Source organism: Martes martes (genome assembly GCF_963455335.1).
Source record: "Martes martes genome assembly, chromosome: 3".
Taxonomy (NCBI): domain Eukaryota; kingdom Metazoa; phylum Chordata; class Mammalia; order Carnivora; family Mustelidae; genus Martes; species Martes martes.
In genome coordinates, this window is record NC_137890.1 from 170,529,152 (window position 1) to 170,601,240 (window position 72,089).

Below are 72,089 nucleotides of genomic sequence, written 5' to 3' on the forward strand. Positions count from 1 at the left end.
TCTCCTCTTCTTTGATGCTTCTTCTTGAGCCTGGCATCTTTGTTTCAGGCAACTTTCTACTCTTCTTCCACCAGAAATTATTTGTTTTGTGTGTTCTCTCTAAGTCCTCAGGGGAGACTGAAGACTATTACGGTTCATGATATTTAGGGCTAAGCTTTCAAAGGACACTTATGCCTTGGTGTGTTTCCACACCCCTCTTATAAAAGGCCACTTGGGCCAATGTTTTGTAATCCAAAAGATTAATTCTAATGGTTAAAGTTGGAGATCTGTGGGTGGATGGGCCTTTGTTCCCTTAAAACATGCCTCCTAGGTGACTGTGTCCTCCACTGGGTCTCAGGAGAGCCACCCTTCTTCCCACTTAAACAGTAACTCACACAGTCTCCTACCACAAGCTAGAAAACATCCTCAGTGCAAGTGGGTAGACTGCCTACTGTTTCTCTATGACAGATGCTCTGGCCAGGGGCTTCTGAAGAAGCATGACTCAGTGTTCACTCCAGTAAGAGGTCACTGCTGATTCTGTAAAATTCACGGACACTATAGGCATCCATTGTTGTCTCCTCAGTCTCACTGGCTTTACCCTTCCTTGAGCATTATTTCATACTGGAGGCATCATCAGAAGCAGCTAAAGTGACAACAGCGGGTTAACCAGAAAATCTCACATTCAACCTTCTTTTTCTTCTATAGTAAACTCCTTTCCAAGTGTGAAGTTGCTGTACACAGGATAGATGATCTCTTAAAATCTTGGAGAGAAACATCTTTCAACTGTGTTTGTGGGGAATAAACATGGCACAGAAAAAGAAAATCTGGGACACTCTTCTTCCTAATGCACTTGGCTGCCTGGTTGCCTGACTTCCAAAAACAGTTGGAGCTATAAATGTTAAATTTGGCTTAAGGAAGTCCTCAGTGAGAAATACCACCCTGAATTTTGAAAAGGAGAAAAAAAATTAAAACTTTTATTAAAAGTTAATAGTGGTTAAATTTACAAGTCTGTGCGTGTGTAAATTCAACACTTCAATCTGCTAATTTGCCAAGGCATAATTTACTCACAGTCTATAAACACACTGAGATGCTCTGAGAGAAACATGTGGTCCTCTAAAAATTTATGGAAGATGGAAATAATCAATTCCCGTCTTCAGGGAGTTTGCAGTCTAAGAGGTAAAAAGATCATGATGTATAATTTGTAAGCAGACATTAGTGTAAGCAAACTGGAAAATATTGAGGGGCTTAATTAGAAATTCTTCTTGCACATTGGGGCTTCTTGCATTCAGAGGTGGGCATCTGAATTATTCAATCGTGGGAAAGATCTGACACATTTAGTGGAAGAGCTGACAGCTGTTTCCATGACTTGAGCTCTTTAGAAAGCTTTAGGCTCTTGGAGCCTGTGGATTAATGTAGAAAAATGAAACTGCAGCAGATTTTATGGGGGTGGGAGGGAGGAGATGAGGAGACTGTAGATGTCAAGGACATAGCAGTTGGTAATTTATAACGTGGATACAAAAGATCTGAGTTTATGCCAGGGAGATTTTAGAGATATTTGAAGAGAATGGGAAAATTTTTCCCCTATTACTAAGGCGATGCTTATTTATTATAGAAAGCTTGTAAACTGAAGAAAGGCAAAAATTAGGAAAAAAGTTGCTTCTGACACCACCATTCAAAGACAACCATTGCGAGTGTGCTAATATTCATCCTATATCTTTTTTTTAATATGTAACTCATTTTTCTTTCATGAGAATGGTATCATTCCTATTAAATATGCTTTTTGAACTGGCTTTTTCATTTTGCCATGTCTCTTGAACATCTGGAAAGAGACTTCTAGGGAAAGGGGTTTAAGATTAGCTGAACAGGGAAGGGACTAGAGAGAGGGCAGATGGTAACAAAGAAACACCAAACCAAAAATGTCTTACAGGCCAATGGGAAACATGCATGCCAGGGTGGATCTTACTATTTTTTTAAAGCATCTAATGGATCAGCTCCTACGGGTCCTTAAAGATGTGGGGAGCAAAGACCTGATTCAGGTCCCAGCTCCTTCCTTTACTAGCTATGTGCCCTTGACAAATTCCCAAGCATCTCTGAGTCTTAGATTCAAGAAAATGAACTATGCATTTTACTCTGATCTTTGCATTCTTTTTTTTTTTTTTTATTTTATTTATTTATTTGTCAGAGACAGAGAGCACAAGCAGGGGGAGCAGGAAACAGAGCACGCAGAGGGAGAAGCAGGCTCCCCGCTGAGGAAGAAGCCCAATTCAGGACTCGATCTCAGGACCCTGGGATCTGACCTGAGCTAAAGGCAGCCGCTTAGCCGAATGAGCCACCCAGGAGTCCCTACATTCACATTCTTATTATCTTCACAATGACTTTGCTGGAAAGGAATCAGTCACAGCTTTCCAGCAAAATAATTAGAAGCTTAGAAGGCTAATTTTTTCAACACATCCCAAGCTGCGATCCAGTTCTCTTTCCACAGCATCCTGGGGCTTCTCTTGACCACTTCTCTTGTCTCATGGGAAAAACAGTGCGAAGATGACATGGGACCTCTACTTCATCGTGTGTTGTGAGGATACACAACCTAACACACACGAAATTTTTAGTAAGCTGCTAAGCACAGCAGATAAATTTTGTTGTCTTATGATCTCAAATCCAATTTCAGACCCTCCACTGGAGTATGTGCTTGGATCTCTCTGGTAACCAACCCCTCAGGCATATGGATTTGTGTAGTTCCAGAAAGGCATCTTCAGGTTACCTGAGCAGGACATTCACCTGGCACACCAATGTGCAGTGGCCTTTCATTTCCCGTTTTCCTCACCAGCTGTGCATTGTTACTCAGTAAAAGTTGGTGTCAGCCTGCATACGGATGGCCAACCCCAAATTTCAGCAAGTTAAGACATAGAATCTGTTGCAATGCGGACAAAATTAAACCACATTCCACACCATGTCCAGAAACTTTGAAGAAATCTAAAATGATTTTTTAAAAGATTGCTGTAGATAAATAAAACTCGAGCTAGCAAAGGAGGCCCTTTCCAGATGTTCAGCCAGGAAACCCCAGGTGCAAGTGAATCAGCAGCCGTGTCGTCTCCTCTGAGATGGTGCGAGATCCGCGTGTCCACATGCAGCCAGGGTGCGGCTGAGCTCTCGGCCCTGACTTCCTTCAGATGTGGCCAGGCTTGGGCTGATTCAGGGAGAAACACTGCTTCTTACTGAGTCATGAGGCTGTTCTGGGGCTTTGCTTGGGTAACTTGCCCAGGATCCATGGTCCAGACCTGTAGCTGAGCCCACAGTGGCGGAGCAGGTGGTCTCCTGGAGGTGATGGGGGTGGTGGCTGAGGAGCTGGGGTTGGGGGGGTGGTAAGCTACTTTTCAAAAGGTTCAGTCAATGCATGGAGGTTTCAGAGAAGAATTTAAGATTCATCAGACTGACCTAAGAGCAGACATAAATATGAGGGAGATTTATGAAAGGCCCTCATCTCTGTTCCCACTTGGCCCCTTTCATTGGGTAGAGGAACAGCTTACGAGATGATCAGCCAGCTCACTCAAGCAGCTGATTTATATTTTATCCTTGTGAAATTTCTCTTCAAAGTTTGATGTGCTCTTGGCAGCTCGTAATCTACTGAACTGGTCCATTCATTCAGGTCTGTCTGTCTTTGGCTAAATACTTGGCAAGCTTTCCAGTGTCAGATGCTGTGGTAGCCACTGGGCACACAGTGAATAAGAGACACTGACTCAGAGACACTGTTTTAGTTTTCTGTTGTTGTGCAACAAATCACCCCAAATGAACTAAACCAGCACTCATTCATTATCTTGCACTTCTATAGATCAGCAGTCTGGGCAGGGCTTAGCTGGTCCTCTGCTCAGGTTCTCAAGAGGCTGCAATCAAGGTATTGGCCAGAATTGCCATCTCACTGGAGATTTTGAGTTCTTCTCCAAGCTCCGTGGTTGTTGGCAGGAATCAGTTCCTTGCAGCTGTGAAACTCATGTAGCTTGCTTTTTTGAGCCAGAAGGAGAGAGTTCAGGGAACACCTTGGTGCTCTTGTAAAGGGCTCATCCTTTAGTTCAGCCAACTCAGGATAATCGCTCTTTAATTAAATGAAAGCCAGCCGATTAGGGACCTTAGTTACATCTGCAGAATTCCCTCGCCTTCACCGTAGGATGGTGCACAATCACTGGGGTGACATCCCTTCCTATTCACAGCTCTTGCTTACACTGAAGGGGAGGCAATTATACGAGACTTGAACATTAGGGTGAGGGAATCTTGGGAGCTATCTCAGAATGCCGCCTACCACTAATATTAAATAAGCAATTGCAGGAAAATAATATTAATTAGAACCATGCAAAACTCTGTAAGGGAAAATTATAGGGTCCTATTAGAGTGGGGAAGAGGGAAGCTCAGCCTCCTTTGAGAGACTAGGGAGACCACCTGAGACCTGCAGACAGGCCAGCATCAGCAAAGCTAAGATGGAAATGGGTGGGGAAAGGGAGGGAGCAGAGCAGGAGTGAAAGGAGATGAAGTAGGTTAATTAATGTAGCCTGGAACAAAGCAAAGCAAAATCCAAGTCAATCTCTGGCCTACCCTATTATTCCCAGAAAGTGAAGTTGAGTATTTCTCATGGGACAGGAAGCCAGAAGTCTCTGTCTGTAGCAGGGACTGGGTTTCTCTTGCAACAGGGATATGAGGAACAACAAAAGATCAAGATCAGTTCCAGGAGGGAGTAGCGTTGGGTGGGTTTTATGCATATTTTTCAAGCTGGCAGAAATAACTATAAGGCTGAAATTTTGGGTGGTTCTATTATTTCCAGTGCTGAATTAGAAAACTAAAGCATCATCTTTTGTCTGTCTCTGAGCATTAAGACAGTCTTCTGGTCAGAGTAAATGGAGAAAAGAAATTTAAAAATACATATATTCAAGCTGGAAATCAGAATGTTATTGTCAACACTCTGACAAAACTAACAGATGGGAAGATTCATGCCCACCCTTTAATAAATATGTGCTGATTTTGGCCAAGAGTTGTAAAGTCCCACAAAGTCTCGAATGTGCCCCGTCCCCTCTCTTCCCAATCAGCTAAATTTAACTTGGTTGCCAAAATAGAGGGAAAAAAAAGATGAAATGACTAAAATGACCCAAAAACACATGAGTACCTAAGATGCATGCCAAATTTTTAAATGGAGAGGGTTTTCATTTGATTAAATTATAGGTCTCTTCTCCACCACCCCTACCCCCTCCCAAGTTCCCTTTCTGTAAGTTTTAATGAACGTCTTCCACTGGAAAGGCTCTGGAAAATGCCTTGAAATACACATGTTTAAAAGCTGAACTACAAAAATTATGTCTGTGAACCGACTGTACCAGAAACTTCCATGGAGGACAAATATACCATAGAGGTAGCAAATCTCTGTTCCCCTCAAATAGAGATTACAGCCTAAAAGCTGTTTAGAACCTCAAAGTTCTATGACACTGTTTGGTAGATGATATTAAATGTATCCCAGGTGACCTCCATGTGAAAAAAGGTTTCTGTGCTGGGAGAACGATAAAATAGTCCCGGGCCATACTTCTTTACAAACCCAAATGACCTCTCTTTTCTCCTTGTGTCTCATAATGTCACTTTTCCCTTTGGATGAGTGGCCCAGACCTTTATTTCCCACTCTGTCTTCTTCATGGACCTGTGACACGGGGGTGAGGTGAACAGAGGAGAAGCTAGTTCTTAGAAACAGTGAGGAATGGCCTTCTGAGAGTCATCAATCAGCCTCTCTTCTTCCAGTTGGGTTGCTATGACTAATTCATAAACATAGGGTTATGAGTCACCCCCAAATTCCCCGAGACCCTGATGACCATGTTAGGTAGGCATAGAGAAGAGGCTCTGAGACTCAGCTCAAATATAGGAGGCAGTTCTGCCGCCCACTAGCTGTTCTGCTATTATTTTAAACATAGTTTATAGCAGGCTGTGTCCTCGGGTTGACATTTCGGGCACTGTTTTGTTCTTTCTCCTGCCGATGGACCCCATTTACCAAGATTTTGTTGCCCCAACTCACATAAAAATTCCTGGGGGTTGTTCTCAGGATTCTCTTCTGGAGACTCAGATTGAGGGATTGATTGGGTCTAGGGCATCTGAATTTTTTTTTAATTTAATTTTATTTTTTCAGTGTTCCAAGATTCATTGTTTATGCACTGCACTCAGTGCTCCATGAAATACGTGCCCTCCTTAATACCCACCAGCAGGATCACCCCTCCCCAAAACCCTCAGTTTGTTTCTCAGAGTCCACAGTCTCTCATGGTTCATCTCCCCCTCCGATTTCCCCCAATTCACTTTTCCTTTCCTTCTCCTAATGTCCTCCATGTTATTCCCTATGTTCCACAAGTAAGAGAAACCATGATAATTGACTTTCTCTGTTTGACTTATTTCACTCAGCATAATCTCCTCCAGTCCTGTCCATGTTGATACAAAACTTGGGTATTCATCTTTTCTGATGGAGGCATAATATTCCATTGTATATGTGGACCATATCTTCTTTATCCATTCGTCTGTTGAAGGGCTCTCCTGAGGGATTCTTATCAAGTAAATAAGAGAAACACCTTACTAGGATATGCTCAACTAAGCAGATTTCCATTCTTTTGCTTCCTCAATACGATTTTACAGAGATACTTTCAAGAGGAAAGAGAGTTACAAGAAGGGCAATTTATGGCCCAAAGGATAAAATTAGAAGTAGGAAGTCCCAGCTATTAGTTTTGTTTGACGGACATGTGTGAATCAAGATCTGTTAACAAACTTAACTTCCCTTTTAATCAACTTCTAAGTTGTAGAGTAAGTTCTCAATAAATCTGTACATTCATTTATTCACTCATTTGACAAGCATCGACTGAGCATTTGCGACAGACCCAGGCACTGATCTTGGCACTCAGGGTACAATGGTGAAAAGACAGATCTGGTTCCTCCTTCTGAATATTCTGAATAATGGACAGAATTCTCGTCTTTTCTCAAACCACAATCCCATATAGTACCAATATAAAAATATTGTGTCCTTTTCAGATAACACCCTGCAAAGCATCATGAGGAATCACACATGTACACAATTCACCTCTCCCAAATATGGGTTGAATGCCTACCATGCATCAGATTCTGTCACGGGTACTTAGGATATATCAGTGAACACAATAGGCAAAGATCCCTGCTCTCATGGGGCTGACATTCTAGGGGGAAGATGAGACACTAGATAATAAATCTAACAAATTATGTAATGCATTCTAAGGGTATTGGTATTATGAAAGAAAAAAATTACTCAAGGAAGCAGGGGTTGGATGTGGGAGGAAGTAGTCACAAGAAGGCTCATTGTTAAAGTTTTTTAAAAAGACTTGAAGAAGGTTAAGGATTTTGCCGAGTACAGTCTGGGGGAAGAGCATGCTAGGCAGAGCAAACAGCTGGAGCAAAGACCGTGATGGAGGAGGACCTGGTGTGTTTGAAGAGCAGCAAATGAGCAAGGCCCATAGATATAATAAGGAGGGGGGTGGGTTGGGATCTGTTAAGGCCTTGCAGGCCACTTGGAGTGGAATGGGGAAACATTGCAGGATTTTGAGCAAAGACTGTCGTGAAGTGACATGTTTTATTAGGGTCACTGAGGTGCTGAGATTCAATTTTAAGGAGACAAATAGGGAAAACATTAGATAACCATTTTGGAGAGCATTTGGAAGAATCTAGATGTGGCAAAGCTGAAAATGTGAATACCCCAAAACTCAGTAATTCTAGGCTCTAGAAGAAAACCTCTCTCAATATACACAAGGAGATATGTGCAGGAATGTGCATTGTGGGAATGTTAGCAGTAACAAAAAATCAAAATAGCCTCAATGCCCATCCACGGGAGAATGAGTCAATAAATTTTGGTGTGCTCATACAATGGAATGCTATCGAGCAATTAAAAGGAATGAACTAGAGGTATGTTATCAAGGTTGGTACATTCCTCAAACATAAAATTGAACAATAAAAATCTAGTTGCAGAAGGGAAGTTACAATATGATGTCAAGTTTAAAACACGGCAATACTATTTATGTTATGGCTATGTACATATTTAGTAAAACATTTAGACTGTCAATTGAAGAATACCCATTTCATGAAAATAATTGCATCTGTGGGGGGAGGGAGGGCAAAGGATTTTGGGGAAAGGTATAGAAAGAATTCCAAATAGAACCACAATTTTCTTTCTTTCTTTTTTCCATTTCTCATTAAAAAGACTCAGACTTTGCAAAATTATTAAAATATTAAAATTTCTATATTTTTCAGCAAAATGGTATCTGCAAAAATGAAGAACAAACAGAAATATTTTATTAAAATAGAGAAGAGAGAATTTATTCAATTGATTTTTATCTCTACCTCCAAAACAGCATGCTTAATATTTACATATTTCATGTAGTTTTGTTTGCCCGTATTTACAAACAAAACTGTAAATTCCCCATGAGAATTCTTTTAAAAAATCTCTCTGCCTATCAAATATGTTCTATTCTTCTCAATATTTAATAACCTTTATAATGTTGGAGATACCTGCGGGCATCTGAGTTAAAAACAATGCTCACTGACATGTTGTGACTGCAGCAGAAGGTTCTTCCAACCAGGATCCCTGGGTCTATGAACCTGTGGTCACTCGCTGGTAGGAATGGGCAGTTAGTGGCCCCAGTCCTACAGGCCCAGGTGGGTTTCTTCCTCTACTGCTTGTAGAAGCGGGCTATTAAAATTAACTATTATTTAGGTAGCTGTAATGATATTAGCAGAGGAGCAACCTGAGCAAAGTGTATTTTAGCAAGTGACAAGTGTGTTTGCTATTGTTATATTGGCAATAATTTTTCTTCCTCTCCTCTTTCTCCTGCCTTTGTGTAAGAGGCTTCTTTTAAAACAAGTGTTTTCAGATTGGAGCGTGTTATGGCCAAGAGCCCAGGAGAGGTGGATTTAGTGCACTGAAGTCCTGTTTTCAATTATCTAGAATCCACGAAACCACAGGCTTAGGTTTTAGATGGGCCAATTTAAACGTTTGCCTTTCCAATGTAAATGTATAAAATATAAGCTGTTTAGCGGTACTGGGGTCTTTCTCGGTGACATGGGTCCCATCTCTCCAGCAGAGTGCCTGCTGCACAGGCTTATCACAAAAACAGGTTTATACGGCCTTCATTAATATGTCTGCAAACCGACTAGACACTGGAATGTGCAATTCATTTTTCTCTAAGCTATTACCCACCATACATATTCAATGTAATATATTTCATTATGCTAATTTTTAAAAGAAGATGGATTTTTCTTCTTACAAGTTCCAGTGCATTTTCCAAAGACAAAGAAAATCTGTTGCTCTTCCCAATGCTTTATTAGATTATTATATAAGAATTACCATTTTAATGCAGAAATTTTCTGACTTGAGATAGCATGAAACAGAGAAAAAGACTGGCACAAACATGGAAAGGAGAGAGAAGGAGAAGCAGAAAAAAACGTCTATGGGTTGCAGAGCAGTGACAGGAGGAGACGTGCATGGGTCTTCAGTTGGGCCCCACCCATAACAGAAACTCATTAAGTTGGTCTTTGGCACGAGTGGAACAAGACTGAGCACAATTTGACCTAGCTCTCTACTTGACAAAAATGTCCAGCATTGGCTGTGCGCATTTACATTCTTCCTTTCTCTGTCTCTGTCTTTCTCCTCACCCCAAGTTTATCAAGGTTAATATTATTTTTTTAAAAGATTTTATTTATTTATTTGAGAGAGAGATTGAGAAAGAGAGAGAGCATGAGAGGGGGAAGATCAGAAGGAGAAGCAGACTCCCTGCTTAGCAGGCAGTCAGATGTGAATCTTGATCCCAGGACTCTGGGATCATGAGCTGAGCCCAAGACAGTCACTTAACCAACCCGGCCACCCAGGCACCAAGGTTCATTTTAGATAAGCCTTCCGGTAAGCTCCATGGGAGTCATCATATTCTTTCATGGGTTCTCTTGCAGTTTGGTTGAAAGTAGTTTGAGTCACAGCTCACTTAAGTCATGTAATATGTCTGAGAGCATCTATTTCCTCACATATAATGGGAATGATAATGCTTAGCCCATTGACTTCAGAGTGTTGTCTGAAGAGGTCAGTGGGAATGGTGAGATTATCTGCAAATGCTGCTGTGATACTTACATTCTCAGTTACATCACTACTATCAGTAATAAAATAATGACTCAGACCTAATTTATTTCACTTGGCACGATGTATGGCCCCATGTTGCTCTGTCCAATATGGCAGCTACCAGGCAATACAGCTATTAAAATTAGAGTAAGTTATAAAACGAAATAGTATTTTAAAAACTCAGTTCCTCAGTCATACTAGCTACCTTTCAAGTGTCAAGTGCTACTGTATTGGACAGCACAGATGTTAGAACTTTCCATCATCATCATCAATCATCATCATCATCCAATCATCAAAGTTCTGTGAACAGCACTGGTCTAAAGTTTTAAGGTACTGACTCACAATTTGCTGAATATACAAACACCTTTCTTTATGAGCAGGCAGTACCTATGCATTAGCGGAGATTCAGATTTTTTTTTTTTAAACTAACTTTGAAACTCAACTGTGGTCCATCTAAGAGTAATTCAGAGCTCAAACAATCCTTTTTTTTTTTTTAGGATGAGTTTTCTGTAACTCATTGCAACAAACACTGATGTAATAAAATGTTCTATACATCATAAAAAATCATCCTCTAGCTTTGTTCAGTGGAAACTCATTTAAATCTGATTTACTGTGACTTGGAATTTGAGACTTAGGATGAGATTAATGAGCTGCTTTTGGTTACATCATCTTCGTGGATTGTCAAATGGACACTGAAGTCACTCAGGACAGGTCAGTTCTATTCCCTTGTTAAAATAATGAGATGCTTGCTGTTTCTAAGTAACTTACCAGATAACACAACAGATAGATCATGTGAGGCATGAATTTGGCATTTCTCACCCACCATTTAGCCCAGCTTGAATGAGTGTTTTGTGTAGTAGAGAAGGCCTATAAGAGTATTTAAGGAGAACCAACATGGAGCATGCTTAGGTCATGGATATCACCCTGAAATGCAGAGACACTTTCCTTGTCTCATGCTTAAGTGCTATTTAATACTTCCTAATTACTTTTTTATATTAAAGGTAATTATGGTTATATTTATAGAACCATAAATGTTATAAATTAGTATTTTTGGTAACAACACACACCCTTCATGTTTACCAATTATTTGTAAAAAAATGTCCATAAATACTGATATAAGATTTCTGACCTCTGTGCTTTGGTTCTGTAACAGAAGCTAAATTATACTAGGAAGTCACATAGGATCTTTATCCATTTTTTGACCCTTCCAAGGGAGGTCCCACCCCACTGAGTCTATAATTTGAGAGTGTGAAGTGAGGTCTACATAGATCACTGGGTCTTTGTATCCCCACAGAAGTCTTCATGTCCCTGAGGTACAATACACAATATCTTAACGTTAACTTGTGGTGTGTGCTCCATTCTGGCAAGACAGCTCCGATGCCAAAGAGTTTAATCAGCTTTCAGGGGAAGGTATACAATTCACCCATAACCAATACTGCTTTATTCTTTTTGTAGTTTTTGTTAGCTTTTTATTTTTTTTTAAAGTTTTTCAGCTTTATTGAGACATTGACATATAACATATGTAAGTTTAAGGTGTTCAATTTTGATGATTTGATAAATGTATATATTATAAAATGAATACTACAGTACAGTCAACTTACTGCTTTATTCTTATTTTCTCCTTCCCCTTAACTCAATTTGATAGTTGATGGTTTTCTAAAAACTGGTTCTTCTCATCTAAGTTTTCATATTATTGGCATAAAATTGTGATTTTTCCCCCAAATTTCCAATTTGAATGTTAGAGTTTATTTGTTCTTTCTTTGATTTTTCTTGTTTGATCTTGCCAAAAATGTGTTTAGTTAATTTGTTTTCCAAAAAAAATCACCTTCAGATATTCTTGATTTTCTTTAGTATTTATTTCCTTTTTTGGGGAAAAAAACATTTAAAAACAACTTTACTGGGGTATAACTGACATAATAAACTGCACATGTTCTAAGTGCACAATTTGCTAAGTTCTAACATCTACCATCTATAACCTATTGATTAACCTATCCATCATCTATCTCTATGTATCTGTGAAACCATCACCACAATCAAGATAACAAACTGATCCCTAAAGTTACTTAATGCTCCTTGGCAATCCTTCCCTCCTGTCCCATCCCACCATTCCAGGCAGCCACTAATCTGCTCTCTGTCATATTAGAATATAAATGGAATCATACAATATATATTCTTTTTGTCTAGCATATTTCAATCAGCATAGTTATTCTGAGGCTCTTCATATTCTTTATGTATCAGTAATTCTTTTTATATGGAGTAGTATTTCATTATACAGATATATCACAATTTGTTCACTTACTGGTTGATGTACACGATCATTGATGTCCTAGTTTTTGACTATTACAAATAAATCTGATAAGAAAAATTGTGTACAGCTCTTTTTTTAATAGGCTGTAGTTTTTGTAGAGTGGTTTTAGATAATAGCAAAATTGAACAAAAATCACAGAGTTCCCATAGTAACATTTGTTATAGTTGGTGAACTTACAATGTAATAATATTGTCACTTGAAGCCCATAGCTTCGATTATGTAAGCTATTCATTAGGTTTATTCAAGGGTTTACTCTTGGTGTTGTACATTCTATGGGTTTTGATAAATATATGATTACATGTACCCACCATTATATCATCATACAGAATAGATTTACTGCCCTAACATCTCTTCCCAAGCCTTGAACAACCATTGATCTTTGTACTATCTCCCTGTTTTGTCTTTTCCAGAGTGTCAGATAGTTGGAATCATACAGTATGTAGCGTCTTGAGATGGTTTCTTTCACTTAGTAAGTGATATGCATTTAAATTTTCTCCATGTCTTTTTGCCTTTTTTTTTTTTTAAGTAGGCTCCACACCCAGGTTAGAACCCAGTGTGGAACCCAAACTATGATGCTGAGATCGAGACCTGAGCTGAGATTGAGAGTTGGACATTCAACCAACTGAGCCACTCAGTTGGTTCACTCATGGAGAAGGCACCCCCTTCTCCATGTCTTTTTATGGCTTGATACCTCATTTCTTTTTAGTGATGCATAATACTCCATTGTCTGGCTGTACCACAGTTTACTTATCCATTTGCCTACTGAGAGAAATCTTGGTTGCTTCGAAGTTTTGGGAGTTATGAATAAAGCTTTTATAAACATCATGTGCAGACTTTGTGTGGACCTAGGTTTTCAACTCTTTTAGGGTAAATAGCAAGGACTGTGATTGTTGAGTCATATGTGAGAGTGTGTTTAATTTTTTTTAAGGAATTACCAGGCTTTCTTCCAAAGTGGCTGTACCATTTTGCATTCCCACCAGCAACGAAGGAGAGTTCCTGTTGCTCCACATTTGGTGTTGTCAGTGACTTGGATTTGGAGCATTCTAATAGGTATGTAGTGGTCTTTTTGTGGACACTTTTTTCCCCTCTTTCAGATAAATACCTAGAATTTAAATGTCTGATCATATGGCAGATGTATTTTAAAATTTTTAAGAAACTGCCAAAATGTTTGCCAAAATGGTTTTATCATTTATAGCCCCACCAGAAGTATATGAGAGTTCCAGTCACTCCACACCCTTGCTAACATTTGCTATGGCCAGCCTTTCTAACTTTAGCTCTTCTAATAGGCATGGAGTAGTACCTTGTTGTGGTTTTAAAATACATTTTCCTAATGCTCATGAGGTCAAGCATCTTGACATGTTATTTGCTATCCATGTATTACATTCAGTGAAGTATCTGTTCAAATTTGGTGAAGAGCTGCCCTGCTGGGATTTTGAATGGAATTGTGTTGAATGCATGCATCAATTTGGAAAGTCTTACTATCTTAAAAATATTGACTCTCTTAATCCATGGTCACATCTCTATTCATTTAGATCTCTAATTTCTCTCAGCAATGTGTTTTAGTTTTCATGGTGTAAATCTTGCACATCTTGTTAGACCTCTCCCTAAGTAGTTTATATTTTTGATGTTAATATAAATAGGATTATTTTTAAGCTTCAATTTATGACTGTTTGTTGCTAACACATGGAAGTGCAATTGATTCTAATACATTGCTTTGTTGTTTTGTTGGCTTTCCTCCCTCCTGCTGGATTGTCAATAAATTATTTTCTTTATCATCATTATTATTTTTTAAATATGCTGTTTGGAGGCTATGGAGACTATTTCAATATTTGTATTAGTTTCCACTCCTCTATTTTTAGCATCTATATTTTTGGGCTTCATTGTTGTTCTTCAGAAGCCTGCTGTTTGTCAGTCAGATTTGTTTTTCTTTGTAAGAAATCTGTTTTTTTAATTTCCCTTGTGGTAACTTTTAATATATGTATTTTTTATTCTGAATACCTTTAAGTTTAGCTTTGTGTCTAGGTATAGATTCAGCATTCCTCATCCTGTTTTGTATAGAACATTCATTTTGAATCTGAGGATGCATAATTGAGTTTAGGTATATTCCCATCTCATATCTTCTCATAGGGCTTTCTGCTATTTCCTGTATTCTCTTCCTACAGAACTTCTCTAAGAAGTCATACTCCATGTCATTGCTCATAATTTTCACCTTATTCCTTCATGCTTTATTCCTGGTGAATTCCTCAGGACAACCTTCCAAATCACAAACTCTTTATCCATGTTAAGACCTATTGCTTTGTCTATTGGATCGTTTTAAGTCCTATTAACTATGATTTTTGTTTTCAAGATTTTTAGTTGACTCTTTTTCTCATCCACCTCTTATTGTTATATTTGTTTCTTTCTGATTTCTTATTGTTTTATAATTTTTGCTCATAATTTACCATTTTGAAGAATCTAAGTACACTCATGTTCAGATCTTTCTCTCCTTTCCCCACTATTTTAATTCTACCTGGCTTGAATTAATCTCCCAATAGTTGATTTTGCTGGTTTGCCCTTCTCCAGATTTTAGTTCTTTGTGTGCTTGAGCATTCTGGTTTATAAGCTTTTGTCATATTACAAGTTCTTTATCTCCTCACGCCAGCCACACTACCCTCTTCCTGCTCAGGAGTTTTGTTCCTGCTTTCGAGTGGTCTTTTAGGACTGTTTAATCCAGAACCAGTTTAGAGGATATTCAAGATTTGGCCACCTAGCCAGAAGTCTTGCCTGTTTGCTAGGCTGTATTTGTGTGTGTGCAAAAGGAAATACCAAAGCATAATCTTCAGATGCCATGTTGACTGAAATTGTGTTTTTATGTGCAAAATAAGTGACCACTTCAAAGGGAACTCTTTTGGAGAGTTCATGGTATAAATATTTTCAGAATCAAGTCAATATTCATAAGCATAAATGAATATTTTCCAAATTTCTGTGAAAGTTATTTTATTTTCCTCATATACTATCTCCAGAGATTTTCATATTTTCATTTACCTGTATAAGAACAAGATTTTCCACTTCATTCTTGGTTATTTTGTTTTAAAAACCATGAACTAGAGACCTTATTTACTTCAAGGGTATTCAGTGATGTGTAAGATAGCCTAGTGAGAAGGCGAATTTCTGTCAGAAGTTCACCAGTCTACATCTTGTGAAGATTTCAACTGGAGGATGGGACTGGGCAGGGAAATAAGAATTAAGTTTTCCTTCCTTCCTTTTTTTCCTTCCTTCCTTCCTTCCTTCCTTCCTTCCTTCCTTCCTTCCTTCCTTCCTTTCCTCCTCCTCCTCCTCCTTCTTCTTCCTCTGAGAGAGAGAGAGGTGGCCCAGTATTGAATATTTCTTATTTCCCTAGTCCTCCTAGAATTAAAGCCAATATCTGGCAGACATACCAACAGAGATCTGAAATGGCAGCTCCATGCAGAGAAAATAGCATGTGGGACATTTAGATGTCAGATGCACAATGGTAGAATTATCTGTAAGGGAGGAGGGGCAGGCCTATTTTAATTCAGTTGTTTTCTTAGAAAAGTGGACTTTCAGGAATCCAATACTGTGTCCCTAACTGGAGAGTCCAGGGTATTTTTCATTGATTCCATATCTGGAAAACTCCCAAGTGTGGGCTTAGGGACACTGAAATGAACAATTATACCTAGAGTTTGATTGACTTTGCTCAGCGATAATTCCCTCTGGAGAAGAAAAGTAGAATTGACACTGCTTGCTAAGCCACCCAACGCCAGATCCAAAGAAATACAGAAATTTGATTTTTAAACATTTTCTTCTGAATTTAAGCCTCTTGGGTGATACAATTGAAAACAACATTTCTTTACAGTGAAATTGTGTTTGGCAGCCCCTCAATATACAAAGTTCAACTTTAGGGCGAAGAAAAAGAAACATTCATTATGTAATCAGGTCAAATTATTGGTTACTGAGAAGAGTTCCTGGTTTAAACCTCATCTATTATATGAAGTAGATATTAGGTCTTTTATTCTTCCAGTGCCATTTTAATCACAGCTGTTCTTTATTCTAAATATTTTAACTTTAGTGAACTTTCCCCATAGCTTCTTATTTATTCAGATATTGTTATGTATTTACACCATGGCATTAGTGAATGCAGGATGGATCCCTTCTTACTGCTCATAGAACTTGATAATAAATATGTGGGTGTTGTAAATATAAGAAAGTAGTTTTCTAAATTCCTGGGTAATGAGGGGCAAGAGTGGGAGATGAAGACAGAATAGAGATCCCTCCACATTGCAGTTTAGATGATAGAGAAATGGATGTGGGGATGCCATTTTTTTCTCTCTCTTCTCTTTCTCCATTTAACTCAATCTTTATAAATTTCAAGACACACTCTTTCAGTTTCTTCACCTAAAGCAGAGGCATAAACATACCCAATATGTTTATTGGGTATGAAATTTTTGAAAAGTTAAAGCACATGATGAAAAAATCAGAATCTTCACCTAAAAATTCAGATTTTTAACTTCTCATGAAAAATTAAAGAATATGGCTACTCCAAGCTCATACTTCATCAAGGAAACAACTGGCAAGTTTTCTGTAGTGGCAAAAGTTCTCTACTTAGGCAAGGTTCCAACTTTGCTTTCTTCCTTCCTTATATTAATAGTTGGGTTCATTAGGCATTTGAGCTTATAATTTATGGTGCAAAGCATATCATTTCCTGCATTTTTATCTGTTCAACCAGCAAATATTTGAAAATCTCTGTTCTAAGGTATGAAGGTACAGTAGTGAACAAACCTAGTCCTTGCCCTCACAGTGCTTATATTCTAATGAGAAGAGGCAGATAATAAAAAATAAAATGTATTATAAAATGTTAGGTGAACAGTATTGTAAAGAAAAATAAAGCCTGATGACTGAGACTGTACTGTATCTACTTAGACGCGTAGGAAGATGACACTTCTCTGCCCACCTGTATTTTAGCTGGCTTTGGCCAATGAAACATGAGTGGAAGTTATTTGTGCCACTTCTGGATGGAAGCAATTATTTGCTGGCCCTGATTCTCTACCTCACTTCACCTTGCTGTGGTAAGTGTGTGGGCTCATACTGATGAGAACTCATGGGGAAGGACTGGCTTGGAGAGTTGCCAGATTGCAGTAGATTTTTATAAGTGATAAACTTTTTAAAAAAGCTATTGACATTGGGGACTGGTTGTTATGACACTATAACATATATTATCCCAACTGAAAGCACAGTAAGGAGTCAAGGAGTGATAGGAGAGCGGTGCTGAGATTGTAGGTAGGTGGTCTGGGAAGTTCTTTCTGAGTAGGTGACATTTGATTGGAGTCAGTGGATGTTCTTTTGGAATATGTATGGGGAGATCATTCCAGGTACAAGAAACAGTATAGAACTGTGTATATTCTTGTACTGTAGGTCCAAAAACTCCTCTCTAAGTTTTGTTTTGTTTTGTTTGCTAAAATGAGCATATGAAAGTAAGTGGGATAGATAGTCATTACACTGCTAGCATTTTGTTCCCCACCTAGAATTTTGTAATTGCTGTCACCTACTTTCTATCTGATTTCAGTTCATGATCAGAGACTGCAGACTCCATCAACACATTCATATGAACATTCAGCAGCAACAGGACCAGACAGCTTTCATCAATATGTGAATATTTGAGCTTATTCCCAAAGGAACAAAAGGCAGAATAACATGTTCTATTCCATTTTGTTTCCATTGGCCTGTTATGATTCTGTTTTAGAGAAAGATAAAGTAAATCAGCTCAAAGATAAAGACACTATAATGTGTTTTTCAGTCATGAGAATTGTCTTGGGTTTATGCAGTTACTTTTTCTCTTAGTGTGTCACACTGATGTTCCAATGATACCATGAATAAGCACTATTCTCCTGTTCACCATTGCCATCCAGTTATCCATATATAATAATCTAAATTCTGATTTTTCTTATTTAAACACACAAAAGTACATGTTTTCTGAGTTCTGTTATGTATACTTAAACTCACTGTGGGGAACTTGAAGCTCTTGCATACTTTGGCCACCAGTTTAAGGAAGAACTGATGATAATAGTGATTAGGATGAAGTGGGTTATCCTCATTAGTTTTCTCTAACTTTTTCTTTAATCCATTTTCTTCATTTCTGAAAACAACTGAATCTGGTCATTTCTTTATTGTATATTTGTTAGTGTCTGATTTGCATTCTTGGAGCCCAAGAATGGTGTCCTCTTACACTTTTTCCACCCAGCAAAATGTACCTGAACACAGGATATGTTCAAGAAACATTCATTAAATGAGAGAACGAAGAACTCCTTCATTGATTAGATTTGGGATTTTATAATATAAATGTTGTGTTAATTGATTCTGTCACGCTTTATTCTCAGTATATTTTGGGGTTTGCATTTTAGAAAGCTAAGCAGAAAATTATAAGCAAAGAGACATACTTCCAACTCATTGCAGGAGCATTCAGTGCTCTCCATTGTGTCTCATTGTTAAGGTAAAGAATTCAACCCTTCAGATCCCTGAGTTTTTACTATGTCCCTTGAATCACATGATGTGTTAAGGTTTGTAAGGCAATGTTCCTATCCCTGAACACTTACGATCTCATTGGGGAAGCGGTATTCACACATGTGGAACAGTTGAGATTGCTGGAATGTAGAGTACAGAGTATAGAGTGATATTGGCAGTAAATTCTATGAAAGATGAGGAAGAAGATATTGGTATTGGCTTCCTGGAAGGGTGAATGAGGATGGAGATGGGTTTTGTGGAATGGAAAGGATTTGGTGAACATGGAGGAGGGCAGAGACATTCCAATGGTCAGAAACAATCAACATAATGAAGAGTTACTCTCAGGGTAAGGAAATGACCCAGTCACTGTTCTCCAAACTTTTAACTCTTGCAGAATTACATAGATTTAAATCTTAAACTTGACTAGAATAGAGGAGAAAGTGTAAGCCCTTTTAACTTGCATTATTTATTTGTGGTCAAAAGACTGAAAATAGGATAAAAAATAGTCCTAAATACAGAGGAAAAGGGAATAAGACAGCCAATTTATTACAATGATGTAAGTATGTGAAACAGATGGAGAAAATGTGAACCTCCACATGCTTATCAATAATGTTTCTCCCATGAGAGGAAAGCAGGGACTCAAGAGAATAGTGAAGGTAAGTAGAACTGTCTGGTAGTTTTTCCATATGTAGAGTAAGGATACTACTATTTCATTGTTTCATATTTGAGTTTTACCCTGGAATGTTAAACAATATTTCATGAAACAGAATATACTCTAATGAACAGCATAGGTTAGCACTAATTTTTTTTTAGTATTATAATATTACAACATAAAATAAAATGTGGACTTTTTCTTGCCCCTTTGTCACAGAGCCTAGAGATTCATTTGAGTGCATGAGAGCTTTAAAAAAAACTCAAGTGCTCCGGATGAGGCTTAAATTCCAGTAATTGCACTATTATTTGAGTTGGGTCAATCAGCCTGTTTTTCCTCTAACTCCTTACAGAAGCTGGAAACACTACAGAACCTGGAGTTTTCAGAAGTGAGAGGATCCAGGAGGGGGAGAAAGAATGGAGAGTGGAGGATGTGGGGGGCACCCAAGCAGGACACTGGGCCATTAGAGGGCAGTAAGATGGTTTGGTTATAGGTTCCAACATATGGGAAAGACTTGTGGAATGGAGCCTGGGAGAGACAAAAATATATTCACACTTCACAATTCGGTTTAGAGTAGAATTGGCCTCTTGGTTTTTGCTATTAATCTTATCATTTTTCTGGATTTACTCAGTAGTGGGTCCGGATAATTTAAAAAAAAAAAATCTAGGCATGCAAAGAAGGAAAGGCAAATGAAAAAGGGGCAGCCCTAAAGAGCAGTCAGACACCAGCATGCCATGCTGCAGAGCAAAGCAGGGCTGAAGCTCAGAGCCTGCTAGTTGTTGGCCTTGGGCATTTGCTCAGAAATGGGAGCCTGGACCAAAAAACGTCTTGACAAATCATCCTGCCAATCTCCCACTGCCATGGTTTTACATTTGTTTCTCTGGCTTATAGCTTGGGATATATTAAAAAGTTTACAACAAATCATGTAGCATAAGATGAAAACAAGTCACATAAAGACCATAAATTTTTCAGGACTGGCATTTTGGAACTTTTATAAAAGGAGAGACCTGAATTTTGAATTGCTTATCATCCATCTCCATCTGCGTGGGCTCATGGACACTGTGGACTTGGTAAGGTCATAAGTAAATGCATCATTTTCTTCCCATGGCAGTTCTTCCTACAAGGTTCTCTGTTTCTTTATGATACCATCAATTCTTCTTTCCATTCCAAGAATGGAGGTGCTTTTTAACATCACTCTTATCATCTCTGTACCACTTTCAATCAGTTTCCAAGTCCTATTGGTTCTTCCTCAATACATGTATTATGCTGCTCCTTCAGATTGGTCCCATGTCCTGATGCTGGATGATTCTTCTACAGGCATAGTTTAAATAATGTCAGTCCTCTGCCTAGTCCCCTGTTCAAAATTTTATCATGGTCTGCATTTACTATGAGTCCATTTACACTCCTTCCTTATCTTTTTGTGCTGTTCTTGACATATATTTGACTTCTACAAATACTATCAATCTATAAATAAATCATTTTTAAGTATTTAATTGAAATTTCAGAAATTTAATTTTAAAAGAAAAATCTTGTATATATACCTATATGTTAAACTATCTCTAGTGTCTTCATTCCTTTCTGTAGGTCCAAATTTCTACCTCGTGTCATTCTTCTTTAATTTGAATATTTTCTTTTAACATTTCCTGTAGTGTTGTCTCAGTTTTTGTTCCTCTGAAAATGCCTTTATTTGAACTTAATTTTGGAATGATATTTCACTGATAATAGACTTAAAAGATAACTTTACATTGTTTTCTGATCTCCATTATTTTCTGATGGAAACCCAGTTAATATTTTTATCATTGTTCCCACGTATGTCATGCATCCTTTTTTTTTCTCCTCTCAGTTAAGATATTTTTTTTCCCTTAACTTCGCTGAGCTTAATTGTATTTTCTGCTTCAGTTCACGGAGCTTCCTGGATCTATGGGTTGTCGTTTTTGAGTCAAATTTGGAAAAATTTTGTTATATGTTTATTCAAATTGTTCTTCCCTATTTCTACCTCTCCACAGCTTTATTTATTTCTTGGACACCAGATGGGTGATTTTAGAACACTTGGTATTGTTCCCACACCTTGTTGAAATTTCCTTCATTATTTTGCAATTTTTTTCCTCTCTGTGTTTCAGATTGAATGATTCTGTTGACCTGTCTTCAACTTCAGTGGCCTCTTCTTCTGTTGTGTTCCCTCAGCTGCCAATCATGTCTAATGAAGTTTTTTTTATCTAATACATTGTATTTTTCAGTTCCAGGCCTCCAATTTTGTCCTTTCCCATGGTTATCATATCTCCTATCTCTTTACCATTTATACTTAGTTTTTCATGTAGGTCCCTTAGCATATTTTTAATAGTCATTTTTAAATCCTTCTCATCTAATTCCAAAATCTGCATAATCTGTGAGTCTGTTTCTTTTAACTAATTGTCCTCTTGACTCAAGATCACATTGTTTTTTTACTTGTGCCTAATAATTTTTTTATTATATATTGAACATTGTGATTGAAACATCGTAGAGAATGTTAATTCTGTCATTTTCCTCTGGAAAATGTTGAGTTTTGTTCCTGTTGAATTTTGTTCCAATCAGAAATTAAATTACTGGCATATGGTCTTGAACAAATGTTTGTTTACCTCTCAGTCCTACGACATAGTCTTTACTACTAAGGCATGGCTCTTCTGGAGATTATTGACAGGTTTTTAAAAGGCCTCTCTAAAGAAAAAGTGAATTGGGGAAAATCAGACGGGGAGATGAATCATGAGAAACTGTGGACTCTGAGAAACAAACTGAGGGTTTTGGAGGGGAGGAGGTGGGGTGAGCCTGGTTGTGGGTATTAAGGAGGGCACGTATTGCATGGAGCACCGGGTGTGGTGTATAAACAATGAATCTTGGAGCACTGAAAAAATAAAATAAATAAACAAATAAAAAGTTCTCTCTAACTTTAAACTCTGGCTCTCTAGCTTTGGGCAGCTGCTACAATCTTTTTTTAGTTCTTTTAGCATTGTAGGTGGTTTTTCTTTGTTCTTCCTAGTGAGTTCCTTGGAGTCTCACCTCTCACATGAACAGTTCAGCAGTCAGGATTAAGTCAAGGATTAGTCAAGGATTATATGCAATTTTTGAGGTTCCCTTTTTTAACTTCCTTCTGTCTGGGTTTTCACTCCTCAATTTCTAGCCACTCTAGCAGTCCCAAACTCTCTTATCTTCTGATTTCTCTAATAAGGGTTCGGTTGTGCTTCTAGCTCGGTGGGGCTGGGGACTGTCTCCAGTGGGAAAGTCTACAAAAGAGACTTCTGTTCTCTTCTTGGTTACCTTGACAATTTTGAGGAGTACAGGTCAAGTGTTTTGTATAATGTCCTTCACTTAAGATTTGTCTGATGGTTTTCTCCTAAGATTATGGATCTGGGGAGAAGAGAACCGCAGAAGCAAAGTGTCATTCTCACCACATCACATCAAGGGTATATATTGTCAAGACTTATCACCTCATGTTGACCTTGATCTTGTGGCTGAGGTTGTGTCTGTCAGTTCGCTCCATAGTAAAATTATTCTTTCTCAATGTGCAAGGGTTCTAATTTCTCCACATCCCCACCCATCACCTTAATTGGCTTGTTTTCTTATTGTTGAGTTTTGTAAGGTTTTTGTATATTTTGGATATAACTCCTTTATCCAGTATGTGACAATTTGGATATTCTTTTAATGGTATCTTCTGCAGCGTATGTTCTTCTTTTTTTTTCACTCAACAATATGTTATTAACATCTTTCCATTTTATTCTTCCGTAATGTCACCTAATGGCCACAAATCACTATATTAAATGAATGTACTATGTAATGTATTATTGTTGGACAAATATTTAGATTTATTTCAGTTTTTTATTTTTACCAAAAAAGAGAGAAAACAGTGGTGGATATCCTTTTAACTAAATATTCTCTTAATATTCACTTAAGATAAATTTCCTTAAGTTAAAATTCTATATCCAAAGATATCAACATTTTCAAGACTTTTGCTGGGACAGGTTCTCTTTTTTTCCTGATCTTCCATCCTTATAAAGCATTTCATTTCCTCTCTAGGTCAGAGTCAGGTAGGACACGAGTACATTTCGAAGTATCATATACTTCGATAACTAGTATTTTAAACACACATAGATCTGAGACCTCAGAAGTATTCAGCCTCAGGGGAGAGCTTCATTCTAGCCTTTCCAAAAGCCTTTCCGTTTGTTCAGTTGACTTCCTGTACCTTAATTTATGCCTCTCATTCTCTAGGAAACGTACCTACTAATCCTCCCATCTTGGTGATGGCACAAAGTGAAGGTGTTCAATGAAGCAGTCTGGATGGTGTGTGTCTAGTTCCTCAGACCTGGAAGTTATTTGAGGCCCTGAGGGAATGGTCACGCCCCTTCATCTCAACATTGCTTTTGCTCCTTTCTCACACTGGGTTAATATCCCTCCACTGCATTCTCATGGCATTCAGTCTTAGCGTGCCCTTTCCAACGTTCCTGCTCTCTAGGAGATTTTAAATGTCTGAAACCGAAATGCTTAAAAATCTTAGTTTTGTATTTTAAAAATAGAATAAATAGAAACAAATGTTTTGAGAATTCTACAACATTCCCTCAGAGCTACTACAAGGAGGGCTTGGGCATCGCTCTTCTGCAATGAAAGAATCACCGAGGTTCCGGCTTTGTGGCTACACATCCAGTGTAATCTGTAAACCTCTACTTGGGGCAGCAGGGACTCAGACTTTGAGTAGCAAAGAGAGGAAACTGTAGCAGGAATGGGGCTCCCTGGCCTAGCTCTTATTTTAACTTCTTACATTTGGTTTTGTGCTGCCAGACACTGCTGCTAACCTTTGGCCTACAGTAGTTTTGACAAATATGGAGGCTGTTAGTCAAAGGAACTCTGTCTCCCCGAGAATGTGTTGCGACACATTTAACTCAGAGCCATGTCAGTTGAAACAGATCTTGTGCTTTAACAAGTACCTTGGATCCTTGGGAGAATAAACTAGTCATGGTTTTACAGGCCTTTTAGGGAAAGCTACTGCTATGCTGCATGTTCTTGGCGCTTGGGAATGCACAGCGCTGCTGGATGCCAAGAATATAAACAGCTAGAACAATATGTTCAGCATTTAGGAAATACAGCTGGATTGAGCAAATGTATATGACAGAACTGACTCTGTGGCCAGAGAAATTTCCTTGGCACATTTTACTTTCCTAAGGAATAGCCGAACTGGAGGTCCCAACACACCATGCCAGCCCCATATACAGTTTTGGATATATGTGAATTGAGGGGCATTGATAGTGACTTCACTTATGTTTCTCTTGCATCTTTCACTAGATTCTAGATGTCTTAAGGTCGAGGCTCATGTCTAAACTACTCTGTAAATCCTGCCACTCCACAAGTAAGGCCATGAACTCAAATAAATTGTTGGTAAGATAGAGCAAATGTTGTGACCAAACAAGCAAGAGTTACCAATTTAAGGATTAAAACTGACCTAATCTGGGGATTCAGAGTACTCTCTTCCCTGCCTCCTCCCCTAACTCATTTCTCCCTTAGTACCTATGGCCCTAGGAACACATTTCCAAAGCTTGAAATTAGTACTTTTATCTGGAACATTTTTTTTTTAATCTGGAACATTTTTAAGGCATCATTAAATTGCAGTAGAAGAATATACATAGGTCATTTATAGTTTTTTAATCTGGATGAAAAGTAATGTTCTACAACAGGTGTTATTGCTACTCTAAAAATTGTTGCTTAAGAAAATGTTTTCATTGTCTTTGTCCCTCATGCATCCTGCTTGAGAACTTCAGAGCTCCTGTATCAAGAGAATTGTACAAAAGGAGGACAAAAAGAGTGAGCAGGGTAATGTTCCCTTCTTCCTCTCCATCTTTCAGCTCCTGTTACTAATGGAAGAGGAAAGAAATTAATTGAAAGTAGAATTACTTTGCACTGTCTATAAAGCATGTGTTCCTTCCTGGCATTTTACGTATGTTATCTCACTTAATTACATGACAATTTAACAAAGTAGATATTATTATTCCCATTTTACAGACAGGAAAACCTAAGGGCTAAAAGAGTAAGTAAGTTGTTCAAAGTCATAGAGTTACAGACCAGCCTTTGAACCCAGTGCTGTCTGATATTGTAGAGCCCACGAGGGGTACCCTACCTGCATCCTGCTGAGTCCTTTTGCCAGCAGTTAGGGTGAACTGCTGTCAGATGAGCAGCAAATCATGGTTATGGCTGCAGGCCATAATCCTGGGCAAGCATTAAGGAGGAAACAACTTTCTGATAGCTGAATTTGCAAGAACCTATAAAGCCAACGGTAAGCCCATCACTGATGACAAGGCCCAGGTAGGACCCAAGCAGATTGGGATAGAGCTAATGGGTAGGTATGAGTTCCCTAACCAGCAATTATGATTTGCGCAAAAGGTCCCTAACTCTCTCCCCTAAATAAAGTAAACTTGAACTCCACACAGGGTTTCTCTATTGCAGCTGCTATAAACCAATAAGCTTTGGGGATCTGTGCCTTCCACTGGACAGGAAAGAGTATCTGGGGATAAAAAGGAAGATGAGAAAGAAGGGGGAGGAGGAGAGATCCATGTGTAAGAAAGTTAATACATCGTTAAACAAAGAAGAGTTCAAAGAAAACACACCCTGCCTGTAAAAGGGAGATGAGAAATGAGTAATGCTTTTAAAAAGTATCTACCTAGGGGCGCCTAGGTGGCTCAGTCTTTTAAGTGTCTGACTCTTGATTTCAGCTCAGGCGGTGATCTCAGGGTTGTGAGATTAAGTCCTGCATCGGACTCTGCCCTGGGCATGGAGCCTGCTTAAGAGTTTCTCTCTCTGCCCCTCCCTCGCTCTCTCTCTAAAAATATAAATAAAATAAAAATTATCTACCAAAATTTTTCACACACAGGGCTGAACAACTCGTTTTCAAAATTACTTCCTCTTTCATACCATTTCCATATCACTTTCTAGCAATACCACAGTAATCACTGTCTCTGAAAGGACGCTACACAATGCAAGGGGGTGGTGGAGGGAAGTGCAGAAAATGGTAGAAACGCAGAGGAACAGGGCAAACATAATGTGATGAATCTTCTCTTCTGCAAATGTAATTACTTTCAGAGTGACAAGATAGCCAGACTGGTTTAATGGATTATTAGGATTCTCTGTCCTACTGTTCTCAGTCCTAAATCTGTTTTCTGGGCTTGTGTATATTGGTGGGGAAATGAAGATCTAGTTAAATCTTTGTTACATTCTCACCATGGAGCAAAAATTGTGGATGTGGCAAAGACTTTTATTCAGAACAAATTTTATTCCTATTTTAATAAAAATTAAAACAAATTTTTATTCCATTGTCTTTCTTCCAAGGTCTCTTTTCCAAAGTACCACTAACATATGTAGACCGCTACATTGCATCATCCACTAATTCACTAGCCACCATTTATGGGACGTCTCCAATACCTCAGATGTTGGGGATATAAAAGCAAACAACACACTCCATACCCTCAAGGAGATCATGTTTAGTAGGGAAGAGAGACAACTGAACAAATAATCACTATATAAAAGTTCAATAGTCAAAGGCTATACAAAGTCTGATGAGCACATCCATCTTGAATAACTATCTTTCAGGCAGAAAAAAATGTCTTATGCTTTCCATTAGAAAGCAAATTTCCCTTGTTAAGAAAAATAAGTTGCTATCATTCACATTATTAACCCCTAATTAATCAGTCTCTGTTGTTGTTGCCTTGTAGCTAGAAAGGCTTGAATTCCCCATTACTAAAATCTACTGACACATAGCCAAGCCCAGTATAATACAATCCTTGGGGGAAATACCACATTTCTCTGGGCATGCAATTGAGAAAACACCATACTTAGAAGCTATGTCATTTTCATTGCATAACAATTTGGGGAAATCACATCAGGCACATATTTAGAAGGTATCCCATGGTAACCATGAGAAGTTGCTTTGGTCTCACATAGCTGAACATAAAAATTAATCCCAGCTTATCAGATGTCTGGTAGGAACAGGGAAAGTGAAAGTTATCATATCTTCTTTGCATTATTAGATTAAACAGTTCTGTGGGCTTACATGAGCTCTTAGGGAGCAAAAAAACCTTTTGTCCCACACTTGATCCCATGGTTGTAGTAGTAGGTATCCTACACGTTTGGTTTTTAATGAGCTTTTATGGAATGTGTCTTGCTCATGCTTAGGGGACTGTGGTTCAGTGGAGGCCACCCTGAACAAGCAATCTAAGGGCCCTCTCTGCCTTTCAATTTCTTCTGGCTCTGCCTTTCTATAAAATAAATACTGCAGTCAGTGGTTCTCTTTCTTCATCACTCAAGCGGATTTTCTGTGCCCAGGCCTCCTACAGGTTTGATGAGGATTCATTGAGTTTTGGGACAAGTGAGCTTGCTAAGACAGGCTCCAATATGACTCTGCGCAGCTACCCCCCAGACCACATCAGTTATCTGTTTTCATCTACCCACCTACCCACTTCATTTATAAGGGAAGGAGGAAAGAATTGGTTTGGAGGCACAATCTGAGGGAGAGGGGAAGTAGAGCAGGGGGAGGAGGGCATAACAATTCATCTCTTTCTGGCATTTTATACTGAATTGGTGTGCTGGCAGTTAGGGTGTCTGGGAGCCAAAACTGATGTACCCCTTTAATAGATACTTGAGTATGGGTGGGGTGGAGGTCAGAAACACAGGCAGGATTTCAAGAGGCTATGGGCAGTGCTGTTCTGGAGGAAGAGTGATAAACTAGAAAACAGACTTGGGTGGAGGCCACAATTTTTTCCATGTTGAGTGATACCTCAAACAATCTTCTAGCACCCAGGGCCCAGGGAACTGGCTATCTTGGGATCATCCCTGACTACACTGGTGCTTTCCAAGTGGGCTCCTTGGAATTTTGAAGAGACTTTGTGGTCAGTGGACAAGAGGGATTTGAACATGGGAAACTGGGTGGTCACAACTGTGTTGCTGGACTGGTTTATGAACCAACGTGAGGCAATTTTGGGGGCCCTTGAGGAATAACTACTGTCACTCAGAAGAGCTCTTTATTCATTCTGCCCTGGAATTTATGTATGTTCTCCCAGTTTTAAGTGTTGGTTCAACAAAATATAAATATCATGTTGGCTGAATACAAGGTGTCTGCAATTCGGTCCATAATTCTATCCATAAACCATCAGTTCATTACTTCTTCATAACACATTAGAATTTCCAGTTTTTTGATATGTGTTCGGGATGTATTGTCAAATTATTTGTCTGATCATGTGGCAGGGACTGCTAGCTAGCACTCAATATCTTTCTTCCTTTGTATCAAAACCAGTATTGTATGTGCGATGGCAGTGATAAAAGGCTGTTTTCCAACCTCTTTTGTTACCAAGAATAGACAGATGGCAATATTTCTGGCCAATGAGATATAAGAAAAGTATCCTGAAAAAAAATTTTTTAAGTTAATATATAATGTACTATTTGTTTGAGAGGTAAAAGTCTGTGATTCATCAGTCTTACACAATTCCAGCACTCACCAGATCACATACCCCTCCCAATGTACATCACCCAGCCACCCCATCCCTTCCACTGCCCTCCCCTCCAGCAACCCTCAGTTTGTTTCCTGAGACTAAGAGTCTCACGGTTTGTCTCTCTCTCTGGGTTCATCATGTTTCATTTTTTTCCCTCCCTTCCCCTATGATCCTCTGTCTTGTTTCTCAAATTCCTAATAACAGTGATATAATATGATAATTGTCTTTCTCTGATGGACTTATTTCGCTTAGCATAATAGCCTCTAGTTCCATCCATGTTGTTGCAAATGGCAAGATTTTGGTTTTTTGATGGCTGCATAATATTCCATTGTATATATGTACCACATCTTCTTTATCCATTCATCTGTTGATGGACATCTAGGATCTTTCCATAGTTTGGCTATTGTGGACATTGCTGCTATAAACATCGGGGTGCATGTGCCCCTTCAGATCACTATGTTTGTATTTTTAAGGTAAATACCCAGTAGTGCGATTGCTAGGTCATAGGGTAGCCCTATTTTCAACTTTTTGAGGAACTGCCATACTGTTTTTCAGAGGGCTGGTGCTCTGCACCAGCTTGCATTCCCACCAACAGTGTAGGAGGATTCCCTTGAAAAGCCATCTTTAAAAGTTGCTGACTCCGGGTGCCAGGGTGGTGCAGTCTATTAAATATCAGACTCTTGGTTTCAACGCAGGTCATGATCTCGAGGTCATGAGACTGAGCCAGCTTCTGGCTTTGCACTCAGTGTGGAGTCAGCTTGAATTTCTCTTTCTTTCTCCTGCTGCCCCTCTTGCTTGTGCTCTCTCTCTAAAATAAAATAAATCTTAAAAAAAAAAATCTTAAATAAATCTGACTCATCTGGGAGAACATTTGTTCCCCTCCTCTTCCTCCTTCCTGATGCAGGCTGTAGACAAAATAACTAAAACTTGGGTGGCCATCTTGCCTCACTAAGTAACCCACCAGACAGAAGCCATGCAACAAGATGGTGGAGCAGATGGAAGCAGTCTACCTTTAATGGCCTGAGACCCTCTCCCTAACTTCCACCTCTAAACTTTAACAATTTTAGTGAAAAAATCATCTTCTTAAACCGTTTTCCTGAGGTTTTTGTTATATGTATCCACCTAACTCATGCAAACCATGTGCTATAACTGGTCTGGAAAGTGTGGATTCTTTCTTATACACAGCTTATCTTTTAGTTTAAAAAAATCATTATTTACATGTTTGTGAAAAAACATGTAAAAATTAAATAATAAAAAGAAGTGTTTGATAATTCAAGACAACAATATAAGAAACTTCACCTGACAGTAGATTATTGTCAAACATATGGGAAGACCATAACGTTATGGGAATTGTACCTTTGCTGGGTTGGTTTTAGTTGGTCTGTTTTAGTAAGTGGGGTTTAGACTGGCAGCAGGGTCTAGAGACATATGTGAAGGCAATGACACAATTAACATGAATATGGCAATAAGAAAGCATTGTCTGTGTTTGTGAAACAGTGAGCAAACTCTTAGCCTGAGTGGAATTTTTGTGACAGGAAGTAGAGCAAGGTACAACCAGTGAAAGAACCTCACAGCCTCTAACATAGGCCCACCATCTTTTTTCATTCGTGCAACATTCCTGTGTTGTTTTGGGGACATCCAGCACATCTTTTCTCAGCTTTTGTCCCTCAGACTGGAAAGCTGTGGTCTTTGTCTAGTTTGCCATCTCTCATACTCAGCCCCTTTCATGAGCAGTACCCAGAACGCTGTCTCTAGAGCAGCATGTGACTCTCCCTGGGAAGGGCCCTCTTTCTTTAGAACCGAAGATGTTACATTTTCAGTAGCCTCCCTGACAACACCCAGCACCTGTTTAGTCTTTTTGGGTAAGCACAAGGTGACACTCAAGACTCACAACCAGATGACCCCTCCATTGCTAAGGAAATGGACATACCAACAGTGGACTGGTATCGGTGACGGACTGGTGTTTCCTGGACAGAGTGTGGTCCACGAGCACCCACTGGTGTTTCCTGGACAGAGTGTGGTCCACGAGCACCCACAAAGGTCTGGGCCTTGTTGACCACATGCTCTCAGCCCCATTGCACAGCCTGCTATGCTCCCTTCCTGTGAAGGGGCTATAGCCAATCTGAGGTCCTGCCAGGACAAAGTCTACTTGCATTAACCTGAAATTCCTGAAGAAATCTCCTTTGCTGTTGATGGAAAACCTGGTCTGTTGTTTCTATTTCTCACTTTCCGGAGCCGCATTAGTAACAGGCAAAAATTGGGTAGAGCCTCATTAACATTCTCAGCAGCTTTCATGAAGTCAAGAATTGGAAAATGTGCCTCGTTGAATTACCTTTTGTCAGCGGTGTGGTTTGTGTCTGCAGCTGGCCTCACCACGGCCCTGTGCTTCTCCCCTTGCTGGCTACTCACTCGACAGAGGGCCTGGCTTGAAGGGGCCACGCTGACAGGGCATTTCAGTCACACAGTTAATGAAAATCATTCTGAGGCTCGACGTGACAGGTCCTTCAGACTCCTCTATCGGAAACCGCTAACAAATGTCATTCTTTCTCTGACCCCCTTCTTTTTTTTAACCTGTTGATTTGCTTTCAGGAGGCATCACCAAAAACTAAAGAATAAAAAAAAAATTAAAAAAGAAAAATAAATAAGAATAGAAATACTGATGAAAATGCCCAGTTTCATGGCTGAAATGCATTTTAGGTTGTCCGAGCCAGCAATACAACAGCCAGGAAAACCAAAAACCAAAAACCAAAAACAAAAAACCTCGCCTTTGCCTTTCAGGTCATAGATATAGAAGGAAAATTTGGATTGCTGAAAAAAAAATCAGACAGTGGTCTATCAGTTACAGACGCATGAGTCACCCCAGGCTGTACAGAGACAGACCAGAGTTACCTGGAAAACACAAAAAAACCCCGGGGTGGCCAAAGTCCAAACACTAGAGGGACCAAACAAAAGGATTCCCAGGGAAGAAGAGGCTGTAAATCAAAGTCCTGACAGCACCCAGCCCTGATGAAAAATGACTGTGCAGAATTCCCATTAAAGATATTTGAAACCACGGCTCTTATCTTTCCCCGCCTTCCCTTTCCCTTTGCTGGGGACCTGCAGCCCGGCTCTCGCCTCCAGTCTTATCCTGTGATAGAGGCCAAGCTGTGTTCGCTTAGGTCAGAGCTGGTCGGGGTGCAGGGATTAGGTTACCGCTCCCAGCTGATGGAAAAACAGCAGCTTCAAAGCCACCTGGTTTGCCAGTTCTCTCAAAAAGATCCACACCCAACAAAAACAATTCCAAAATTCACCCTACTGACGGGAGCACCTGAAAAAATGGCATGATTAAGAAGAAGAAGAAGAAGAATGTCCCATATCGAGTTTAAAGAAGGGAGCCTACAAGTAGCCTGCAACGGCTTCCAAGATTTTGAGAAAAGATTGACGTAAAGAAAATAGTTAATATATTTTCATGAATTCATAGTCACAATGGTCTTATCTTTGGAGAGCTTTCTTCTCACAGCCAAGCAATGGCTGATTTTTCAAACGCTAATTTCCTGTTCCTGGTTCTGTTCCTTGCAGGACTTATTAAAGGAAAGAGGAGTATAATCTCCTAGTTATTATGTGATGGCCAGATAAATTACTTAAATGTCGAAGTGAAAAATTTGCTTAGATTTATTACATATAGACACATAAATTTTAAGCTGCAATAGTTGAAAAAGCCGAAATCTATCAGTCACCTTCATAGGAATGTACATTAAGCATTCATCACATGCCTTTTAAGAAATAACTATAGGAAGAAAAGGAATATATGAGAACACAAGACTTAAAAGTATTTTCCAAAAGGCGCAGCAGAGGTGAGGTGTCTGTTCTAAATGGAAGCGTGCTATGCTAGGATAGATATTAAATAGGGAAAGTTATCAAAATATCTAAACCCCCGCCCCAAGTCACTGGGATGAGAACCGGCAGCAACTCTTGCTCATCCAATGGAGAACACAAACATGGATTCTTTAAAATGCTTTTCCAGATGGATATTGTAACAATAAACAGCCCCTCAAATCTTAGCAATTTAAAACAACAAAGGTGTTTTTGCTTGTGCTGCATGTCCACTAAGGGGCAACAGGACTACTTAGCTCACTGTGGTCTGCTTAGAACTCCGGCTGATGCCAGTCACAGGCGTCTGGGGAATCTCGCTCTCTCTGGCTATCTCCTGGACCGAAAACACCAGGGATTCACCACAGAATTTCAAGACAGTGCCTAAAGGCAGACGCAAAGTTTAAATTCCCAGATCATTTGTCCTGTGAGTCAGGGCCCTGGAAAAGTTAAAGCAATTGAGTCTTTCTCTTTTTCTTTTTAATACAGAAGTTTTTCTATATTTTCTATATTTCTATATTTCTATTTCTATATTAGGGTGACAAGGACTATGTGGAAAGTAGAGTATCTGACCTTTCTTTTTTTTTTTTTTCTTTTCTTCAATCATATTTATTGCCTAGACCTTGTCCCATTGCCCATGTTTTGCTGACAAAAACAGGACCCTGTCTGAACTTTTAGAACCTGTTTTCCAAAGCTTTCGGCAAGTTGTTTCTGCCACATTTTCAAGATCCATGATATGCTGCCATAATAGAGCCAGACTCTGGTGCCAACAGATGGAAGAAAAGTCTATGAAAGTTTCAAAATAGAAAATCATTGGAATGAATATTTTCTTGTCAAAATAAAATAGGAAATGAAGACTACACTCCTCTCCCTCCCCACTCCCCTTTGAAAGGTGTAGGAGTTTAGAACACATTGAGGAGGGGAAGTCATAGGACCTGCTAGTTTCTAATCACCTCAACACAAAATATGAGAATAAAAAGGGAACTTTAGACTTTCCATCAGGCCAATTCAGAAATATATTTGAGGCATGATATAATAGTAGAGCACTATATAACATTTACATCAACAAGCTTTAAAAAAAAACAAATTGAATTACAAGACCCATACAGTCTTACTATGGAAAACGAGGAAATAATAAAAGACAAGAAGAAAAAAGAACCAGTCATAATGGTAGACCCTAGAAATCATAATTACAGAAATAACTGATGTTAACCTTCCAACATTTCTCCAACGTCTGCAATTTTTACACAACTGAAAATATACTAGAGAGGCTATAACTCTTAGTCCACAAACTCAGACACACTTGAAATATGAACTTTCTTTTTTCTAAGGCTCAAACTCATTTCTATAGCAAGTCCTCGCTCTGCCTGTGAATCAAAATTTCATCTCCATTAACTTGAGACAATACTTTTCTCTCTAGGGAGTATCTGAGTTGACAGGGGTCTGTGATAATTTGACATCAAGGGATGGGAGGTGGGCACTGGGTCATTAGGTAATCATCTACATATGGCTCTGCTGAGAAATTTCCTGTCCCTGTTTGCATGCTCCCTCTCCAGTTTTTAATGCTTCCTCTTAAGAAACTAAATCCCAAGACCCACCAAAATCTAGCGCTTACCAACTCCCCATCTCCATCCTTTTAAATGCAGTGGTGCCTTTTTTCAAGTATGGGCATAGGCTGGTTATTTACCTATCGCCTCTCAGCTCCAAACTGACCCCTTTTAACACTCTGCTCTACAATGCTGGGCCTAGAACTCTGGAAACTATAATTCCCAGACTTCTTTGCTGGCTGCCTTTTGGCCAGTCCTGCCAACTGGCAGCAGCAGAGGGAACTGGAAGGTGGGAGGAAGGGAGAAGTGGCGTTCCTCCTGTTTATTGCCAGTCCTGTCAGTGTTGCCCAAGGCTGGCGATTTGTCCACCAGCAGTGGTTGGCTCAGACCTTGGCCCCAGCATCCTCCAGCACCCAGAATCTGCCACACGGGCCCCCTCACAACAGCCAGCGAACTGGGCAGTACTCCAGTCTCCCAGTCTGAGCCTCTCCTCCATGAGACCCTCCCCTCCAACAGTTCAGTGGTTCCCACTCCCTGTTCCTACTGCCTCCAGTTATCACCGCAGAGCACCCCCGGAGAAGTCGCCTGGAGAGCCAACTTCCAAAATCAAAATACCTGTGAGACTTGGGTTTTCTTCACAGGACCCTACCTGTTATTTGGGGGACAGATTCTTCCTTCACTTAATCCTGATGTTTTTCCCTCAGAGGAAACCTGCTGTCAGATGTTTGTATCCCAGGCATCTGGCAGAGGAGCTCCTTGAAGGGTTCAAGCAATTAAAAACACAAAAGCTAGAGACTTTCTATCTCTTTCTGTTTCCCACCCAGTCATGCTTCCCCAGGCACAGGAACACAGAACTGGGCTATGAGCTGGAATGCAGGAGACAGTGCAATGGAAAAAGGGGAAATTGTTACTACGGCAAAAATACTGCCAAATCATTATACCTTTAAATAATGCTTTTCTTCTCTTTCCATAAGCATACTTGCCCAAACTGTGGACTCACCAGCAACAAAAATATTATTATTTTCAGCCATTAAGGCATTAAGTTCTGGGGTAATTTCTTATGCACCTGCATTATCCAATACGGATTCTGTATTATGTGTGTGTGCTTACATACATAGATCTCAGTATTCTGTAATGTCTTTGTTTCTAAATGTGAAAAGGAAGAACCTTCACTAAGATGGCTTCAAATGTGACTGTAGAAACTCCTGAAAAACATCTAATGGATTTAATGCAGATTGAGCTGAAAAACCTGCAGCTCACTTTTCTGAAGTTTTCTCAACTTCATTGAATACATTGTTAAAATTTGAGTTACAGTTTTTTCTTGTCCTGAATTATCAAGGTGTTGAACTATTTTCCCCCCCATTAAAGTTGATTTAAATACACAGGCTTGTACAGGTTATGTGAGATTTAGCTCCGTGGCTGCTTGAACCAAAGAAACTCGAGATGGATGATCTGTGTTGACTCTATGCAACCATATGTGTATTTATGGAGCTGAAAAGCAAGTCTGAAATTTTATGTGCCCTTTAAAAGATAAAATCTTCGGAGAGAAGCGTGTTCCTGCCTTCATAAATAGTGCACAATAGTTTGTGCACCATCTCATAACAATAATAAATAGTCCTCAAAGAAAACTACACGTTTGCAATTGATTTTGATCGTTATTCCACACTGAGTAACTGCAGGATTCAACAGTCAGAATGATGATGAAGACAATCTGCAGTCAATTTGCATTGCCTGTTTCACCCTCCAAATGTCTGCAGCCAAAGTCAGAATTTGGGGTACTGCAACGAATAAGGACAGCAAATACAGAAAGGCATGATGGGGGAGACAGGTGAGAATAAAGGTAATTTGGAAAAGTCACAATTGGCCTCAAATATCCATCAGAATAAATAAAGAGTATATTTTCAAAACATGTTAATAGTTGTATGAAGAGCAAATGTAACCCTAAATGAAGGTGGAACTCAAGAATTCCATAGACAGGCATACAAATTTAATTCACTTTACAAGAGGAAAATTGACTCCATACCTTTAGAAATATAGAATAATTTCTTGAAGCAATTTTAGATAATAATATGCTGGAATGATGGCTTAATGGCACAAGAATTCTACTTAATTCATTGGAAGTCCCCCTGAAGAATTCAGTTTGAGAACTGGGGAATTCCATCATTGGTTAGAGGCCATCTTCGTTACTGTGGGAGGTGGGTTTGGTTTGGGGTGACTAACAAGAAGAAGGATTCCCAGGTTTGCTAAACTGTTATTTGCAAACAGCCTTTGGAAGGGCAATCTGGTTGGTGCTATGGGGTTAGAATTGGGATAGAGTGAATTTCATGTGCTGGGTGGCCTGGAGAGCAGCTGATTTGCACAGCAAACTCAGACAAGACCGACCACAGCCCTTTAACTGGTTTGGAATTGCCCTGGGCTCCATCGGTAGGAGAGGCTTCCGTTGACCCACCATACCTGTGCTAGGAAGTTTGGGACAATCTTAAGAAATAGTTGCAATCTTAACAGAATCACAAGACTAGCTTTAAAATCAGAACCCAGACACTTCTTGAGCTAATGAAAAACAAAATGAATCCTTGATAATAGAATGAGACAAAAATAGTTTAAAATTTTTTCTTTTCTTTCTTTTGTATTAACTTATGCAGTAAAGTGGACAGATCCTAAGTGCCCAGCTCAGTGAATTTTTGTCGATGGAAAGGGCCATGAAACCAACACCTGGGACAAGATAGGGAAAATTTTCTGTTCCTTGGGAGGTAGCGTTGAGTTTCTTCCCAGTCAATACTCTCAAAAGCAACCACTATTCTGATCTTCAAGATAGGTTTACTTGTTTTTGAACAGAAAGGGTATTTGAAATATTTAACATAAATGTTAGTAGTTACTCATCTCCCAGAATGTCACAGATAGTATATTTCTTTATTTCCTTCTTTTACTTATTCGTTTGTTCAAAACTCTGTCTTATATCAACTCTGTCCACCAGGCATTGAGAATACAATATTGAACCACAAAACATCAGCGTCAGTCCTTGGGAAATGTTATAGTAAGTGGGAGAATACATACAAGTAAGCAGGCGATTAGGTGCCGAGTGGTAAGTGCTACCATAGGAGGAAGAGCCGGACACCATGAAGAAGGGTGTGGAGTTGGACTTGGGGAATAGAGGTGGCTAAACAGAGATGAGGAGGAAGTCAATACAGAAGCATAGGGAACAGTGGGAACAAATGGTCAGGGGCAAAAGAGAGCTTTGACTATTTAGGGAACTGAAAAACAAAACATTCCTGTGACTAGACAAGGGAACTGGGGCCAGATCCTGGGGGACATTGCAGAGCACATTTCAGAGTCTCTACTTGGCCTCAAGGGCAATGGGAAGCCACTGAAGCCCTTCCAAGAAGGAACTGTCATCATCACATTGGTTGTTTGTTTTAAAGTGCACATTGAAGAGGAAATAATGGTATGGAAAGAGAAATGCCTTGAAAAACAACTTTGCTTTGAGATTTTGGTGGGGGATGAAAAACATGAGCTAGCACCCCTCCCACCAGACTCAGTTTTTATGACACTATTTGAGCTTCAAGTAGCAGGGAAGTGTGCAACACAATATACCCCAGGAAACAGGCTGTGCCTAGAGAACATGAAGCCATGTTTGGATGCCGTGTTACTTGATTCCATCTTAGCAGAAAGCCGTCAACAATAAGAGCGAGTTAAATTGTGGGCCCAATATTCACAGCTGCAGAAGCAGGGTTCCCTTCAAAGTCCCTCTGATAAGACCTCTCCATTGCACTTGGAATTCTCCATTTCACATGTTAACTTTATTTAAATTTTTTTTAATATATTTTATTTCTATGATGATCACCACCAGCCTGAAAAATCCAAGGGGAAATTGTCAAAACCATCTTCACTGACTTCTCATTTCTAAAGATTTTTATTTATTTATTTGCTTGACAGAGAGAGAGATTACAAGTAGGCAGAGAGGCAGGCAGAGAGAGAGGGGGAAGCAGGCTCCCTGCCAAGCAGAGAGCCCGACGTGGGGCTCGATCCCAGGACTCTGAGATCATGACCTGAGCCGAAGGCAGAGGCTTAACCACTGAGCCACCCAGGCGCCCCTGACTTCTCATTTCTAAGTCCTCTTCTTTGAACCCCATATTTAGATTTATGTTCCAAATAATTTTCTCAAAGAAGCACCAGCCCTATTCTCTCAGAGTATGAATTATCCAAATGGATGCCCAGACTAATTAGATCAGCAGATCATCACTAAAATCCCATTCTGCCTCACCATGAAAACACAGTTTAAGTTGTTAAAGGCTTTGCTACTTTGGATGCGATTAACTGAAATGTCCCTCTTTCTTAGTCAAATAGAATCCATTATTGAGCCTTTTTACTCTTTGCCTCATATTAAAAATCATGTAACATTTCTCTGTAGTAGTATTATCATTCAAGTTTTGTCATGGTTGAGGTATTTATATTACACTGATGTGTCTGGAAACCAATGCTGACAAATTGTGAACAAACAGTTGGGAAGTAGATATTGTTAGAAACATCCTTGCTATGGAAACAAATTCCAGTATGATTTCATCCTAGTGACTAGCAATTTAAAACAAAACCCATTGACATATATGTCTCTCTCCCTAACTGGGTCATAAACCTCTGGAGGACAAGTATTGTCTGAACTGTGTCGCCTACCCAAATTCATATAGTGAAGTCCTAAGCCCCAGTGCCTCAAAATACGACCTTATTTGCAGGCGTAATTAGTTAGATTGAGGTCATACTGGGTTAGGGTGCACCTCTAATCTGATATGACAGGCGTACTTAGAAAGGGGAGAAATCTGAACACAAGCACATGTTCAGGGAGGACATCATGCAAAGACTGACATTAGGCTGCCTCAAGCCTTGGAACCTCCCAGAAGCTGGGAGAGCAATCTGGAACTGATCCTTTCCTGGTGCCTTCTGATGGAGACTGGTCCTACCGACACCTTGATTTCAGACTTCCGGACTTCAGAACTGTGAGGCAATAAAATCCTGTTGTTCTAAGCTATCCAGTTTAGGGTACTTTGTTATAGCCCCACACCACCAGACTACTACAGCAAGGATTATGGCCCACTCATTTATGTGTGCCTCGCAGAGATTCGTGAATTTTGGCTAAACTGATGTTGCAATCATAGATCCCAAAAGACCCTAAGTTGAGCCAGGGAAGGCAATAGCATACCAAAATGGCGCTCTAGCAAATTTCTTCTTTGTCTTGAGGTACACACTTGGGAATGTGCTCGGGTTGATACCAGTTGCTTGTACCTGGTGAGTGGACAGGAACGTGATCAGAGCATCCAACCATTCTCTGCCCCACCCCTACTCTGAAAGAAGACCACCAAGAGTGTCTTAAAGTACAGGATGGGACTGAAACATCCACAGCGGGATCTTTGACAAGGGTACTCTGGCCCCTCAGTGTCCTGGGAAGCTCATCCCCCTGTTTTTACAGACATATGTGTGGAATCAGATGTACCCTTTACCAGCTTTAAAGGAATTTGTACCCTTTGCCTGAATGCCCCATTCATTCAGTCAAAGACCTGGTCCATTTTGACTCGTGAGAAAAAGTTAATGAAGGCTATCTGAAATGAACTTCCACTTAAATTGAAAGGAGGAGCCTATGGGCCACTGAATGGCATGGGAATATACTGGTGGGGAGATCTAGATAGGACTAGTTTTCATCTTTTTGTTTTGTGAAGCCTTTTTCCGCACAAAATATAACACAAGTATTGCTCACACTGGGTTTGTCTTCACCGGACACCCCAAGGAAGAGGCCATTGCCCTGTCTTCTCCTGCACTGAAGTTGACATGTGGTTACATCTGATTATTTTAAAGTTCTGAAGTTGGCAGTTGGTTGGTGGAGATATACCTATGTATCTCCACACATACAGACACGTGTGTGAAATGCACGAATCCTAAGTGTGAAGCTCAATGACTCTTTATGTATGGATATGCTTGTGCCATGGCCCAGGTCACCAAGATCTAGAACATTTCCAGCACCGCAGAAGATTCCTCCGTGTTCTTTCCCAGGCTTTTACATGTGTGACTTCTAATTAACCATTTATGTTTCTTAAACCTGAAAACAAAGGAATGCCTTCTGTACATTTAAGAATCTATAGCAATTCACAAGAAATATAAAATGTAAAATCAGGCCCAAAGCTTGCCATGTTGCCTTTGTGACTTGTGCATGGGGCAGAGTTTGCACCCTGGCTGCCTGTGGCTGAAATCTGCTCTTTGGACATGGTTTGTGTGGACTGACTGCAAAATGTCTTCTAAAAATTGAACCATAATTTAAAATTAAGATATTTCCCTTGAAAACTCAAATTTGGAGAGGGGGAAAGAGGTTTCTCTTTAAGAACTGGGAAATTTTGTTCATTTCTTCTTGAAAGAACTCACCTGGATCTAGGCAGTGGCTGCTCCCCTTGACATGAATGTGAAGACAGGAGCCCCACTTCTCTCTACCACTTAAGGCAATGTCCTCATAGGCACTCCTGCCCACTGACCTTGTGAATGCATGTCAGCTGCTGGGTCTTTGGACCAGCTACTACTACTAGACAAAATGGTAAATATAAGACAGACTTTTTTTTTCTTTTCAGTGTAACTGAATTCATTGTTTTTGCACCACACCCAGTGCTCCATGCAATACGTGTCCTCCTTAATACCCACCACCTGGCTCCCCCAACCTTCCACCTCCCGCCCCTTCAAAACCCTCAGATTGTTTTTGAGAGTCCATAGTCTCTCATGGTTCATCTCCCCTTCCAATTTCCCTCAACTCCCTTCTCCTCTCCATCTCCCCATGTCCTCCATGTTATTTGTTATGCTCCACAAATAAGTGAAACCATATGATAATTGGCTCTCTCTGCTTAACTTATTTCACTCAGCATGATCTCTTCCAGTCCCGTCCATGTTGCTACAAAAGTTGGGTATTCATCCTTTCTGATGGAGGCATAATACTCCATAGTGTATATGGACCACATCTTCCTTATCCATTTGTCCGTTGAAGGGTATCTTGGTTCTTTCCACAGTTTGGCGACCGTGGCCATTGCTGCTATAAACATTGGGGTACAGATGGCCCTTCTTTTCACTACATCTGTATCTTTGGGGTAAATACCCAGTAGTGCAATTGCAGGGTCATAGGGAAGCTCTATTTTTAATTTCTTAAGGAATCTCCACACGGTTCTCCAAAGTGGCTGCACCAACTTGCATTCCCACCAACAATGTAAGAGGGTTCCCCTTTCTCCACATCGTCTCCAACACATGTTGTTTCCTGTCTTGCTAATTTTGGCCATTCTAACTGGTGTAAGGTGGTATCTCAATGTGGTTTTAATTTGAATCTCCCTGATGGCTAGTGATGATGAACATTTTTTCATGTGTCTGACAGCCATTTGTACGTCTTCATTGAAGTGTCTGTTCACATCTTCTGCCCATTTTTTGATATGATTATCTGTTTTGTGTGTGTTGAGTTTGAGAAGTTCTTTATAGATCCTGGATATCAACCTTTTGTCTGTACTGTCATTTGCAAATATCTCCTCCCATTCCGTGGGTTGCCTCTTTGTTTTGTTGACTGTTTCCTTTGCTGTGCAGAAGCTTTTGATCTTGATGAAATCCCAAAAGTTCATTTTCACTTTTGTTTCCTTTGCCTTTGGAGACATATCTTGAAAGAAGTTGCTGTGGCTGATATCGAAGAGGTTACTGCCTATGTTCTCCTCTAAGATTCTGATGGATTCCTGTCTCACGTTGAGGTCTTTTATCCATTTTGAGTTTATCTTTGTGTACAGTGTAAGAGAATGGTCGAGTTTCATTCTTTTACATAAAGCTGATAAGACAGACTTTTAGCAGGAGATTATTTTCCCTCCAGAGGGGGGAAAAAAATACCTTGGGTACTACCCAAATATTTTTAAAGAAAAATGGAATTGGATTTTAAATTAATACATTATTTCTTATAACTTCATATAGTGATTTACTTTCTGAAAATGGCTATTTTTTATCGTACACTATTCCAACCAGTTTTACACAGGCAAGCACACATGCATGCATGCACACACACAGAGTGTTGATGTCTCACATCTGCATGCTGGCTAATATTTAATTTTTCAGTATAAACATTATACTGGAAGGCACTCATCTGTGGGGTGACCACAACCTGAATTTTGTTATTGTCTCTTTTCTGCATAACAAGTTCCATTAGGTTTCAAACTGAAGAGTGAATTGACTCATCTTTTTGTGACTCTGTTTTCCAAAGATGAACTTGAATCACATTGTCAGATGAATGTTAGACATGCTTGGTGTTGAACATTATTTCTCGTATATCTGAAAATTGTCTGTGAATGGCATTTGAAGGTATTGTTTGTCATAAAAACCTAAATATTTATGAAATAAATGGATTATAAAAGTTCCTTATTCAAATGCAGTATAAAAGAAAATTGCCATCTTAAAGGAAAACTATAAATTAAAGGAATATAGCTTTTGAATAGAGAGTGTCTTGTCTTTGTTTTTTTCTAAGCAATTTTTCCTTCCTTTATGTTTTGTACAAGCTCATAATACTTTTGTTCCAATCTATAAGATTTGTAATGTCACTACTTTCCATTTGTTCTACAACATAGACACCCACATGTCAATGCTACCTTATCATCAAGGGCTCGTGAGCAGAATTTCTTTCTGATATGTCAAATCATTGTTAAGCAGCTCCAGAGTCATCAGAGGTGGTTAATTTGTAAAATCAATTAAGAGACACGAGATGCATATAGACAATGAATAACATGGGAGAAAGAAGAAGGTTAATAATGCTAAATGCCTTTCGGAATTTATTTAACCATATTCGATAAAATTGTCATTTCACACACAGCCATATGCACACACATATAAACATGTGCACAGGCCATGGTGGCTTTATTTTTAAGTTGATATGAAATACTCTATGTGCTTTTAATATATCCTTTGCATAGGATAAGGATAATCTTTATCTCTGGTAAGTAAGTTTATCAACACAATGTTATTCAAATTCTTTAGTTACTACACATTAAAATGACATTTTTAATAAAAATCTCTAAGGGTAGTTTTAAATACGATTTTGATTCTATCGGTCCTTTAGGTTAAGAGGGAGAGAGGGTGATCAGCAAAATGCATGCAAGGCCTATAGCTATAGACCCTATATTTAGACTCCCTTATTGTTGGCTTTGCCAAACCAATGGATACTTGCCTCTTCTTCATGCCAGAAATCTCAACATATATCAGATCTCTCCTTTTCATTCCACCCTACTGTGGATTTCACTGTAAGAACATCCTGCAACCTTTCCAGCTTCCTTCTCCTTTCTCTGCTCCTCTTTACAGCAACAATCCTCCAATAAGTTTTCCAAACCAATTGTTTCCACTTCTCTCTTCTCTTGAACGTCATTCTATTGGGTTTTCATCCTGGCCCACTCCAGTGAGATGGTCCTCAAATCCTGTGATGCAAAATCCAATGACCAGGACTCAATACCTTACCCTTCTGGACTTACTTTCCTTGACTTCAGCCACCACAACTCTTCTAGTTTTCCTCCTACCACTGAGCCTTCCTCCTCAGTCTCCTTTGCTCGAGCCTCCTCATGTCCTGAGTCTCTAAACAGGCTTCAGATCTGGAGCCAAACCCTTTGATGCCCTGCCCTGTGTCCTTGGGTTCATCTCTTTGCTCCTCTGCCTAAGGACTTTCTCCAGCTTCTTAGGCCTTGAAGGTCAAGGGATTTAAAGCCCTGAGCAACATCCTCAATGAATGAAGACAGGAATTGCTTAATAGATACTGCAGATTCTTGTCTCTTTGGCAGGCCAGTGCTGAGGGGTGTTCTATACAGTCCCTCAAAGGTCCTCAGTGGAATTGAAATACAGTTGTCCTTGATGGCAACTAGCTTATAAGTACACCTTTTATTCCTTTAATCGGTTTTTCTTCTTTCCTTGTTTTCCTTTCCCCACTTCCTCACCTGTGCTTTCTGAGGTCCCACCTTTCAGTTAAATTGTGTTCATTCAAGTCCTTGTTGTAATGTTATCTTCAGGAGAAATTCAAAGTAAGATCTTCTCTTTCTTAGTTAATGTTGACTCCTTTGGTGACTGGGGATTTCTAGTACCAGTTCTTTAATACCAACATATTTTGACAACTCCCAAGTGTACACACTCAGCCAGGTCCTCATTCATGAATCTGAGACTAGTATTTCCAGCCTTCAGTGAGACATCTTTCGTTGATATCCAGTAAGCAGCTCAAATGTAAACTGAACTGTTTTCTTCCCCTAAATATGTTCTTTTGTCTTTCCAATCTCAGTAAATAGCACCTCATTCATAAGGTTGCTCAGATTAACCTAGCAGTTGTCCTTGACTCTTATGCCTTTTTCTCACATCACATATGCAATCTCTCAAGGTGGATCTACCTTCAAAATATACGCAGAAACAGACTGTTTTGGTTTCTTCTTTATCCATTTCACCACCACTGCCCTGGTCCTACCGCCATCATTCCTCATCCACATTGTCAAATTGGCTCTTAGCTGGTGTCCTAGCTTTTTGCACTTGTCCCCTTACAGCCTATTCATGACACAGCCATTGGAATGATCCTGTTGAAATCAAGTCCCACAATGTCACTCCTCAGCTAAAAATCTCGCAGAAGTTTTCATCACACACTTAGAATAGGGCTGAAAGCCTACAAGACCCTCCATAACCTGGGTTCCTTCATGCCTCTGAGCCCATATCCTATCATCCTTCTCCACTCTGCTTCAACAACATTGACCCCCTATTATACCTTTACTATGACAACCACACTACCTCTCATCTCCAATGAGAGTATGATTTCATGAAACCTTAGTTTCCGCCATGCTGTGTGTGCTTGTGCATATCAATGTCTATAATATCTATTTCTTACTTTAGGTCATAGTTTCAAAAAAATACTTGCCTAAACATTCACCTGAATCAGATTGCCTTTGTTGATGAAGGATTGAGGTTTCCATGAATTTATATTTCAATATGCTCTGAAGTAATTTATCTAGTATTTATATTGCTACATATGAAAAACAAAAATGAAAAAAAAAAACATAATCTAAATGTTTCAACTCCTGAGAAATGAGATGGTAATTAATTAGGCTCTTTAGACTACCAGGCACAACACATTTTTCTTTGGGGTTTTATTCATGGGCAAAAAGACTTTATAGAGGATTTCCCCAAAACCATGAAACAATTTACTTTAGTAGCATCTTTCATTACTGAGAAAGTAGGCATGTATGAACACAAATGTCTGACCATTAGAAGAACCAGTAGCACATATTAATTGGAGACATATAGGAGAGAATAATTTTCCTAATTAGAAAAAATATACAAAAGCTCAAGTAGTACTTAAAAGTTTTCATTTGACCAGTGTCCTGAAATAAGCTGTTTTACTTTATTTTCTCCATGTTACTTTATTTAATCTCTTGTCAGAAGTTACTTGTGATTTTCATGATGGTATCCTTAGAGATGGCACAATAAATATTGCACAGAAAACTCCCAACAAAAAATGAAGAGGAATGTACTGATTTGAACAGTTTTAGAAAGAAGGATGAGCCTAGATGTTGGATGAGGGTTGAGTATCACAAGGGAAAAAAAAAAAGCTACAAGAGATCAGAATGAGAGCAGAGATTGGAAGATGAAGTAGGAAGGTGATTAAATATTCTAAAGGATGATTTTTGTACCATCTTGGAGTTCAGTTGATATAAATAAATGTGAAAGCCTTCAGTGATTATTATTATCATCATTACTGTACTCATCTAGGAAATTATAGCTTATTTGGCACTTTATTCTTCATATTAATGATGTGAAGTTTCATGACAACCCACTAAGAAAATAAAAATGAAAATAATAAATCAGTCCGCGGCACTTAAAAGCTTAATGAAATCCAAACACTTCCCAATAGAAGATGACTCAGTGACACAGAATTGGCAGCTGTTTGTTGTTAGATCATTAGTTTTTACTGGCTTTTTTCCTATTTTAAGAAGACATCTGCAGAACCCTCCTTTCTCCCATAATCTGCTTAGATTTATTTAAAGAGACCTGGAGTGGAGTCATCAATTGGAAAAATAGAGTAGAAGCATCCTTCAATAGCTTAACTACTCTTTTCCAGTGGGCTTTAAATTCTAGCAGTTTTTATTGAAAAGGCAGACTAGGTCCATCGAAGCAACTTTCTTTGCCCAAGAAAATGTGAGAGGAGAAGCTCACCTATCTTAAGCCTGTGTCGGGGTGGCATGGTCACTTTTGTAATGACAACTTTGCCATACTACAAATGGAGTGAGAAAACGCTCTTTCTGAGTAAATGCTGGGGTAATGTCTTGTCCCGGCTGGTTTCTTGTAAATGAAGACTTCAAAAGTGCCCCCTGGTGCTTCTAAAGTTGGGGATAACCTTTACACAGTGGGCATCTCGTCTGCTTGAGGGAATTTCCCTCCACAAGTTGGCCCCTTAGTGGGTCAGCACGGACTGACTGCACACGGATAGTGACCCCGCCACACTTTGCTTCTACAATCCACCTACAGCTATTTTAATGTATTGAACTCCGTGTATCTTGCACTAATTCTGCCCCTAAAGATAACCTTTAAAAAGACTTACTTTATTGGGAACTTAGAGCATGTCATAAATTATCTTATTGAAGTTGTCCAATAACCCCACAAATGCTAATTTATCTGTGCAACACTCTTTACTGAATACTATCAATCATTTTACTGAGCACTCAGAATATGGCGGTGAGCAAGAGAGCCACGGTGCTGGGGCGCCTGGATGGCTCAGTGGGTTAAAGCCTCTGCCTTTGGCTCAGGTCATGGTCTCAGGGTCCTGGGATGGAGCCCCACATCGGGCTCTCCGCTCAGCGGGGAACCTACTTCTTCCTCTCTCTCTGCCTGACTCTCTGATACTTGTAATCTCTATCAAATAAATAAATAAAATCTTTAAAAAAAAAGAAAAAGAAAGAGAGCCACAGTCCCTCAGTGAACCTGTATTTCAGTAAGATAGCTGAGCAAATTGCCACTAAACCAAACAAATGAAACGATATTCAATTACGACAAGTGACATGAGACAGAAAATAATAGGGCCAGTCAGGGAAGGCCTCTCTAAAGAGGTAATATTTAAACTGATCCAAAACAGGAGGTCAGAAACAATGACGGAAAGAGCCCTTCCTGACTTAACGTGAAGTCTGTGCAAAGAGGGAAGTGTTAAAATAGAAGGTATTCTTTTTTTTTAGACAAATAATCTGGCATTTATTGATAGATAAAAGAATGGAAATTCAGAGAAATTAAACAATTCCCTCCAGATTGAACAACTAGTAAGACCTCCAGTCTCCTAAGCCAGCTCTGTCTGTTTCCAACATTCTTTCTACAAAGCTACACCCGTTTATCCTGCTGAACATTCCCCAGCTTTCTAGATTGTATGGACTAGCTCGGGATCACTTAAAATTGAAACTCACCCAGATGCACTCCCTGTCAGCAAAGCAAAAGCTTCCTAATGGCCACTTTGCAGAAGTGCCAGTGTTACCCTTTCCAAGTGAGCTGCTGGGGAAGGCTGTCCACCATATGGAGCAGGACGTGAGCTTTCTTTGCCTCCAGTGGGACTGGAGAGTTTATGGTATGAAATTTTGCACTTCACGGTCCAAACTCATCGAGTTTGTGATGTGATAATTTGGGGTCATTAAAAGACATTCATGCTAGTGTTTGCCAGACAGGAGGGGGTTGGGGATGGGAGAAATAGGTGAAGGGGATTAAGAGGCAGAGAATTCCAGTTATAAGTAAGTCATGGGGATGAAAAGTCCGGCATAGGGAATACAGCCAATAATACTGTAATAATATTGTATGATGGCAGATGGTAACTATACTTATGTTGAGCATAGCATAGTACATGGAATTGTTAAATCACTATGTTGTACACTTGAAATGAACATAACACTGTGTGTCAATTATATTTCAATACAAAAAAGAGACATTCACAGGAAGGGTTTCAATAGTTATTGGGTGATACTATTTTTCCACTTATTAAATAAATTATATGTGTCTATTAATATGTGTATATACTTGTAAATACATAGTCCTCTCAAAATATTATGAATGTATAAATATAAATTATAAGTATGTAATATAAAATATTATTTTTATTTTGGATCACAAATGCATGTGCTACCTTTAAAGATGATAAATTCAACATAAAAAAGTCAAAAAATAAGGGATTGAATTCAAATTTATTTTTTAAATCAAAGATTTATTTCTGTTAGCTGAAGATAGACAAATACTCACAGAGTCTAAAATTATGCCAAATATAGATATTAACTTATAAAATCTTCTCAATAATCCTATACTGTAACATCTAGGATGTCTGTTTCACAGGTGAAAAAACTAAGACTCCATGGGGTTAAGAAACATGTTCCATATCAGAGAACTAGGCATTGGCAGTGCTAGAACGAGAAGTCACATTTTGTACCTTACCCTACTGCTCTCCCAAGGGTTTTCAAAAATAGTTTCTTTTTTAAGAGGAACCAATAAACTGATGATGCATGTTCATACTCCCGTATTTCAAAGCATAATGTCCTTTCTGGTTCTTACCTTATGGATTACAAACATTTCTGCAGAAGCTGTTCGCAGATTAAAGGAAGAAATCATTTGGATCTTTTATCTAAACTTTTACCCATCCTTTGCAATTAATTGCCTCCGACATGCCAACTTTCTTCTCTCATCAGTTGAAAGATGTGAAAAATGTCTCGTACTCAATGCTTGTGTGGGGGGGATAGGAAAAGGTGACCAACTGACATTAGCCTTTCAACCAAATTATTTGAAGGACATGCACCAATATTGATTCTGCCATCAGAAATGCAACACATTTTGTTATATTTTCAGGATGACAGAACTGAAAAATAGGTAGTTTCTTCTATCTTGCTGTTAATCTGTAGCTAGCATTTTGTGTAGCATGTTTAAGAGAGAAGGGTTAAGGGGCATGAAAAAAGGAAAGGATAAGAAGAATTATTTTACAATTTATCACTCTATGAAGTCTGGCATCTCAAATTTTAAAGTACAACAAAAAAAGCCCCACTGTTCATGAATTGCCAAAAATGTATGTTTGTGTTTGTGTGTGTGTGTGTGTCTATAGCCACCACTTACAATGCTATAGATTTCCTTGTCTAAAATTGAAATAAGCCTAGGGATCAGAAAGGAGGGTGCATTCTTCTTTATATTCTGTTCATAATGAGGATATATGTGGGACTGGTCATATCAGACACAAGCATTACTACTGTATTTGGCATTGTTGGTCTAGACAAACTGGGATATAATTGAAAAAAAAAAAAGATGTTCTATTGCTGCATTTTGCACTCATGCAGTAACACCTTTCAAGAAGAAGCTTGGAACCCTTACCACCTGCCAACAAATGGATATTTTTAGGGACTCATATTCTCATGCATAGGCTCAGCTGCACCTTTGAAGAAACAATGGGGGTAGAAAACCTAAAAGTATGATTCAATTTTTTATAAAAATGTAGTAGTATTTATCAATGAACATAATGCAAACCCAAAGACCAGATATCCTGCCAATTTTAAAAAATGGGTTGGGGGAGATGAATAGGCTTTTTGATATCATTGTGGAGGGAAGTGATATATGATATGGGTTGTGGCTGGATGAGAAAAGAGATGACCAGCTCTGTATCTTTGGGCAGAGCAGAGTGTGACACTATCATCGAGTCCCTTGAGTTATTGAGAATAAGAAAACCTACGCTTAGAGCCAAGTGCTTATAGGTTTATGGCAGTCAAAGACAGAAAGAATTGTAGACATTTATATTTGAAAGGGAGATTGCCCTATTGTTTCCCTCATCTCTTTCATAGATTCTCCCAAAGATGCACTTCCAATTTTTCCTTTAACAGGCTCAGAGATGGTGTTCATCTCTTACAAAGTAGACCTTTCTTTGGTCATATAACAGGTGCTAGAATATTCTTTTTTTTTTTAGATTTTATTTATTTATTTCATAGACAGAGGTCACAAGTAAGCAGAGAGGCAGGCAGAGGATGGGGCAGGGGGGAGCAGAGCCCGATGCGGGGCTCGATCCCAGGACCCTGAGATCATGACCTGAGCCGAAGGCAGAGGCTTAACCCACTGAGCTACCCAGGCACCCCTAGAATATTCTTTATTAGTCTGGGTAAAAACACAATACATTCCCTGCTCCTAGTATTGATGTCCACAGTTAGAAAGAAGAGATTTATCTATCCCTCTATAAAACACGATAACTGCTTTAATATTTGAATATAACCATCATATCTTCTTTAATCTTTTCTTCTCCACAGTAGACCATTTCATTTTTTTTCTAACATTCCTCATCTCACATGCTTTTATATCTCTAACAGTCTCTTTTGCCTTCCCTCAAATGTTCCCTAGTTCATTAGTATGATTTGATTGAAATCAAACAATATATTCTAGCTAAGCTCAAGTCTACAAGAAGCAGGGATGCTCACAATTCTATTTTCCTCTCAAGCTCTATTGGTGACAAAGTTAGAGTTAACCACACTGAATCTGGACCTTTTGACTAAAGGTTTAAGGTCCTCACTATTAAAGTTTCAGATCCCTGAGATTACTGATGGGTCACAAAACAGAATGGGGATGCCCAGGATCTTATCCCAGGTTAAAGAAACACCACACAACTATCCTGAGATGATCGTGGTCTTAGGTAGAGATGAAAAGAATGGTTTCTCTAACAGTCTTATTTAGAGTAGAAATTTGTATCTCACACTCATTTCTAATAAAAGTTTTTATTTTACTTTTTTCAACTTTAAGGGTTAAAAAAATTTCTCCCTAATCTGTATGTAGAAAACACACACATCTTTCAACGAGTAAGCAAATGAAATAAACAGACAGGGACTATTGGCCACCAAAAACTTTTAGACATATAATTATTGAACAAAATGAAAACAATGAATAAAATATTTTTAGAAACTGTATAATTCATCTATTTATCTATCTGTGTGTGTATGTATGCATATGTGTGCATATGTGTATATGTATGTGTGTATGTATGCATATCTATATATGTATGTCTTTTTCTTATCAGGAGCACTTAGGCCTCGGTGTACCTTGCCCAGAAATAATAGTTAAAAACCTATTGGCTACATAAGCTTCTTGCCAAGTTTAAACATGGTGGTATCACGGGGATTTCAGGGCCTGTGTAAGGGTCTACCTGAACATATGGAGGAACTAATGCAGACTACAGTGGAACTACCAACTCCCAAATCTAGGACCTATAATTCTATTAACTAAAACCTCCAGGCAGGTCTCCAGTACCAATACTTACATAATTAATTTTTGAAAGTAAGTGTTCCTATTTATCTCAGGTTGCCTTCATTTTGTTCATTTTAGTCTAATTGTCTGGCCTATGAAGAGTGCTTTGACTTTAATTCCATTACATGTAGTATTGAATAACTTTTAAGCTTTGAGTTCTCTGAATGTTATTAAGCATGAATACCCATTCAAGGCATCAATAAAATGCTAAACAGAACAAGGTCAAGTACAATGTCCTGGGTCACTCCATTAGAGCTCTTTTTCTGGCTGACATGGATCTACAACTCCTCCCTTTGTGGTATACAGATTCAAATAAACCTCAATGATATCTGGAGAACAGGCAATAAAGTTGACTTGCTGCTGGTCACCTGAGTGTTGACCCAGAGTTTCTTAAGTCCCACTAAGTTAAATCAAGATTTGAGTCAATGGTCACTTGATTTTCAAAGAGAGTGTAAGACAATTTAATGAGAAAAGACTAGTCTCTTCAAGGGTTCTGGGACAATTGGATATCTGCATACAAAAGAATGAAGTTGGTCACCTTCATACTATGTAAAAAAATAATAATATGAAATGAATCAGAGCCCTAAATATAAGAGCTAAATCTATAAAACTGTCAAAAGAAAACACAGGCATAAGTCTTCATGACCTTGGATTAGGTAATGGATTTTTAGAAACGACACAAAGCACAAACAGCAAAAGAAAATATTTTTTTAATTGGATTTCATCAAAATTAAAAATTCCAAGGAATTTCAAGGAAGACAAAAGACAGCCTACAGAATGGGAGGAAATTTTTGAGGATCATTTTGCGAAAAGAAATGAAGTACTGATACGTGGTACTACTTGGATGAACTTTGAAAACATTATGCTAAGTGAACGAAACCAGTCACAAAAGACCACCCACTGTATAATTCCATTGACATGAAATATCCAGAAAAGCCAAATCTGTAGAGACAGGAGTAGATTAGTGGTCTCCTGGGCCTGTGGGGAGGGGAGGATGAGAAATGACTGCTAACAGGTATAGGGTTTCTTGTAAGGGTGATAAAGATATTCTAAAATTGATGGTGCTGATGGTCGCACAATTCTGTGAATGTATTAAAAACCACTGAACTGGGGTGCCTGGGTGGCTCAGTGGGTTAAGCCTCTGCCTTCGGCTCAGGTCATGATCACAGGGTCCTGGGATCAAGCCCTGTATTGGGCTCTCAGCTCAGCAGGGAGCTTGCTTCCCCCTCTCTGCCTGCCTCTCTGCCTACTTGTGATCTCTGTCTGTCAAATAAATAAATAAAATCTTTAAAAAAAAAAACGCAACACTGAACTGCACACGTTAAATAGGTGAATTGTATGGTATGTGAATTGTATCTCAATATGCAATATATAATTAGAATTTAGAATCTGGGACAGTGTTTTGTTAATGAGAAAAAAACAGGATGATTGGGTCCATGGAGTCCCTGACAATCCCTGTCTCCAAAGAAGGAATAGAAAAAAGCCATTGGCCAACATCCTTTTTATAATTTTAGAATAGAGAGTTTACAAGCATTTATGAAAGAAGGTTGCTAAGCATTAGGAGCCACTGTAAGTCTATGCTTTATTAACACCATTTTTCTTTCAACGGTTTTGGTAAGTTGGGAAAGATCTGTAGACATAACATGCCCTGATTTCACCTAATAGGATTCTAGTGTACTGAAACTATTTTAAAGATGAAGTTTCCTGCTTGAAGAATATCTCCTTCTAGATAATACTTTCAATGAATACCAAAAAAGAGCCATGGATCCTGCTTCATCAGAAGAAACTTTTTGTGGCTTCCCGAGTTAATAGGAACATGTGTGGCCCACAAAATGCTGGTGTGAGACTTGGATCAATATAGGTGGAAGACTTGCATCTCTAACAGATGTCACATGTAGCTTCTGGAGTCATTTAGTAGGTGACATCAGCAGTAATGAATAACATTAAAACAGAACATAAATTGGCCTATGATGAGGCCATATAATGCTGTTAACAAAACTGCAGTGCCAGAAATCAGCTTCAAGAGACAGAGCACCTCTCTCTCCCTGTCTCTCTATTTCCATACTCCTGCCTCTCTCTGATTTACTGTATGGATTGAGTGTGAATAAAAAGAGGGGGGGAGATATAGACAAACATGGCTCTCAGCCACAGGGAATAGGGAATCTAGAACGAGGTCCTGGAGCTGGATTGCTCTGGCTTGCTGGGGCCTGTGTTCATCTTTTCCCAACTCTGTGTTCACTGAAGTCATTCTGGCAGCCTGAAATCATCCATGGTGGGAGGATACACCACAAAAAATTGGCAAACCCTACAAATTTGGCCTTTATATCCCCTGGAGATCCTGTTGTTAAGCACTTACCAGCATAGCTCTGGCAAGTCTCTCAGTGCTGGCCAACTACTCGTGGTGTGGAACAACAGGACATATTGTCTCTGAATGTCAACAGCATGCAAGTCACAGCACAAAGACCCTGAGATGAGAGCTGTGGTGATATACACTATAGGAAGCAACACCCACATCCACCGTGAAGAACAACGCTGACCTAGAGACAAGGTTAAAAGAAAATGTAGCAGGACTTTTAATTAAACAGTAACAACATTCAATTTAGATGCGAGGTACATATTCTGGTGAAATGGTTTAGTTTTTGATACATAATTGTAGGAAGTATTGTACTTGTTAAGTGTTCTAAATTTCTTGATTCCTTAGGAACAACTTGCATAGTTACACAATTCAAGAATACATTTACCTATATTTCTTGGAGTTTTTTCCTCTGCCTCTGACTCACACAGTGGCAGGCATGGCATCAAGGACAATGTCCCTCAATAAGAGAACTTTTCTCATAAAGCATGAGTAAATGAGTGACACAATGTTTGGATTCATAGGAATGGTTAGAATAGAAATGTAAAGTAAATATACTCAAAATAGATTCTTGGAAAGACTGAAAATGAAATTAGGTGGGCAAATGCTCATACCTATGTACACTGTAGCCAAGAATTCCAATGGAAAAACCAACATCGGTAGAATTGGATTTTGTTCCTCCAAATGCAGTCAGAAACAGCATGATCTGCTGTCTATGGAAGCATCCAGAGCCTTCTCTTATGGAAAGGCAACATCTGTTTTAAGAAGTCCTTTGAAGAAAAACTATATAAACATGTGGGAACAGCGTGTTATATACACTCCTTTGCTTAAAGAGTTGCCAGAGGAAGTAGGGAATCGAGCCCCCAAGACAGAGCCCATTTAGCTACCTTGGCTGAGGCAGCAACACCAATTTCAGCCTCTCTGATGTTTAACACATCAAGAGAATGGAAGGAAATAAGGTTATGGCTGGAATCAATCTTGCCACTTTCCTGGCATGATATCAAAGGTTGCTTAGGTATAACTTTGTAAATGAAAAATTAAAATTTAGGGGAAGAATTTGGGAGGAAGGATTTAAAAATTTAGTTGAATCTTCTGTACACAAACCAGTCTTCATAATTAGCCAAACAGAAAATTTATCAAGTCCAATATAACATCAAATCTGAGGCCAGGGTTTCTCAATCTGGGATCCTTGGATACAATTCAGAGAGTCTGTGAACTTGGATTAAAAAAAAAAAAAAGATATCTTTATTTTCGCTGCCCTCAAACTGAAATTTATCATTGCCTTCACTTATGAATGTAAGCAACAAACCATAGTGACTCTTCCTATGACTCATCAGTAACAGAAATCATAGGTACTCTTTTATCACATTGCAGTAGTTACAGAAGTCTCCATATATCACTTACTCTCATGCCATTTTGAAATTGGGATAATGATTCTACTTGCCACTATGTCTTATGACTTAAGTGTTGATACAGTCTACACATATATGGCTACATCAGAAATTTCGTGTTTTAATGGTTTGACAATTATACTTCAATATAATTGGTTTCCTTTGTGATTACATGTAATTGTTTCTGTTTTATTTTAAGTATTTTGAAACATCATCTGGAGAAAGAGTCCGTAGGCTCCATTAGGTGGCTTAAGGCGTCAATGGCTTTTAAGTTAAGAACCAGTACAGGCAGAAGTCAAGAGTTATGGGGCAATAGGTCTTTCCTGAAGCCCATTCTTCCTGTGCGTTGGAAGGGGAAAAAAGGAGGGTCCTGATACACCTGTTCAATTATGATCTCCATTTAAAGTCTGAAGACAAAGATGCTTTAATATTTCCATGCTTACAAAGAAAAAAAAAAAAACAACGAAATAAGAAAAATAAGACTCTAAATCTGCAAGAGAGTGAGAGGTAGGGAGAGTTACAGTAAGACCATTTAGAAGTGTGAACCCCTTCCTTTTAGGTCTGGTCAGATAATCCTGGGTCACAGAGTTCATGTATGAGATGGAACTGAAGCATCAGAAGGCCAAAGTTGTGCGCAAGAAGCCAGGACAACTCTGTGGTTTGTCAACTCTGACATTACGTTACCTTCCTGTGTGATCTTGGACGAGTGACACAATCTTTGGTGATTCAACTTCTCCATTTTCTTGGCTCCATGTTCCCTTCAGCTGGCTATGCAGAGGCCCCAAGATAAACAGCTTGCTGAAAGAGAGAGAACACTGATGACTTTTTTTTAAAGGAAAGACAATGCCAAGGATCTGCTTCCAGGCCTCCCATGGTGGCTCCATTCCTACCTTTGTTCCCACCCTTTGTCTTGTCTGTATTCCTGGTTTCACTCCCAGCTTGGCTTTCCATTTGTTCTTGGCTCACTGTCTGTAGCAGTCAGAGAACATAGCTCTATCTCAAAGGCCATCCCATTGCAGTACCAAAGAAGGGACATATGTCTTCACTGCCATTTCATCCTTGCGCATTGTTTTTCTCCCTGACACTTTCCTCTCCCTCCCAACAAAACCTATAGTCAGACCATCCAGTGACACTGACATACAGCTGTGTGTTTCTAAACTTGAAAAACATAAGAATTCTCTCTAAAAGTAAAAAATTTCTCACTTCCTTCCAAATAAGTAGACGTCAATTACCAGTGCAAAGGAGTTCTGACTTTGTAACACTAAAATCCTACATGACTGCAGAAATAAGAATTCCCTTGAGTCTGCAGACCTCTAAGAAACACCAGTATACAGACTTCATTACAGCTTTAAGTGTTCATCTTTTAAGGTATTTGATTTTGACAAAAATCAAAGTTTTAAGCAAAGTGGATGAAGCTCAGGTGATGAGATTTCAGGCATAAGGAATTGGACAGGAAGAAGTAAAGACAAACTGAATTCTTTTGGACAATCCTAAAGTACGTGACATTGTTAATCACCGATTGTGTCTACTCCTAAGCCTGGCCTTGGTGAACTTTCTGGCTAAAGCAATTCAGGTAACCTTTTCACCATGTTGAATTGAAAGAGACCGGAGGCCTCCTTAGGAGCCCCAAGGACATAGCAAATTACATCTGTTCTCTCAAGAAAAGAGCAAATGTAGTTTTGGTTGTCAAAATCCCTGTTGTGCAAATCTGACATTTAAATGGTTTTTAAAGGTAATATTCAGTTTATCCATTGAATCTTGGGAATAACCCCTGACATTATTAACCAGAAATCAATCTTGTCAACCACTGTCCACATTTAAATAATTGGCTTGGAGACTTTTCCTTGAACAATACAGCCCATCATATTTTCCAATGTGCACTGGAGCAGAGCTGAAAGAGTATGTTTTTTTTTTTTTTTATAAGCCTGCTTCCCTTACATTTACATTTATTTTCCATTTTTAGACATAAAACCAGTTTTCCCCCATCAAACTAATTTTTATTAATTGGATTTCCACCTGCGTGTCAGACAGAGGAAAATGTAAATTTGAGCACAGTAGTAAAGCCCTTCCAATCAGAGCAAAGGGAAGAAAGAGAGGCCAGAATCAGAAAAACACGAGTTTACTAAGACTTCTGCTTTCACCTTAATGATTTCTGAACCTGGCTATCTGGGACCCAGGCTGATCTAACCACCACATTGATAGGATCTATGCATTCACACCCAGCTATACTTCTCCTCCAACCCTGCCCCATGCTCTATTTTATGAGGAAAGGTAAGTTTTCTGCATTCAGGTAACTAAAAATATCTGGTGGCCAAGACAATGCCTTTTTTTTTTTTTACCCCACTCACTAGCAGATGGACATAAATCAATGGGGATGAGGAAAGAGACCATGAAGTAGGCCTGCATGGCTTTTAAGAGCCTTAGTTGCACCTCCTATTCACAAGCCAGAGCAAGAGCCTAGCTCCCAGGTGTTCTGCTGAAAGGACAGCTAGCTATGGCCCCAGCCCTACCACCAACTCACCAAACAGTCGAGACTTCTGAGGGGTAGGCCAACAGTGCTGAGCCTGAGGTGGGCAAGTCTTGGATAACTAAGACTTTGAACCAATCAGAAATGCAGAACCCTCTTGGCAAACCATAAGTGAGTGTGCTTTCCATTACTGAAAAATCTACTACCCCTTGGTATCAAGATGAAGTTGAAGTCAGAGTTTGGGCATCAACAGGCACATGACCACATTCCTTGGAATGTTTACTCTTGGGCCAGAATCAATTCACTTTTGAAACCCAGTTATTTTGGAACAAAGGAATCTTTTTGTGATCTGGAAATGTTTTGGATTCCTTAACTCCTTCCCCCACAAAATGCAATAACTACATTCACACATTTTTTTTTTCTCTCCAAGCACCTGAAAGGTAAAACATTTTCTTTAACCACTAATCATTTACTTATAAATAGTGGGTTTAATGGGAACTTGAATTTACCTATTCTGCATTCATTCAGCTTGATTGCTCTGAATGCACAGAACAGATGTTACGAGGGTCATAACATCAAAGAAGCATTTGTACTCATGAATTTGTTAGGCTTAAATCAAGTTGTACCAACGGTAAACTGACTACAAACCTTGTTTCAGCAGACTTTTTATTTTTTTAATAAAAGCACATTCCCCTCCCACATTCTCAACTGTGCCACCAAGTACACATGCATGGTAAGAATTGATACCAGGAAAAAGAGAAGTCTCAGCAGATGGTTCAAGCTCAGTAACATAAGAAAAGATTTTCCTCAAACAAGCATTGTTAGTATCGAACCCTATAGACCCTGTTTTCCCCAGTATGTGCACACCTATACTAAAGTTTAACTTATAAATTGGGCACAGGAAGAGATTAACAACAATAATTAATTTAGTTTCATATACTAAATACTGTTATATGCTAAATTACCATATGTAATTAAGTATATTTCTATATTTTCCATCTTGTTCCATGGGCATATCCAATGACTTCGAGTTTGATTTCTCTCTTCTCTAACTTCCTTTCTGTTGCAAGAGCTAAAGATTCACAATATTTTAATGTTGAGAGTATTAGGGGAAAAAAGAAGTCATTACCATCCATATGCTCAATAACTCCTCCATCCATACAAATTTTGCTATTGAAAGCAAAGGTGATTTTTCAGCATGGAATGATCCTCATTTAAAACCTTAGATCTGTTGCTAAATTATACTATACCTGAAATTTTCTCATATATAAATAAGAACCCAAGAAAAGAAATTAAGTTGCAGTCGGAATTACTCTTCACAACAAAACTCTTTTGGAAGTAAAAGTATCCATTGGTTGTCCATTTATTTTTACCTGAGTCTTATAGAAGTATTTTTAAGAGTCTGAATCAAGTTATTTTTAAATTTCTTTTTTGCCCACCTTGAAACTAGTCCAAAAGTTCTAACTAGTCTTTCTGGAAAGACCAACTCAAGCAGGCTCAAAAACTTTTATACTTTATCTAGAGGGGGGAAGATTTGCTTGCTAAATATCAGTACATCAAGACAAAAGACTCACTTTATTCATGTATTTCAACTAAAAGGATTTGTCAGTTCTCAGAATTTGAAGTTAATATGTTTTTGGAGTGCTCTGTGGCTCAATTAGTGTTTGCAATAGTTTTATACTCAGAGAAGTGGAGAAGTAAGATGGAGAATCTGGGTCAAAGAAAACAACAAACAACATGACATTAAATCAAGTATAAGGAATCATTTTAAATAATATTCTCCGAGTGCCCACAGCCAGATATTTCTCAGTAGAAAAAAGTCATAAAAATGGACATGAGATTCTTGGATGGTCATTTATGAAGGATTTCTCTCAGCAACTTCCAAGTTTGTCTTTGGAGTAACTGTCCTCTAAACCAGGCAAATTATACACAATGAAAAGAAGAGATCTTGGACAATCTTGTATGCAACTGAGAGGCAGAGGGAATGTTTTCAGGCAGCACTCATAATTTTTCCTTGACTGCTAATATCTGCTTGCTAAACCTCACACACATCCCCAGGGTGCTGGGGTTTGTAAACATTACTTGATGATGACATGCTGAATAATATGAAAATGTGCCTCTCATCCACACCCAAAACCCTCCAAAGAACATTTCATATTTTCAGACTGTGGTCAGCATGCTTTTTGGGGATTCTTTGTAGTTCTTTAACGGAAAGTTAAATGGGTTCTTTATTAAAAATGAATTCCTGGACTATCCTTGCAGGAAACAAGATGGCCATAAACCACATGGTCAAGTTTGAAGTCAAATGGTATAGGAATTGAGGTTGTTTCTCACATGTCTGATAGGAAATGTCACAAATTCTAAGGACAAATTATTTACTGAACTAAGCATATAAGTAGCCAGATAGGTATTTCTTAGCCTTTGTAGACCTAAAAACTTCAAACACGTTTAGGAGTCAAAAATAAAACTAACTTTTCTATCAGTTCTTGATAATCTATAATACTCATTTATCTTTTTAGCAACATAATATAGAGTTTGATAATGAGAAAAAAAGATGCAATACTTCTTAGAGAGTGAAGTTTAAATGCATCTGAAATAAAAATTATTAGTTTGACAGGTTCAGTAGTTTTCTGTTGAAGGAACTCAATAGGACTGCTTCAAGGAGAGGATATATGATAGGAAAAAAAAAACCCACTTGACCTCAAAAGAGCCTCTCTTTATGGTAAAGTACTTACAAAACCATTAAGACTCATGAGAATTATCTACATAATAAGCATCTTCAGTGTAAAACTATGGGTAGACCTACTCCCAACCCAAGCAACAAATGAAACAGTGAGGCTACATTTTATAAAAAGGAAGAAATATGAGGAAAGAAAAGGGAAGAAAAATTTGATGTCATAAAAAGAAGTTGTCTACATTGATTCCTTTATTGTCTGATTCTTGTTTCTTTGGTCACTATGGATAGATGGGCATAACGACAAACAGGAAAACTGACCCAACACTTGGACATAAATCACAGGAAGATGATCACCAAATGATAATAGAAGAAGAATTAAATAGAAATGATAATGAAGTTCCTTAGTCCTTATGCATTAACTTATTAAACGACATGAAATTAATAAAGGGGTATTTACGAAGTCATATTGCCTTAAATCATCACTTTTTTTTCTCAAAATATTGTTTTTAGGGGCACCTGGGTGGCTCAGTGGGTTAAGCCTCTGCCTTTGGTTCAGATCATGATCTCAGGGTCCTGGGATCGAGCCCCGCCTCAGGCTCTCTGCTCAGCGGGGAGCCTGCTTCCCTCTCTCTCTGCCTGCTGCTCTGCCTACTTGTGATCTCTCTCTCTCTGTCTGTCAAATAAATAAATAAAATCTTTTAAAAATTGTTTTTATTTTTGCCTAACCAGAATGAAGCTCATCAAAACCAAAATCACAATTATTTCAAGAAAAAGCTATTCTAATCACAGATTCTTTAAAAAAAATTATAGAGGTCTTTGAAGTAGGAAACCTGCACATTAGAATATATGCTAATGAGAGCAAAGGCCTTACTTTGTTCACTGCTGTATTGTGGCATCTAGAACAGTTTTTAATAAATACAAAACATTCTTGGCTGTCTCCCTGGCACAGAAGTAATAAAGAGCAAAACAGTACCTGTTTCCCCAACTACGATTAAATTAATACTTATAATTAGAAAGAAACTGTGTTCATTGGCTGGAAGAAATTGGAACGCAGTTAAGGAATTTGGAAGGTGGTGTTGGTTAAATGCTAGTGGACACTTAATTAAACTACTGAATATCTTCTGGCAGCTCAGGTGTGAACGGGTGAGTCTGGGTCCTCTCTTGCCGCCGATTATCTATAGATCAGAGCCAACTTCCAGGGCAGGAAACCTGCACAGCTTGACCAAGCCCTGTCTTTAGAAGACTCCATGCCTCGCACAATGCTCTGCTGTCACCCTGCAGAAATTCCTTACAGAAGAACAAGGAGACCTGAATTATTTTATGATACTGGGTCCTGAAAATTAGGCAGCCAGTTCTGCTGTACAGAGTTTCTACAAAGCTTGAGTCATCAAGGGAAGGATGCTGTGTGAATGACTGACAGTCTAACACACAGAAGACAGCTTAGGAGGAATTCAATGAAAGCCCTAATACTTTGAAAAGTTCACAATAGTATTAGCCTGTCTTTTTTCTTTACATTTTCATTGTCCTCTCAAAAACCTTTATCTAAAGACTTGAGCTATCATCGTGCATTTATTGGTCATTTTCGTGGCTGACAAAGATGACAAATGACAAATGACAAAAGTTATCATTGAATTCCAAAGTCCCAATAGTCTGTTAGCAGGGCAAGTTTTTCTTTCGTAGCTCTCCAGAACTACTCACCCACCCCACTAAACATTTTAAAAGATTTTAATTTCACTTGGTAGGTCACTCTTTGTAATACAGAAATCATAGTACTCAAGGGAACTGTAAAGTCAGCTTCTTTAAAAAATGAAATCACATACTAAGGATTTACAAGTCTCTAAAGTCCGAAGGCTGCAGTGGAACTCTATTGTAGACATTCCAGACACACTGCCAACACTTGTATTACACTTCCTGTGTACTGCATGGTTCGCGGGAAATGTCCTTCAATACATTAAGACACACTATTTGCCATGACTTGAGTTCTTTACACTTAAGATTTTATCACTGAAAGAATATTACCACCTCTTATATTTAAATCTTAAAGACATTTACAAGGCAGTAGTTTGGAATTAAATCTACATCTTCACTCTTCTGTCACAAGATATAAGGTTGGACTAATCTATTTTGGACTGTAGTGAAAGGGCACACAGCGTAGTTAAACTCACTCACTGGGTCATGAGTATATTTCAAGCAAATTACAAATCATGTTTAATATCATCATCATTTGCATAATATGTTTGCAAACCTAAAACTGTCCCCGAAAGAAGAATATCCCTAAGACTATTCTAAAACTATAATAGTTCAATTAAAACTAGAACCTGATATATTTGGGAAAAAGTAGATTTCAGAAGTAATTTCATCAAATCCATAAACAGGCCTTGGATTTGGGTTTGGAGGTGGTTGTCTTGGGACAGACATTTCCCATCTGCTCCAGCAGGAAAACTCTGCTTTTGTTGTTTCCTTGATCACAATCTGCAATCTTTATTGTTAATTTAATTCCTGCAAGTTGAGAGAAACTTCTATGCCCAATACCGTATTAGAGCCTTCACATATACATTTTAATTCCTATGATATTTTGAAGAACGTTTATCCGTTCAAGCCCATGTCTCACACCTCTGCCTGGAGTCTATAACTGGACCTCATTTTCACATCTCTCCACTTTCCATTCTCCAGTATCTCAGCACATCTCAAGAGTGTTGCCTGCAGGAGCCACACTGCCACTTCTCTGACTTGTCAAGTGTTGTCCTGTCTGAATGGTCCCCCATTCCTCCTCTTAGGTATCCAAGTTCTTCTCTCTGGGCACCTTGGTTTGTCTTTCATCTTCCATGAATACTGTCCACATTTATATTCTTACTATGAATTCTTTGTGTAGCACTTTCTTGGGAGAAGGGTGAGAGCATGGCAGGTGAAATATACTTTTGAAACAAGGAAAAGAGCTAGAAGTGTGTGGCAGGCAAAGGAAAGAATGGGCTGGTGTGACTTGACTACAAAGTGAAGGTTGAGGGGCACTTGGGTGGCTCTATTGGTTAAGCTTAAGTGTCCAACTCTTGACTTCGACTCATGTCTGGATCTCAGGGTTGTGGGATGGAACCCTGAGTTGGGCTCTGCCTTCAGCCAGGAGTCTGCTTCCTCCTTTCCCTTGCCCTCTACCTCTCACACTCACACACTCTCTCTAAATCAATAAATAAATTTGATTTTTAGAAAAGTGGAGGTTGAGAAATAGGGGCAGCACAAGCCAAAAGAAGTGTTAGGCTCAGATTATTAAGGCTGTAGAGTACAATTCTTCTTATTAGCAGTAGTAGTCAGTGAAAGACTTATAACATGGGAGGGGCCTCATTAGATTTGTGCTTCAGACAGGTCAGTCTGGTGGCAGTTGATAGAGGATGGATTGGATGGTGAAGAGGTTAACAAAGAGAAAAAGAATATATCCCCGAAGGATACCAGCTAGGTCAAGAGTTTTTGTAAGACATAGCAGGGGGAATGGCCTTGTGAAGTAGGGGATATGGAGAAAGAACATTCCAGGCAGAAGGAACAGCAGTACAAATGCTTTGGGGTGCCATATAGGAAGAATGCTAAGGAATCCAGTGTGGCTGGGTCAGTGAGAATGAAAGGGAGAGTGGTGGGAGACGAAGACAGGGAGATTGAATGGCCAGGACCAAAGTAGGCAGGACCATGTAAATCTCCATAAGGATTTTGGATTTTGCTTCTATGTGTTTGAAGAAGCCATTGGAGGGTTTGGGACAATGGACCAAAGTATTTATATTTAAGATTTTAGAAGCATCACTGTCACTGCTGTGTAGACAGTTAGCTACGGGCAGGGAGGCAAGGAGACAGGGCTATTGCAGTATTACAAATGGAACATCAGAACTGGTGGTTTGGACATAGGTACAGCAGTGGAGTTCATAGGAAGAGCTGAGTGACAGAATTTGGTGACAGGATAGGAAGTGTTGGCTGTGAAGTGGGGAAGAGGAGGGGAATCAAGGATAACCTCAAGAGTGAGCCATGATCATTGGCAGTAGATAAGGCTCTGATGAAAACACAGAAAGCAGTGTGACAGCAGCACATGAGATGTAACTTGTACTGATGGATGTTCAGTAACTGCCAGGAAACAGAATAAATGAGAGCTACAAGCTGGTCGTCATTTCTACCTAATCGTAAGACTATGCCTCACACTATTTTTTAAAATTTTGTTCTATTTTATTTCAGTGTTCCAAAATTCATTGTTTATGCACCATACCCAGTGCTCCATGCAATACGTGCCCTCCTTAATACCCACCACCAGGCTCCCCTGACCCCCAATCCCCAACCCCCGCCCCTCCAAAACCCTCAGTTCGTTTCTCAGAATTGGAGGAATGAATGAATCTTTCTTTCTTCAAAAGTGGCCACGGCACCCACTTTTCCCGCCTCAAATTCCCTGAGGATCATATATCTTCCGATCCTTGAAACGGCAGCCCCAAACCCCCTCTCCTCACTCACTGCCTTGTGCAGAATCTGGGATGATTGACTCTAATTTGCCGTATCTACGATTGGGCTTTGAAATATTATTTCCTTCTGGAGTGCCCTACATTCTAACCAGAATAAGCTGTGTTGTCAAGCTGTTTTTAACCTTAATTTTCTTAAAATAAATGGGTGCACATGTATTTTTAAAAGGACTGGTCATGTTTTAGTTTTATATTAAGTCACACACATGGATTTCAGTGAAAAACGGTTTCCTCAAAGTTACAGAAAGAGCCTTTGTCACAAGTTTAAATTGAAACTTTTTTTTTTCACTAGCAGATGAGAGCTCTGTGTTGCAGCCAGTATCCAGCTGTGCAAGTTTTCAACAGCTGGAATTATAATAAGCTTCATTCTATGAAAATGAGCTCATTATTCTTTAGTTTGTGCTGATGCTCAATGAATCCATAAAGGGCTTCTCCAGGTTTGAGGAGAATATCATGAAAGAGCATAAAGAACGTTTAAAACAAAATTTCAGATCTGGCAATATTAAAATGAGAGTACTTTTTTGCTCCGCCTCAATTTTGAAGTCAGGTCTCAAAGGGTAAATGAAAATGTTAGCATGTATACGCTAAAGAAATACTCAGCTAATATTAAATAGGCAACACTGAAATTAATATCTTAACCAATATTATATTATAAACCAATATTAAAATAATAAAATAAATCATGAAGCTTAATAATTTTAATAGCTATATTTTTATCATAGCAGTTATATTTTCAAGCTCGCCAGTCACTATGTGATGCATTACCTCATCCTCTCAAACATGCATCTTAAATCATGCAGAAAAATGAAAAACTAGTACAATTAGTTTTAGGGTTTGGGTTTTTTTTACTTTCATTCTGATGCTAATATTTCTGTGATGTGATCATATCCCATCCTCAGGGTTGATTTGATTATGTCTTCAGATGAAGTTACTGAGAACTTAAACTATAATCAAGTAACTTAATTATGTAAAGCTACTGGAAGAAAAAAAAAAAAGCCCTGGTATTAAAAATGTATTAGAAGCAGGAACAAAGTGTGAAAGATCAATTTTTGGTCTGAATTTAAGTATGTCTCAATATTTTTGGTTAAATATTTGAGTCATTTAGGAAATAAGAGGGAATTAAAGAGTAAACTTACTAGGTCCTACAATTTAAAACTATCCACTTCTCAGTCAAAACATTTTCAGTGTTCCATTTTTGTATTCCTTTGATGTGAATGCCAAAAAGCCTCACTGGAGAGACAGAGGACAGAGGACCCATAATTAAAACAATAATGGCTATGAAATTCAACCTCTGGAGTATTTTTAGTGTGAACTTCCCGCCGTGAAAATTGTAGAAAATCACAAATAACTCAGTTGGATTTTGATCAGCTGGGAGTGTTCTAATCAGCTCAAACTGATCCCTTCAACCAAAGTCCAAAGCTTCCATTCACTACTAAATCACTGAATGCAGATCTGTTCACTTGAGGATGTAACCTTGAAATGAATGCACTTTTGTAAACGCCACTTAACAGGATCCCTCTACAAGCCACAGGGAGATGCCACACTGGTCTTCTTGTTAGGTTTTCCCAAAGCTGATTTCCTCAGAGGGAAGGGAAGAGTGCTGTCTGGCATCAAAACCAAAGAAATTCCTGGGGTTTTAATTCCAAGCTCTACCTCTGACCACATTCAACCTGTAAATTTCCTCTGTGCAAGATTTCACAACGTGGAATAATGTCTTCCCTTGTATGCGCCTCGCAGAGTATAAAGTCCCTCTGTAACAGGATAGCATCTTAGGATATGTGAAGGAAGGAGATTCTTAAACAATTTTGAGTGCCACGACTAATTGGCCAGCCCCATCCCTGAGGAAAGATGTTATTGACATTATGTCTTAGATCTAGTTTACATGTTTCAGAAGTGACTCCTGTTCCGGAATATTTTGTTCTGATTCTGGCATCTGGATGCTATGTGATTCAAAGAAAGAGCCTTATTATTACCTTATTTTATTCTCAATTTATTAAAACATCAGACCTGCTTTTTGTGAGGTAAACTAAAATTTAGGCATCCTTAGAGCAAGCAGGCCATAAGAACCCTGAGTTATATGGGCAATACTCACGGTTGTTATGTTGCCTATAATGGTAACCGCCAGATACTTAGGGGAGGTAGCAGAAATTCTCAGACACAGAAAGCCTTTATAACATTACCTGCACTAATTTAGATTATGATAACACAGCAGAAATGTCTTGCTAACGACCACCTGCTGACACCGCTAGCTTACTAGTCAAACAATATCTTTTATTTGGCCTGCATGCAACCACTTAGAGAAAAGATTATAGAAAAATCCATTAGTGTTTGGGCCAAAAGAAATCTTTCTGTTGGGAATGTGAAACATATTCATTTTTCAAAATACTGTATATTATTTGTACAATCTCCTCTGAGAACTTGGAATCCTAAATCAGCTTGGAAAGATGCTCAGAGACATAGAATTCTCAGCTAATGGTTTGAGGTTCTCACCTTTATTCCCCGAACTTGTTCTGTAACCTGTCCTAGTGTGTGAAATGTACAAGACACGGGGAAGAAACCCACAACCTCATTCCAAAAACAAGATTCAATCCCTTTATTAAATAAACAGTAATTATTAATTAAATCTATCTTTACTGGGAAGTTACCATATGCCATCAACTTTACTAGGCATTTAAAATATAGATTTTAAATGCCTAGTAAATCACAGCTGTTATGGAGCTTAGGGTTTAATGGGAGATGATGTATAATAACTAGTAATTAGCATATTACATGTCATGATGGAGATAGACAGGGGCTATGGAACAGTGCAATGGGTTAGGAGACCTAAACTAGCATATGTCTCTAGGACTCCTCTGAGGAAAGAGCCCCAAGTGAGGGCAAAAGTTCAAATTAATCAGGAGAAAGTGTTGAGAAAGAGAGATGGGGGGAGGGGGTGTAGGATGATGCCAGAAGAATAGGGAGGGGCTGCGGGAAGCCATAGAAGGAATTTAAGGGTTTAAATATACATATACATATATACATCATATGTAATTATATATAAACATACACATTAATATATACATATGTATATATAATGATTATATATAAATATATATATTAATATGTAAATATATTCTAGAATCTATATATAGAGAATGAATATATATATGTTTACATATATATATAAATTCTAGATCACACAGCAAGGGAAAATATAGGTAAGGGGGATGAAGTTAATTAGATATGGAATGTTAGTGAGAAAACCACTGAAAAGTCTCAATGAGAAATGCTCCTGGCTTAGTCTAGGTGCATAAAATTCCATCCCAAGGTGGTTGGAAAGGTTTGATTTTTCTCTGAGATAAGTGAGAGGTTAGGGACACTGAGTAGAAGTGAATCAGGAAGAAAACAGAAATAACCATCTGTAAGCAAATCCCCAACAATTGCAGGTTGGGGTATTAAGAATAAAACTTGCATCTTTTTCAGTTTTGGCTGAAGTTGGCACAGTTATGAACTGCCCTCCTGATAGAAGAGGAACTTGTTATCTTGACAAAAATTTCAGCTGACAGTTTTGATTAAAGAAAGTAGCATTTATTTTGATCGAACAACTTTTTGTTTTATTTCAGTCTTGTCTTTGATCTGACTCCTGTCAGAACCTTTCTTTTACAAGAGGCCCTGAATATTACAGGAGGCAACATTTGTAATTTGAAACAAAGTGGTCTAGTTTGGGCTAGTCATTACTTCTGAGTGGCTCTCCAAAAAAGGGATGCCTCTCCAGTAAATACTCCTTCCCTGCCCAGCTCTCACCCAGCCAGCATCCAACCAGTATCTCCTAATGCCACTTGTAACCTATGTTTAAATCAAAGCTGTGGGTGATCAAAATGATTCACAGATATGAAACAAATCCACTGGAATACAAGGGATTTTTTAAAAAATTTTTTTCTCCCCACTCTGTGCTCCAGAACCTAGTACCTAGACACTCAACAGTCATTGAAATAACGAGAAAACAAATGTTGACATAATTTCAAAGACTTCATCTTTTGCCCAATATCCAGGGCTTACTGAATGAAGAAAGTACATTCTTTTTACCTTGGTATTTAGACCCTCTTCAGCATAGTCCCATTTCATATGTTTTTGCTCTAGTCAACCTACAGTATTCCTAACTCTACTCCTACAAAATGGTTGTAGGTTTTTGTTTGTGTACCTTTTCTTCTTTGTTCCTCAGAATGGAGTTATGCTTTTCATCTCACACCTGTCACCCCATCTTCTACCATCAATATGGTCACTACACTTTCAGGACTAGCTCAGAGGCCAGTGCATTCAGGAAGCTTTTCCGAAGAGGTCTCAGTGTATCTAGATATACTCACTGCTCCTCTTAAAAACCCAAGGCACTTTGTCTCTCACTGTGTCTCCTTAAGTCTGCCTTTCCTTAAAAATAATTTATGTACTTATTCTATCCTATTGTATAATGCAGTATTTGTGGAGGAAAACCAAACCACTCCAGGTATTTCCAATAGAGGGAATTTAATAGAGGGGATTTATTAGGTATGTGAGGAAAGAGTTGATGAAACAAATAAGATTAGGAGGCAAGCCAGAGATGAGCAATAGCAGAGAGCCCTTCCTGCACTCAGGGCTGGTGAGATAATGAGAGAAGGTGGCAGAGGTGGTATTGCCAGGATCCAGAGCCAACTGGTCAAATGCACAGCGGGGGTCACAGGGACGATAACTGTCTTCTAGGAGCTGTATCATTAGAGGTGACCCAGCAGCAGCCAGACTTGCCGCCCAGTTTCATCCAGTTCTTCTCCCCTTGACTAGCTCTCCAATGCCTTCCATTAGCCAAATCTAGCTGGAAACTGGTTGACAGGGGAACCTACAAAAAGGTAGCTCCACGCAGTACACAGAAGAGCAGGGGGAGGTGGGATGATTGTGAGAACAAATGGGCAGATAAGCTGACCACTATTTTATCAGAAAAAAAGCAAGCCAGTGTGACAAGAGAAACCTTTATAATACCCTTGACACCAGTACAATACAGAAAATTGTGATTTGATTGTATTATTATATACCACTTTTTAAAAGGAGAGTATGGTTCTGGGCAAAGATGAAAATAAAAATTTACACCTGAAGAGTTATTTAAACTTCACTTCTTTCTGCATGTCCACTAACCATCAAAAACATTTTAAAATATACAAAACCTATTATTTACAGTAAAATGTTGTTATGAATTTGGCCCTCCACCTCTGCTGGTCCTGGCTTTCTCTTTTTCTTCTGAAACTCTTCTAGGTTGTTTGATTCAGCAAAGCAGAGGTTCTAGATTTTGTTTCCAGCTTGAAATCCTGTGAAAATCTGATGAAACTGTCAATTCTCTGCTGGGCATGGAGTGGGGAGGAGGAGAAACATTAGCACGTGTACTCTGTGCTGTACACAGTGTCTGAGTGCTCGCATGGCCCAGAGTCTGCCCCAAATCTCCTACTTCACATGCAGCTGGAAGTCTTGATAGTCGCCTTTCAATTTAAAAAACAGCACACAGTGTATACTTGATGAGACCCTGGTTTTCTGAGTGCGGACAGCTCTAAATAACCCAAACAAGTGACCATAGCTTGAAAAGACATGGTCTAGAGCTTCAATAGATTCTCAATTGGGGTCACTTTGCCTCTCAAAAGACATTAGACGATGTCTGGAGGCATTTTTCATTTTCATGACAGGTATGGGTGTGCTTCCAGCATCTACCTGGGAAAGCTTGAGGAGTTGCTAAATATCCTACAATGCACAGGGCAGCCCCCATGACAAAGAAGTATCCTGTCCTAAATGTCAGTTGTGTTGTGGCTAAGAAAACCTATTTTAGAGCAATAGCAATTATATGCTTCTACTGGTTCAAAAGATCATAATAGTTTATAATGCAAGATATACCTTCCTTTCCTCGAAGAAGCTATTATGTGCCCCCAAATAGACACTTACATATTGTCTACATACTTAATTAATCAGATTTCACCTGTCTGTGAGTTCTAAGGTTCTTAATCTTTCATGTCAACTCTGCCACTGTACTTTTGTGTCTCATCTACACCTCATTCATCTGTAAATGATGAATTTTTAGTATGTTTAAAGAAAAGCCATTCTTCAGTCCAAGAAGGCAGGTATTCAAGAAAACATATACCAAAGAGCATAAAAAAGAAATACCCCAAATCTTAACTTTACAAAGATTAAGAATATGAACTCAAAGTACCCTAGAGTATCCAAGTACAAGTCTACTTTGTTCTTTTTCCCAGACAGGTATGTGTCAAAAGCCCCAGACTAAATACTCTCAGACCTCAAGCCACACTCCTATAATTCCACTTCAACAGTAATGAGTTTCCAAAGCTGTTTCAAGGTAGGGCGCTTGGGTAAACTGGACCCAGGAAACTTATTCTGGCATTCTATTTTGGAAAAGGTTTATATTTCAAGTGTAGGCTTATCCTAGGGGAGTAGTTTTTCTGCTGGTGGTATATCTGATGCACACACCTGCTGAATCAGGCCCCATATTGGCCCTATAGGTGGAGAACCACAGTTCTAGAGACTGTAACCTCCTATGGGGGTTCTTATCCAGAAATGAGTCTGGACCGCAATAGAGCTTCTCTTCCAGGGAAGGCCAACAGACAAGATTCCATCCATACTCTACTAACCCTCTTATACTTCGGTATGCCTTGGAGACTCAGAAATTCTAGTTTCCAGGCAGGTACCTACAAACCCAGGCTCTCGGCTAGACCTAATGTCAGACCAACTATTGAGGACGCATTCTTTTTACTTACCCTGGCCCACTGCAGACCACCCTGGGACCCAAATTACAAGCAGACTCTCATTATCCCAGGCTCCTGACTCACCTGTGTGCCAGATCAGCCTCAGACTGGTGTCTTCAATACCAGGCTCTGAGCAGATCCCAGCACCAGATTGGTTCCTGTGGACCCAGATGCTGGGCCCTGTGGACCCAGGTCCAGGTTGGCACAGATGGATCCAGGTCCAAGAGCCATCACT